Source organism: Ipomoea triloba, chromosome 14 (genome assembly GCF_003576645.1).
Source record: "Ipomoea triloba cultivar NCNSP0323 chromosome 14, ASM357664v1".
In the NCBI taxonomy this organism is placed as follows: Eukaryota; Viridiplantae; Streptophyta; class Magnoliopsida; order Solanales; family Convolvulaceae; genus Ipomoea; species Ipomoea triloba.
The window spans coordinates 22,408,941-22,479,553 of record NC_044929.1 but is presented as its reverse complement, the minus strand read 5'-3'; the positions used below and the strand labels follow the sequence as shown (position 1 = coordinate 22,479,553).

Here is a 70,613-nt window from a genome sequence, read left to right as displayed (position 1 = left end):
GAAAATAATTGCATTTGGTTTTGTGATTTGAAAGCAGCCAAGAAATCCTCGGTATTAAACTTCAAGAATGAGAAAATCTACATTTCACCTTGATCACTCAATATTATGTAACTAAGCAACCCACACCTTCGCTTTCTACAGTTTTTTTCAATTATCATCTTTGCTTTCAAGTTTCAAACACTGATTTTATTCCCCTGATGATTTGGCTTTGAAGGTTTGATGATGATAATGAGCTCTTCAGATGCATGAATGCCAAGAGATGTCACCTTGTTAACTTACTCAACGTGAGTGGATCCCAGGTTGTCTTCTCACCGAAACCCAAAATGAAGATGAAGACATACACGAGCGAGGTTTGTGAAACTTCAAACACATTCATGATTCATTCACTGGACAAGGAATTGCTTCAAGTAAGTTTGGATTTCGACATGACAGATAGAGTTTTCTTTGTCATTCAACAGTACAGTTTTGTTAAAACCCCTCCAGTGACCCTGCAATTGGATTACATTACAATGTAATTGATTTTTACTGTTATTCTCAGCTCAGTCCTGATTCCTGATAGCAGGTTCTTTTCTTCTTTCTTGTTCTTTTGTGTAAATACAGATGGACTTGTGCATGAGCTCCAAATGAATATTTTCTTTCTCTGCTAAATGAAACCCCTTGTTTTGCTTATTCCGTATCTCATTACGGTAAGAATAATTTAGATTTAGTTCGGATCACATTTGCAGAGTTTGATTTTTACTCAAAAAAGCGGGCTTTGATTTTGCAATGTATGTGGAATAGCCTGATGTGTAAGAGATAGTAAAGCACATGCATGATTACACTTTTGTATGAAGTGGGAAATCTTTTTTGGTTTTGGAAGTGGATTACTGGATTGTAATTAAAGTACCACAAAGGTATATGCACTGAAAGCTAGTGAGCTATCACTTCAATATATCATGCATGCAGGTAGGGCCAAATTAAAATAAACATGTAGCTTTACTATTTATTACGGAGTATTTTGGATTAAGGTCCACAATACAAAGTGAACTTTGATCCATGGTATAATTTGCCTTGACATTCAATATCTCTACCACTATAAAATTATGTTACGAATAAATTATTTAGTAAATTGAATTGTTTGGCCCAACAATCCAATCTTCTAAAGGAAGGGACAAAATAATTCAGCTCGAGACACATGTCACATCAAGGCATGCACAACATATAGCACATTTTGCATGGTGTAGTTGATGAGAGCAATGTGTCAAGTTGAATAGTATGTCATAAAGCTAGACACGAGCTCTTATCTTATTGGTTTAAGTTAAATGCACCAAAAATATCTTGACACACAAATAGTCTCAACACTAAAATGACTCAATAAACAACCAATCGTTATATCGTGGACCCTAGTTCAATACACAAAATTTGACTTCATACGGCACATAATTCATGTTCGTAATACACGCACACAAACACGATATAATGAACATGAATTCTGCATATTATGTTAAGTGTTTATGTGTCATCAGCTATATAATTATGTGCATTATGCACATGAATTCTGTACTTTATGAAGTCAAATTCTGTATATTCAACCAGAGTCCACAGCTTCACAATACTCTTTTATTTACTAAACTGTATCCTCACACCACATCTGAATACTCTTTTATTTTACGTGATCAGTTTCTTAAGCTCTTATTTATTTTAATATAGGTAAGAATTAAACTCTAACCTCTGAAGCGCAATATGATTAGTGATTGACTGATTGTATTAGATTCATTATGCGGGTGAAGTACGAAAAAGTATTGTTTAATTATGATTTGGAAAGTTTTTAATGATTTTATTATGATGAATTAACAACTTCTTAATCACATATATAATTGCGTGCGCCATAGTTAATTTGACCGACATAAATTGATATGGCCTCTAGTATGTGGGCGACGGCCGGTCGGTGTAATGCGGCGAACTTTTGGGATAAACCTAACGTAGGTTTCACGTGCGCCGCCGCCTATTTTTGCTGCTACCAATTTTGCCTACTTTGAAGCTGAGATAATATTTGATTTTATTTTTTTTTAAAATGAAAGAAATTCATAGTTATTATATGAATATGTGTATTGGATAAAATTTATTATTATGTAATAATTGTAAACAATATAATTATTATATAAATTGTAATTATGTATTACTCAATCACTTATTTCAATTCTTTTGAGATTTTTTTTAAATTATGAGGTGAAACTATATTTAATTTTATTTGAAAGAGTTTTAATTTTTTCAATATTCATCGAACACAAATTAAAAGAAAAATCAATTTAAATGGTTGGCATAATAACTTTTTTTTTTAAACAGCTACCAATGAAAACAAGTCGTAGTTGTCTAATTTTTCGTTGTTAGATAATCGTGCTATTATCCTTCAAACTGAACAAGACAATCATGATTGTTTGTTTAGCAATGTAATAGTATTACAAGTGAGTTCATGATGTCTTAACAAGACAATTACACTCTTATTTATACTAATAGTACCCTAATTGCCCCCAAAAAAGAAGGAAATTAGTTATAACAAACTTGACCAAGGCCGAGCCCGTGACCCAGCATAGGGCTCCGCCTTGGCAACCCAGGGGCCAAGACCCAGGCCATGGTGGAGTACGGGGCTTGGCCTTGGCAGAGCACGAGGTCCTGAGTTCAACCATATTCATCGTGCTCCGCTCCACCAAGTCGATTTATCTCAAGTCCAGTACACCATTTCTAAAAGAAAGAATTCATCCATTCCTTTTTTTTTTGACAAATTCATCCGTTCCTTATTAAAACATAAAAGTTTAATATCAAAATATCTATCAAATCACAAAAAGTACGGGCATTAATTATTGCATGCAAAGCAACAAAATTGCCTTTAATTGGTTGATAATGTTAAAGTTGGCTATGACTCCTATGAGAGGATGACAAGCATACACCGATACACGTGAAGATGAGTCATTTAATTTACAGCTCCATGCATGCATGCATAGATAAAATAATAATAATAATAATAATAATAATAATAATAATAATAATAATAATAAAAACAACAACAACAACAATAAACTCAATCTTCCTCACCCGTTACCACAATGCATGACACATGTCCTATTAGACAAAGTTTCAAGTTTAATTTCTTGAGAGAGTTGTTTATTGGCTGAACAAGTCAGTTTGATAATTTAAGTTAATTTACTTCTTTGTTGTTATTTACTAACTAGGATAATAAAGTGAGCTTCACTCAAAGTGAACATTTGAGTTGACAACTATGTAATTGTACGTCAACTAAGAAATATTCTAATAATTTTTTTTTTCAAAAGTAAAAATTACTTTTTTCTAGGGATTTTTTTTTAATAATTTAAGAAGCAAACATGTACAAGAAACTACATAGTAATTACTATGTGATAAATTTATTCTTAAAGTAAAACTCCTGCCTCCAGAACTTATTGAATTGAATTAAGAAAAGAAAATGCATGAACAAAAAGAGTGGTATGTGAGTTTATCTATTTTTTAATCAATAAAGTATGCTACCTCAACATCATATTGAATTAAAAAATTAAAATTAAAAATGAAAATACATATAATATTATGTCTTATTGAGATATGCCTAGAGACTTGATTAAAAAAAAAAAAAAGGAAAAAGCAGGACCACAAGATTAGAACAAGCGACCATTTAAAAATAAAATGGGCAAAAGACTGCAAGCTAAGTCTGCAAGCCAATAAGTAGGAGGAAAAAGTTTTCACGTAGTGCCATAAGTCGATAACGCTTATTCAAAATTGATTTATCATCATCAATTTTTATTAAAAATGTCTATTCTATGTACTTGGATTTGATGGAGAATTGGCAATTAAAAAAATATAAATATTTAACTTTTAATACTTTAATATTAAAAGTTATAATTAGTAACAAAAATGTAACTTTTGTTATACTTGCTTGTATACTAACTAGCAACATGTATCAAGTTGTTTTGAATAATATGCGAATATGTCGATCCTCATAGTATATGGTGCAGCTAGACATATATAGGTGGTTGTATAGTTATAACCGGTGCAATCTGGCATAGTCATCTTAGACTTTTCCAAACTAGAAATGAAATGGTTTATGAGAATCCAAGTGAACATGTTTTTAGAGAACAAAGCAAAGGTGTTGTTCGATCTTTTGGCAAACTTATCCGATCCATCAGGCGCAAGTGGGGGTTGCCTCTACTTGAAGTATCATCGGTTCCCCTTCACTATATCTTTGAAGAAGGTTGACTATCCTCGCTCAACATTACTAGACCGAGGTAGGTTTCCGATCGGTCTCTAACAATTAGTATTTTTTTAGTTAAGGTGTCCCCTCGAATTCATAAATATATAAATATGGTCTGAGCAGGCAAGAAACTCACTTAATACTTGCATCCAGCGACAGTGTGTGGATTCCAACATTAGAGTTTTGGTTTAAAATGAACTCTTTATGGGCAGAAGTGTACAATTCCATGTATTAAATTAAATTGGGCAATTCAATCATTTCTTGCAATGATAGACTGACTCAAAAAGTGAAACAAACACAAGGCTATAAGTATCATTCCAGGTAATCATACACTGCACTGCACCCAAAAGCCCATAAAAAAATGACAGAGATCTCAATAATCTCACCATTAATCCTCTTCACCACCTTCCTAGCCTTCCCATTACTCCTCCTCTTCACCATCAACTTCACAAAAACTCTCAAGAATCTCTTCCCTCCAAAATCCACCAAGATCCCCAGAGCCTACCCAATCATCGGCTCCTTCTTCTCCATCCTTTCCAACCAGCGCCGCCGCGTGCAGTGGATCGCCGAGGTTATAAACAGCACCGGAAACCTAACGTTCGTCCTCCACCGCCCTCTGGGCTACGTCCAAGTCTTCACCGCCAACCCTTCCAACGTCGAACACATGCTCAAAACCCACTTCCATGTCTACCAAAAAGGGGAAATCTCCAAGAAAGCCCTCGCCGATTTAATGGGTCAGGGGATTTTTAACACCGATGGACCGACATGGAAGTTTCAGAGACAACTAGCGAGCTACGAGTTCAACATGAAATCTCTCCGCAAATTCGTGGAAATCGTCGTGGATACGGAGCTCACCGAGCGTCTCGTCCCGATTCTCTCCGGCGCCGCCGCACACGGCGGCGCCGGCGGTGGCGCCGGCGTGGACGGCGGCGTTCTTGATCTTCAGGACATTCTGCAGAGGTTTGCGTTTGACAACATTTGCAAAATCGCGTTCGGGTACGACCCGGAATATCTTTTACCGTGTCTCCCCGAGGCGAAATTCGCGGTGGCGTTTGAAGAATCTGTACGTATCAGTAGTGAGAGGTTTAATTCTATTGTGCCGTTAATTTGGAAAATTAAACGGATTTTGAACGTCGGGTCGGAGAAAAAGCTCCGGGAAGTGGTCGGGGAGGTCCGGGAATTCGCTAGAAAAATGATCAGAGAAAAGAAGGGAGAGATGGGGGAGAAAATTTCGATCGATTCTCTTGATCTCTTGTCGCGGTTCTTGAATTCCGGCCACTCCGACGAGGAGTTTATTACGGATATCGTGATAAGCTTTATTCTCGCCGGCCGGGACACCACCTCCGCCGCGTTATCGTGGTTTTTCTGGCTAATTTTCAAGCACCCGAGAGTGGAAGAGGAGATCGTGAGAGAAATCACGGCGGGGGCGAAATGCGAAACGCCGGTGTACGATGAGGTGAAAGAGATGGTGTACACTCACGCGTGTCTCTGCGAGACTATGCGGCTTTACCCGCCGGTGCCGGTGGACACAAAGGCGGCAATTCAGGTATTAAGGACACATGTGACTGACATATTCTATCTCTGTATTTAATTTGTTTTAGTTTAGCTCCTGTGGAATAGCTGTATATGTTAGACTAGTTGTTATGCTACTATCTATTTATAGCTGCTTTGAGTTACATTAATAAATCATCAAGTTCATAAACTCTATATCAGGACGACGTTTTGCCGGATGGGACGGCGGTGAAGAAGGGTACGAGGGTGAGTTACCATCCCTATGCAATGGGGCGGGTGGAGAAGGTTTGGGGGGCGGATTGGCGGCTGTTCCGCCCCGAGCGGTGGCTGGACCGGGACCCGGTCACCGGAAAATATACATTCGTCGGGAAAGACCCGTTTACGTATCCGGTTTTTCAAGCGGGGCCCCGGGTTTGTTTGGGGAAAGAGATGGCTTTTTTGCAGATGAAGAGGGTGGTGGCGGGTGTTCTCCGGCGGTTCACGGTGGTTCCGGCGACCGGAGAGGCGTTTGAGCCGGTTTACACGGCGGACTTGACGTCGAAAATGATGGGTGGGTTTCCGGTTAGGATTGTGGAGAGGCCAGCTAGTGATGACACCACTTATTAGCACCATCCCATGATGTATTATTCTTAATTGCATATTTTTGTGTGTGGTTTCATTTGTTAAGTTTGATCATTATCTATCTATCATGCATATCATATTGTAATGTAATATTTCTATCTTCTTTTTATTATTTCTTCCCTTAATTATGCATGCTTAACTTGTTGTATGTGTCCACAGCTTTCCTTCCAAGGGGGGCTAATTGGTTGAAAGCAACATATATGGTTTGAGAAGAGTTTGGAGTGTACGGATTTCGGAGGTCTAACTTATTAAAAGGTGAGAGTGATATGTACTCACATTCGGCTTGTGAAGAGGTGAACAATATTGTGTTCCCTTAGCTTTCAAAAAAGATTACACTCCGCTCCAATCTCAATGGTCCCATAGTACTCATCATGTCTTAAAAAAGACTTAGGGTGTGTTTGGTTAATAGGGTTAATTAGACACAAAGAATGAGAATGAAAGCCACTGATACAAATTGTTTAGGTGACAACTTTTTAAAGCATAGGAATATATATGATTTAATTACCTCTATAATTACAAAAATCATAACCTAATTTAAATTAATCAGGTATCATTCCATTAGTTCAGTCTTATCTCTCCTCATTTCGTCGCCTCCTCACCTTGTCTCTTTTCACTTCATCGACTTCCTCACTGCATTGCCTACTCATCACTTCATCGCCACTCTATCATCAACTGCTTTGATTTTTTGTTTTTATATTTTTAAAACATTTATTCCGATTAGGGTCATACATCACCGAATGAACATCAATATTAGTAATCATTCCAATTTCACCATACTACCAAACATGCAAAAATACATCCACTAAAACCCATTCTAGCTAATTACTAGACATTTAATTTTCATTTCGATTCCAATTTTCATGTATAAACTAGGGTAACCGTAAATATGTTTTGACTTCTTGTTATTAATTAAGAAAGCAAAACTAGAAAGAGACTGAAAACTTTAGTCGACAGTAGTACAGTGGAATGAATTGGGACCGCATGTGCAAATATGTCATGCATGTAAAGACAAGGCATACGAATACGATGATGAATTGTGTGGTCGATGAAAGTTAGGGATCAAAAGATTTGATGTATATAGTGAGCATTCATGCATGCATTGCATGTTCTTCTAAGCCCTGTCCTAATGTGCTGCAGCGCAGCTTTTTTGGTGGTACCACAACGCTTTCCGAATCCTAGTGAAATCCATCATAATCAGTCAAAAGTTAAAAATTCGAATATTGGAACATAAGTACAACATTATACCACAATATTAATTTATTAAAATGATTTGTATATTGTTGTATAAACAAACGTTTTAAGGATCACTTGCGTACCATTGTGATCTCAAACTTAATTAATTACCTAATCGTTTTAAATTCATGGCTAAAAAATGACGGTGTCAATTTTATAAATATTACTATAGATTCCATACATGTAACATAACTAATTAGACGGTGAAGTGTAAGATGCTTTAAGAAATATCTTTATTTTTAAAAGTAATCTGTGTTATTTATTAGAATCTTAAATGTGGAGAGAGGAGGGGGGCGAGGATCAGACAAATTGAAAGACACAAAACAAATGAGCAAGAAATTATCATATCTTTCTTGAAATTCTATCAAATGCACAATATAAAAATTCCAATCCAAGATAAGTTGTCAAAAGTTATATATCTTTGGTTGTGTCCACTTATTGTCAATTTGATCTATTAAATATCACTTTCTGATTCATCAATTTTTATCATTTTGATAATGAAATCAATGCATCAAGAACATAAATGCGTGAATGAATCACCTAGCATGCTTTTGGGTTCTATATATATATGAGTGGGTTATGGAGTAAGCAAGGTTGGGCCGATTTCAATGACATGTAAAGTGTGGACTACCATTAAACTTTGGATTTGGTGTGGGACCCACGACCACGGTTTCACAATTTCGGCTCCGTCAATGTGGTCGTACGAGTTTCGACGGTCTCACTGACTAATAAGCTAACATTAAAATTAAATTACACCAAAAATGCAATAATTAATACTTCATATAGTGGCAATTTGCATGCCCACCGCGGCTAAGCAGATAAATTTTCTGTCCAATCAAGAATTTGCCAACATGCATCTATTCAATATATTCTTTATTATATTTATTCCCTAGACATACGCAAATTTTTTATGACCGTTCTAACAATATTTGATGATCATTTGCACTATAAGTTCAAAGTTATGCACACGTAGATTCAAAATTATGCACCCAAAGGTACAAAATTATGCATTCAAAAAAGAAAAAATATGCACTCGAATAAAAAAAAAAAAGTGCACTTCAAAGTTATGCACCCGCTGAATATTCATTCATCACAGGTTTTTGTTTATAATTAAGGAAAATGGCAACCAACATGATTACTGATTTACTTCTCTTCCCCATTTTAATGGCCTCAAATCCATTACAACCCCATCAGCTTTCCATGAGAGGAGTTTAGTCAGTTCCCTTTCTTTTATACATGTACTCTATATTTGCTTTCAACCTTAATATATATATTGTAAACCTTTAAGGTAGTCTTCTATCTTTAATTTGTAAGATCATTAGTGTCGTTTAGCTCAAATTATTGTAATTTGTTGCACTTAAAAATATGCACTCGAAGAGACAAACATATGCACTCAAATAAAGAAAATAATGTGCCCAAAGACAAAGAGCATTTGAACTTACTTACACAAAATAACTATAATGCCACCAATTTTTTTAATTTGTCTTCATTTTAGACGGTTGGTTTGGACTAGATCAATAATTGAAATCTAATTTTATTTTTTACCTGAAAGCTCCTTCACATTTGATCCGTATATATATATATATATATAGAGGATAGAGAGGAGTATCCTCATCTCCGGTGAAGAATATATAGAACTCCTTGTCTCTATTCCTGCCTTTATTGGAGTGGGGATGGGAATCCCATAAAATTAAAGAGAGATTTTCATCTCGACCTATCATTTATCAATTACTAAATATGAAAAAATTAATAAAACTAAGAATATGTGGTGCTTATTATTAATTATTATAGAAGTATGGAAATCTCTGGGAAGGGAATCAATGTGCTGACTTCCTTGCTAATCTCGGACAAACATCGACCTGGGATACTACTCTGCTAGACCGTCCTCCGGTCGGCATAAAGGATCCCCTGACCCGCGATGCGAAGGGCGCGACTTCTAGTAGAAGGCGTTAGTTTTTTAGGCGGGTCCCTCCCCCACCAAAAAAAAAAAAAAAGTATGGAAATGTTGTTACCAAAGTATAGAATTTTCTTGAATTAGCTTTACGAAAAGTATAGAATTTTCTTGAATTAGCTTTAGGAAAATATTGGGTTTAGAACAATATGTGGGCAATGATCTAGAGTGGAAATGTTGTTACCAAAGATTGGGTATACGATTAACTTTCGGCTTGAATAACAAAAACAAAAGGCCTACTTGGACTGTTATATGGGCTCAGAGTATGAGCCAATCCACATCATCACTCCATTATCTTGATGGGCTTTCATAATATGGGTACATTGAACATATTCACAAAACATAAGTAAATAAATTAAATCTACATAATATGGTAAATACATATAAATCATCTAAATCAAGGTTCACAATGTAGCTAGTAATACCGTGTCTAGTCTACGATATAATTAATGATTGATTGATGGGATTTGGCTTCAACCTAACGGTTCAACAATGAAGTTCTATTATGATTTGAAATCGCTGGTTTATGGTTCCGGAAAATGATAAACTAAAATATGAACCTTTTAGGTAAGTTTTGATTCTAGCTCTGGTTTAAATCACTAGTTCGAACTATTTTGTTGTAAATTTTATTTTAAAAACAGTTCAAATTTAATAATTATTTATTTTATTTTATTTTTGGATCGAAACTAGAATTGATCGATTTTGAACTAGAATATGCAGTTTCGATTCTCGATTTTAATGAACTGAAATCTTTGAACAGTTCCAATTACGATTTAATTGTTAGAGTGTTTCGGTTCAGTTCAAATCAAACAATGATCATTCATATTTAAACAAACAAACAAACAAAAAAAGAGGTGAATTTGGTTGTTAATATTTGGTTCCATCTTTGAGTGTAATTTATCGAGTCACCCATGTTGACATTTAAAACTTCGTACTTATGTAACACACAAGTGGCTGCTGAAATCACGTGTAAAACGCGAATTACCTTCGACGACATTCATGGTACATAAAACCATAAATGCACCATCCATCCTTTTCAACACATAACTACCTTAGTCCTAATTCACAATTTCACATGTATATCTTGTCACAGCATCTATTTTTTTCTGTGATTCACTGAACCTTTCTCCACAAACAGCCTTCCCTGTCCTTTTTCTTGGATCCCACTTCATTCTCGTCCATTGAATTAGGGTTTACTTGAGGAGAAGAGTTGAGAGAAAGAACCCATTCCTCAAGAATCAAGCTTTTCTTCATTTCAGTTCAGCTTTAAGGTAAATCTGCTTCAACCCACCTATTGAACTGTTAAAGTCTGTGGTTTTATTCTTGCCTGTCTTTGAAAGGGTTGTTTGAGTTTGTAGTAGCCCCTATTGGGTCAAATTTGGTCATGTTTGGTAAATGGTGCTAGCTGATTGGGTTATAAGATAAAATTAGTTTATCATTAGCTGATTGTAGAAAAGTGTTTGGTAAATTAGCTGTTAGCTTATAACTGTTTGGTATAATTCTTTTCACAAAAAGTTAATTGAAAAAGTTGCTTTGTGGTCAAATAAGTTAAAATTGGTTGATATGATAACTATTTTACCAAACAGGGACAAAGTTTTGCTCTTGTTGATAAGGTGTCCCATTGTGAATTTCAAGATTTCTGGGAATTGTATAGATTGGATGGGATTCTGGGCATGGAAGTAGTAAAGAGGTTGTGAATTGTGATCATTTGATTGGAAGTGAGAGCTTTGGATAAGATGGGGAAGAAGAGATTTTGTCTGAATGAAGAGGATAGGGCTGTGATGGGAGGGGTTTTGGGAAGTGAAGCAGTGGAATTTTTCACCTGGTTAGCTTTGAACAACATGAATTCAGAGTTCAGTGTCTCAGGTGGGAATTTGGGGGTGCAGGTGGGGCTGCAGAAGATAGTTGAGGGGTGTGATTGGACTTATGCCATTTACTGGCAAGTTGCAAAGTCGAAATCTGGGAAGTCTGCCTTGATTTGGGGTGATGGGTATTGTCCAGAAGCCATGAGGAGGAAGAACAAAGACGAGAACGGGGGCATCGATGGAGATAAGAGAAAGCAAGCTCTTCAAATGGTTCGGGCTTGCTTTGGGGGGTCTGAGGAGGATAGGTTTGAGGGGAAGTTGGATTCGGCTTCGGATGTGGAGATGTTCTATCTCACATCCATGCATTTTGTGTTCCCGTTTGATAAGCCTTCGAGTCCTTCTCAGTCGTTCAATTCTGGTAGAACGATATGGGTTTCGGATGCCAAAAATTGTTTAGAGCATTATCAGTCAAGATCCCATCTTGCAAAGTTGGCTCGGTTTGAGACACTGGTGTTTATTCCACTTAAAGCAGGGGTTGTGGAGCTCGGTTCTCTGAAGTCAATTCCTGAACAACAGAACGTTGTTCAGATGGCACAAAAGATGGCGGTGGTGTCTAATGCTTCGCAGGCGAAAGCAATTCCAAAAATATTTGGGCGAGAACTTAGTCTCGAGTGCCCTAATTTGGAGGCTATCAACACGAGTTATCCACCAAAGGCAGAAGAAGAGCCACAAGCATTAGGTAATAATCAAGTATTTGGGAACTCATTGAATGGGTATCGAAGTGATGATGGCGATGGAAAACTGCCCCCACAGGCAAATCAAGTAATCGGTGGGGATTTAAGTTCACAGGCCATAATGTCTGGCTTTGCACTAGCAAAAGAAAACGCTTCACTTGAGCCTAACGAGAGAAAACCAAGAAAGAGAGGTAGAAAACCGGCCAATGGGAGAGAAGAGCCACTGAACCACGTGGAAGCAGAGAGGCAGAGGCGCGAGAAGCTTAACCAGCGGTTTTATGCGCTTAGAGCTGTCGTTCCAACTATCTCGAAGATGGATAAAGCATCTCTGCTCGGGGATGCAATTGCATACATCATCGATCTCCAGGCAAAAATTAGGGCCATGGAAGCCGGGGAGGAGTTGAAAGACGGTCCACAAAGGCAGAATGCTGTCCCCGATATTGATTTTTGTCAGAGACGCGATGATGCAGTCATAAGAATAGGCTGCTCTTTGGATGCTCATCCGGTTTCAAGAGTCGTGAAGGCATTTAGACAACATCAGGTAATGGCACATGAATCTAGCGTTTCAGTGACTGAAAACGACGAGGTTGTTCACACTTTCTCTATCCGGACTCAAGGCGCTGCTGTCGAACAGCTTAAGGAAAAGCTGACCGCTTCTCTTTCGCTGTGATTCCACCGTGTTTGTAGTACAGCGCGTATATGGTAACTTGTAGTGTAGGTAGATTCTTCAGTTCAGTTTGTGATCTGTGTACTTGTGTATTACTTAAGAACTTTTTGCTCATTTTGTCATATCTTTGTTCAGCTTAGCTACATGCTATTTGTAACACCTTGGATTGTAATATGAAATATTCTTGCAAAAGAATAAATTCAATTCTTCTTTTTTGAGTGACAGAAGGAAATTCGAGGGTGTACGCCAAGTAAATCTCACTTTATGATCTCCTATTCATATGAACTGTACCAATGAAACATCTTTTCTTGAAGCTCATTACTTATCAATGCTATGCACTATGGTATATACACAAATAGTATCAGGAGCAACATAGTAAACAGGAATTACATATATGGTTCCAAGTATATACATAATAGCAACGACGAAAGCCACATAAGTCTACAGACGAACTGTGCAAAGAATGGCGGTGCTGAAATCCAATGGAAGATGAAAGGGGGATTTCGTCGTGAATGATCTCCATAGCTTCTTCTTCGGATGATATATTTGAGTCAATAGTGTTGCTGGCCTTTTATGCTGCCTTGAACTTTGGCACTGTGTCAAATTGGTCCCATTTAGAGCAGTCATCACATGCAACTCACCGTTCAATGCAACAAAACCGACTGACTTGTCATTAGAGGATTTCTTCGGTAAACTTGTTTCTTTCAACCAGCGGTTTGGAGTCCTATGATACCTGTAAAATATTCAAGAGGGTTTCATAATCAAGTTTCCATGTTTAGATGCTATTGGCAGGGAACTATTTCCAAATAGTATGTTCTAATCATGAGCAAAAGATATACTTGAGAAGCAGAAAGCCAGAAAGTGTTTGGACATAAACTCCTTGTTGCTGGCATTTTAATACATTTAAATAAAGTTTGAGTTACATGCACCCGTAAAAAACTAAAAACGAAAAAAAATAAAATATAAAATTCCTCTTACAATCAAATACACACTTCTGGTTAACAGTCCTTTGTGGAGAATAGAGAAAATTGATGTACAGAGAGTTGCTTCAGATCAGTTCATACATGAGTTCCAAAAGTTCACGGCTAATTAATGCGCTAGGCACTAAAATTAATGTTTACAGACTGATAAGTGATCATATTGCAATAAACAAAACCTAGAAGTCTACCCAAAGATAACCTGCAACTGCTACTTACTCAAATTTTCTTGTCATATACCTAAACCACCCAATAAGACCAAATCAAGCTAAAAACTTGGAGAAGTCCACACGTTAGGCACGAGATCTTTTAATAATAAAGCCCAAACAATTTGACAAAATCAAGAAAAACATGGCACAGTTTCCATATGCTGCATTCTAACAGTAAATTTACACATATTCAATAGTAACTATTCATGAAGGTAGTACTACTAGTCCAACTCATGTGACAATGTGAGAAATTTGATAGGTAGACTACAGAAAGATGGCAACTTTACCTGAAAATAGTACTTTTCTCGAGCATAAATATGGCAGGAGCATCCCACGCCTCATCCTCAAGAACAACAATCTTCCCAAGCCTTCCCCTCTCTCCTTCTTCCCACATATCCCCAATCTCCTTCCACTTTCCACCATTCTTCAATTCCATTACTACAGCATCCCTGTAGTATTGATCCACAGGAAGCACGTTTGAGATGGTTCTTGAATTGCCATACCCACCCATCACCCAGAACTCTCTATCTTCCCCATTGCCTACAAAGAATCCAACACACCCTGCTCGGAACCCTGGCAACCCATCCAATGGCACCCATTCATCCTTGCCAATGTCATACATCTCCACAGAGCTCACATTACTCCCAGCAGCCCCAAACACAGTGTGCCGAGAACCACCCCCAGCCACCAGAATCTTATCAGAATTAGGGACTGCAGCACAAGCAAAGCTACCCCGGGGCGTGATCATGGGCGACAGAGACTCCCACGACAACGTAGCAAAGTCAAACCTAAATGCAGATGAGGAAGGGCACGGGATATCAAGCGGGAACGATCGGGTATCAAAAAGAGAACCACCTAGAATATACAAGTGAGGCCCAACTGCAATGGAGGTGAAATTGCAGAGACCATAGCCATGAGGATTACAGGGCATAGGAGGCAATAAGCACCAGGCAAGATTATGAGGATCAAAAAGACACGGAGATGTAATCGAAGGATCTTCCGGGAATATACAGAGCAGATGGGAGAATCTACGTGGCGGGAGAAGCTTATAGCGTAGAGAAATTAGGGATTTGGATGCGAAAAGTAGTCTCCACGATTTACATACGCATTTCAAGCGCGAATGATGGGAGTAAGGAATGAATAACAAAATCAGAGCTGCTAAATCGTTAGGTAGACCCGGAATAAAGGTTAGGGTTAGGGTTCGGGTTCGCAGCCGCGGTTGCTGCCTAGAAACCGTCGAATAGGGCGGAGCCATATCTGAAACTCTGAAAGAATCGGACTCAAAGCTATACAATTTCGATATACTCTTCGCAGTAAACCAAACGGAAATGAACTCTGGAATTCGAATTAAGAGATGATTCGCGAAAATTCTTCGTTATACAGGCACATATCAATTTCTACGTATGAAACTTAAGCGCATATACATACAAATAAATCTTCCCCGGTTCTCCACTTCTCCAGATAGTGCCTCCAGTCTCTAGCTCCCTATCCCATGGCGGCGCTGTGAATTTGACTACTGTGTTTAACAGTAGCAACTGCTGAAAGAGATTGCCTTTCTTCCTTGCCAAGAATTTGACTTTTTTTCCCCTTTTTTCCTGCAAATTTTTGAGAAGGAAAATGAAGCAAACGCCTTTTCTGGGCCCTTTTGTTTTTCGTTTTTTTTTTTTTTTTGTTTTCTTTTTTTAACCTTAAAGGGGGCGTTTGGCCAAATAATTTTTGTTGGGATAATGGGGAAACTTGTTGTTGGCTCTGATATCATTTGTTAATATTAAGTATTTATTACTTGCGTCAAAAGTTATAGATAGTAGTAAAAGTATAATTTTTTTTTATAGACCGTCATTACATTGTTTGAGACATTGAATGATGAATTTAATCTTAAATTCTTTACCGATTCCCGTCCAATAATTCTCCAGCCACGTAATATTAGACTTCGCCTTATCGATCAGCGCCCGACAATAATTCTCAATCAACTCGACTATTTTTTTTCAATTTTTTTTTCTTTACTAGTTACTTTGTAATAACTAAAACTAAAACTCTTTAACATAAAAAATAATATTAATATTTGATATATCAATAATTCAACAAATGACTATCTTATAGATAATCAATTAATAAAGTTGTGATATGTTATTATAGAAATGTAAATGTTTTTCCTTGTGCACAGTAAGTAAAGGTCTAGCCTCTGTGTTCAGCTGAACTATCATGATTTACATTTTTTCAAATGCTTTATTTGGTCGAGACTTGAAGATCTTTAAAGTTGGGAATTCAACATTTTGAGAAGAAAGGTAAATGTTGGATTCTAAATTCGAGGTGTTGATGATTATATTAGAGAATCTATACCGCTTGATAAGTTAATGAAATGATAAAAGTCGGTATTCAATAAAAAGTGTAAGTATATTCAAATGTATAGAGAAATTTCACAATTTATTTGCAATATATACTATTTTTGTCATAGTTTGTGAAGAATTTATTTTGTTCGACCTATGAATAACAAACATAGCATGTAAAAACTGATAGAGGATTGATTTTGTAGTGTCGTAGTGTCACGATAGCCCATGTGAAAAAGGGAGTGGTTTAGCACTGCACGAGTACCATTCTACCGGATTGGCCCTTAGACACACAATTTTCATGTGTTTTGTCTCTTTTCTCGCTAGGCGTATGTCTTGACGTGTGATTTGTCCAACTATTGATAGATCAAATTGATAAAACTCTGGCTCTCTCTAAAACAACAGACAAGTAAATTGATAATAATTGAATCATTAAATCAATATAAATATCGTAATTTCATCAACGTATTAAAATGATCATTAAATAATAAATTGCTATAATGATATTTTCCAAATTCCAACATTTTTCTCTTTATCACATAACATATGATATAAAGATGTCAAACAAATGGAACATAACAATATTAATTACTTGTGGATTGATATATTATATTATGAATTAAACAAATGTTTAATTATATGGAAAAGCAAAAAGGGAAGAATAAGATTTGACAACGAACAGGAATAACTAACTAACTAACGTCTCTCTCTCATGGCGCTTCAATTCATTGTTCACTCCCTCCCCCGCCAAAAACGTGAGCTATGGACACATATGCAGAGGTGAGAGAAGAGAGTGACCACAAGAATGAAGCGAAGAGTTCAAAGACTCCTATTCCCCAGCGTCTTCTTCTCTCTCTGCTCCAAGAATCTTTCTTTCTCCATCCATCTCCAACACCACATTCATTCCATCGCAGATCGATCGTGTACGTGTTCTTCGCCAATCCATCATCGATTCTTTCTCCCAAGCGCAGCAGCGATCTCAATCGTCGCCCCTACAACCCCAATTTTCCATTGCAAGATGTGGCACGTCGTACCGCCGGCAAGGTAAACGGAGACAAAAAAGCTCGGTCGTTTAGCTGAGGTTTTCTACTCGCATTCTCGAAATGGTATGTTTCTTCTCGACTCTCTTCTTTCTAGCAACAATTTTGTTTCAAAAAATTATCAGTTTCTTTGCTGTCGTTGGGAAATTTGTTTGGCGAATCAGTAAATTGAGTCACGAGGGAATACATTTGCCGGAATAGCTAGCGATCTTTATTAGGAGACGATGGTTTTTCCAAAAAAGTTGAATCCCCAATCTGACTTGACAGAGCATTTGAGAGGATGTAAATCCTATGTAAATCATGGTAATTCAGCTGAATACGGTGTAAATCCTATGTAAATCATGGTAATTCAGCTGAATACAAGCCTAGAACTTTGTTTTGTTTATTGCGCATAAGCCAACTGACCATGTGGGCCTAGGAGACAATGATAATTTGCCGGAATCAGGAGAAAGGGCTTGCTTATTGTTGTGTGTGTGTGCGCTTTTTCTTTTTTTTTTTTTAAAGTTTATGATTAAGTATACCCTTTTGAAATCATAAAGAGGGAATTTGGAAACGATATAAATTTAAGGAATTTCACATAACCAAAACGATATGGGAAGGTCTAGCTACTAACGAGCAAATCAATTTGTATATGAAAGTTTTGATAATTAAAGATGCATTCTATGTTCATATCAGAAAAAAAAAGAAGATATTTCCATATTCTGACTAAACCTCAAACTTAATGCAGGGCACCCCAGTAAATATTATAGTAGGTTCTCAGGTTTGGGTTGAGGACCCAACAGTCGCTTGGGTTGATGGACGTGTTACAAAGATCAATAAACAAGAAGTTACTATTGATGCAACTGATGGGAGACAGGTATTTTGAGTTTCTCCATTTAATTATGTACTCATGCACTTTGAGTATCCCAACCAGTCTTAAACATTCCAACTTGTCCTCCCCAAAAAAGATAAGCCATGACTAACCGGCCTAAACAAAACGCTGGAACGCTCTTCTCATTAAAAATTCACTTATACGTTGAAGGGGAGGCTTCAAATGCATGCAAAAAACTATCTGCATTTTTGTTGATTTTATATTGTTGAGTCTGAAGAATCTCAATTACAACATTCCTCTGTCAATTCATTTTGGTATATGTTATGATCTGGATTAGTATGGCCTTACATAGTTTAGTAGTGTAATGAAGTTTTTGCTTCCTAGCTCAGTCCAGAGAAATTTGAGAAACTGAATTTGGGAAAAAATACCATGTTCCCATATGGTTAGCCCATGTTGCAAATGAATCCTTAGGTCCAATTTATTATTTTGATGACATTGAGGTTGCCACACCAACGCGGGACTTGAGCTAGGGTGTGACAGTCTCATCATGCATATTATCTTGCATTTCACAAGGAGCATTGAACTTAACAGTTGAATTTCTCTAGCAGAATTGTTACTTGGCTAGCATCTGCTTGCTCATCTGTATGCTTCCAATTCATTTAGGTTGTTTCAAATTTATCAAAAATTTATCCCAAAGATGAGGATGCTCCTGCTGGAGGAGTTGATGACATGACCAAGCTCTCATATTTGCATGAACCTGGGGTCTTGCAGAACTTGAAATCAAGATATCAACTAAATGAAATATATGTAAGATGATGGTTATATTTAGATTGCTGTTTCATTTGAGTTCACAATGGTGAGAAGAAGCAGTGAATTAGCATAGCTATTGCTGACCCTGTCATATATATTAAATAATAATCTGATGTTTCGGCAGACATATACTGGAAGCATACTAATCGCAATTAATCCATTCCAAAAACTGCCTCATATATATGATATCCACATGATGGAACAATACAGAGGATCAGGTCTAGGAGAACTTAGTCCCCATGTCTTTGCAATTGCTGACGTTGCTTTCAGGTGATCCTCTATTCACATTATATTTATTATTATTCTTCTGCATAAAATGATGCAATGCTCACTTGCTTGAGATTATGCAGGGCAATGATGAATGAGGGAAAAAGCAACTCTATTTTGGTAAGTGGTGAGAGTGGAGCTGGTAAAACTGAAACAACCAAAATGCTTATGCGTTACCTTGCGTATTTGGGTGGTCGCAAAGGTACTGAAGGACGGACTGTAGAACAACAAGTTCTCGAGGTTAGCTTGCTATGAACTCTTTCTGGCCTTACATCTTCAAGAGTCATTGAGGTTATTTTAAAGACTTATTGTGTCTTCTGTGTTTGAAGAACACATGCCATTGTCTTGTTTCAAAGTAAAGGTAACCATGGTGTTAAGAGTCCCACATTGATCAAAATAAGAGAATATATGGTTTTATAAGGCCATGGGTTAGACTAGCTAATTGGTTGGATTCAATCTTTTAGTGTTGTTTGGCCCATGTGCATTATAGCCCAATCTAAGATTTTAACACATGGAATGATCCCCCTATGTTTATGCTGATTGAATCTCTTTTCCACATATGGAAGTAAGGCGGCCTTATTATATATTCTGTATATACTAAATATGGTAATTCTAACGTGATGGGTGCTGGTCAAGAAAAAGGCAATAGAGCTACAATCCAAACGTTGTTTTTAGGTAGGATTAAATGAAATAAATCAATGTGGAATTAGTTTTTTTTTTCCTATTTCATTTTGATTATGAACTTCATATGTACAAATTTTGGAAGTACATTTTGTGATTGTGATCTCATTAGATGAAGAAGTAACAAATATGCAGCTACACTAAAAGAGCTTATGACAGTGGAAATGTAACTTTTGAACCAAATTAGTGACAATAAGCTTAATTTTTGAGATGATGAACAAGAAGACGCCAGACAAAGGCCTTGATAAAGAGATGTGAGAGCTCAAAATTTGTAAATAGTTAGTGGGATACATACATGTACCTATTGTTATGATTTACTAATATCTTAAAATCATTTTCATATTTATTCAAAGCTCTGTTATCCTTGGGGAAGGAGTTTCAAGCTGTTAGCTCATGGTTCTTCTTATGATAAACTTTTCGTATTGCCCTCTTAAATTTACTTTCAATGATGTATATGCAGTCAAATCCGGTACTTGAAGCATTTGGAAATGCTAAGACTGTTAGAAATAACAATTCCAGGTCAGATACTGCTAGAGTCATGCATTTTTGGTGATTAACTAATTTAATTACATCAAGGGGAAAAGAAGATAGAGTCTAGCAGTCTATTTTTGTGCTTCTGATTCAGCTATATTTTTGCAGTCGGTTTGGAAAATTCGTTGAGATTCAATTTGACAAAAATGCAAAAATATCTGGAGCAGCTATTAGAACTTATCTCCTTGAGAGATCTCGTGTTTGCCAGGTTTCAGATCCTGAGCGGAACTATCACTGTTTCTACCTTCTTTGTGCAGCACCACAGGAGGTACTTTGCTTCCATCTGGATCTTCTATTCTGGACCTCTCGTTCTCTCATCATTTCATAATTGTATGAGTTGATAGACAATATGTTTTTTCACAGTTTCAAATCTTAACAGGAAATTGAAAGATACAAGTTAATGAATCCTAAATCTTTTCATTACTTGAATCAATCAAATTGCTATGAGCTAGTTGGTGTAAGTGATGCTCATGATTATCTTGCAACAAGAAGGGCTATGGATGTTGTTGGAATTAGTGAAACCGATCAAGTATTTTCTTATACCACTACATCTGTTATTTTTCCTTTTATCTTTATTCAGAATCAGCAAGTTACTCTCTTTCTCACCCCAGGAAGCAATTTTTAGAGTTGTGGCTGCCATTCTTCATCTCGGTAATATTGAATTTACGAAGGGAAAAGATGCTGATACATCTGTTCTTAAAGATGAGCAATCGAAATTCCATCTTCAGACAACATCAGAGCTTCTTATGTATGAACAAAGCCTTGACAGCTTTTTCCTTTATACTATTTTCCTTTTGTTTTTTGAGTGATTCATTTATCATAATTCTTTTATCAGGTGTGACCGGGTTGCGCTAGAAGACGCATTATTGAAGCGTGTGATGGTCACTCCTGAAGAAGTTATCAAGAGAAGTCTTGATCCTGAAAATGCAGCAGTTAGTAGGGATGGTTTAGCTAAGACTATATACTGTCGTTTATTTGACTGGTATTATTGCTAGTTTTTCACTCAAATTGCTTACAACTTTCTGTTACTAGTTATTATGATACTAAGGGTACATGCTTTACTGATTGATAATTGATAGGTTGGTGGACAAGATTAACAACTCAATTGGACAAGATCCAAACTCAAAGTCACTAATTGGTGTTCTTGACATTTATGGTTTTGAAAGTTTTAAAAGTAATAGGTAGGTTATGATTGTTACAATGTAAGTAAATCTGTATAACTAATTTCCTGTTTTATGGCTAACTTCGTAGTTATGCTGATCTACAGCTTTGAACAGTTTTGCATTAATTATACAAATGAGAAGCTGCAGCAACATTTTAATCAGGTATAGTAGCTGGAATTATATATATATATATATATATAAAGATATCACACTTCCCCTATTCTCACGTGGTACCTAAATTGCTGTGATTTATTTCAGCACGTGTTCAAGATGGAGCAAGAGGAATACACAAGAGAAGAGATCGATTGGAGCTATATTGAGTTTGTTGATAACCAAGATGTCTTAGATCTTATTGAAAAGGTTCCTTTATTTACTTTCGGTAGTGAAAATTTTGATAACCAATGCTTTCATATTTGTTGTATTTATTCCTCGTCTATTGCGAGCATGTGCTAGTCAATAAGAAGGAATTCCTTGTGTTGCGTGTGCTCTGTGCCCTTCTACTACACTTATTATATTCTATCTTTTGAAGTAAGATTTTCATGAAATCTGTTTGCACTTCCCTTTACAGAAACCCGGGGGCGTTGTTGCTCTTCTTGATGAAGCCTGGTATGTTATCAATTAACATATACTGTGATGTGCATTGATTGTTTTTTTTTTTTTTTTACAGTATATGATTTTGGATACATGCAGCCAAAATCTTCTATTGATTCTCTATCTTGATGGACTTAATTATCTTGTTTCCAGTATGTTCCCCAAGTCAACTCATGAAACTTTTTCACAAAAGTTGTATCAGACATTCAAGAGCCACAAGCGTTTTATCAAACCAAAACTGTCCCGTACTGACTTCACGATTTCTCATTATGCCGGAGAGGTATGCGCAATATGTACCTTCTATAAAGTAAGAATCAAAGTCAATCTGGTGCTTAAAAGGTTTTGATTGTTTGTTGCCAGGTTCTATACCAATCTGATCAATTTTTAGATAAGAACAAAGACTATGTTGTTCCTGAGCATCAAGATTTGTTGAGTAGCTCTAAATGCTCATTTGTAGCTGGCCTCTTCCCTCCTCTTCCCGAGGAGACAAACAAATCATCCAAATCTTCCAAGTTCTCATCTATTGGTTCTCGTTTTAAGGTAACGTAGTATTAACTGTGGATATGCCATGCCTATAAATGTTTTTTCATAAAGCATTTGCCATCAACCATATAAGTCATTCATTATATAAGTAGGTCGAAGGCCTAATAGCTCCAGTTTGATTGCTGCAGCTACAACTTCAACAACTGATGGAGACTCTGAATTCCACCGAACCTCATTACATCAGATGTGTGAAGCCGAATAATCAACTAAAACCTGCCATCTTTGAGAATGTCAACATCTTGCAACAACTGCGTTGCGGTGTGAGTACACATTGACATTTGCAGAGTGCATCTGAAAATTTTCTATCACTTTGAACTCATTGAAACATGTTGCTCCTCGTTTCAGGGTGTCCTAGAGGCTATTAGAATTAGTTGTGCTGGCTACCCTACTCGTAAGACATTTTTTGAATTTCTTAATCGGTTTGGTCTTCTTGCTCCAGAGGTATTGGAGGGAAGGTAATAACAGTTCTTATCTTAATATTCAGAAATTAATATTTTGCAGTGTGTTTACTGTAATTGTATGCCACATTGAGTATCGTTTGAAGGCTTATGTCAAATCTTTATTTTGATTTGCTCGTTGACAGTTATGAAGAAAAAGCTGCATGCAAAACGATTTTGGACAATGCTGGGCTTGCGGGTTCTCAGGTTATCTAAAATTTTCTTTGCTTTTAGGGAAATGAACTACAATATCAGATAACTCATTCTTTCGAAACATTATTAAACTAGTACTTGTTTGACACTACTCGCAGTCCCAACAGAAAAACATCCTATTGTTTATTGCTGTGATATAATCTTTCATTACAAATTTAAATATGGCCTCAGACTTGTGATTCTTGTCTCTTAAATTTAGAGCTTATAAATATGCAGATTGGTAAGACAAAAGTTTTTCTGAGAGCTGGTCAGATGGCTGAGCTAGATGCAAGGAGGGCACAAAAGCTAAGCAATGCAGCCAAGAAGATTCAAAGGAAAATTAGAACTCATATTGCTCGGAAATACTTTCTTGCTTTACAAAAGTCTGCAGTTACTCTGCAATCTTCATGTCGAGGTTTGAACTCTCTACTTCAGAAGCTGTTTCCTTTAAATTATCTTAGTCCTTGATAGCTTACATTTTTTTTTTCCTTCCAACATTTAATAGGCCGGATTGCTTGGAAATTGTTTGAACATATGCAAAGGGAATCTGCTTCTCTCAAAATACAGAAAAATTTGCGTGGACGCTTTGCCTGGAAGTCCTACAGGAATCTTCAAGATGCAGTCATATCTGTTCAGACAGGGATCAGGGCAATGGCTGCACGCAAAGCTTTCAGATTCAAAAATCAAAATAAGGCTGCGATTATCATACAAGTTAGTTATTGGTTTCTCTGTTGGTTCAAAGGTTGGATTTGAAATCCGTTCCTTCGTTAATTAGAAGCAATTTTTTGCAGGCCTGTTGGCACGGTTATAGAACCTATTCATACTACAAGAAACTCATAAGGGCAGCAATTGTAACACAATGCAGATGGAGGGGAAGGTTAGCAAGGAGAGAGCTTCGAAAACTAAAGATGGTAGAATTTGGATCACGATTGATACCTTTTTTGTTTTCCAACTTTTCAGCTTGCCCCAACTTTTTTATTCAAATGATTAGTAGGATGATCCATCTAATCTACTTTTTAAAGCTAAAGCAGAAGCATCAGATAACTCGTGTTTTGTTCTGTTACTACATGCATAGCAGAAAACATTTTTTTTGACAATGCGAAGCACTATGCCTCTACAGCATTTGGATACCTTTTTTTTTTTTAGGCTGATTAAAGAAAATCAACTCATTATGTGAGCTACCTAACGACTTCTCTTATATCTTTAGGCTGCAAGAGAAACAGGCGCACTTAAAGAAGCAAAGGACAAGCTTGAAAAACAGGTTGAAGAACTTACGTGGCGTGTGCAACTGGAGAAACGCCTAAGGGTAATATACATTCATCATACGGATGATTGATCTTGACTGTGTCTGCCCTTTGACAAACTTAACAACTACATGCAGACAGATTTGGAAGAGGCAAAGGCGGCAGAAATTGCAAAGCTGCAGAATACCATACAGTCTATGCACGGCAAAGTTGAGGAAACAACTTCACTCCTCAGCAAGGAAAAGGAGGCTGCTAAGAAAGCTATTGAAGAAGTCTCTTCAATTGTCAAAGAGACACCTGTTGCTGTTGAAGATACAGCAAAGATCGAGTCTTTAAGTACAGAAATGGACACTATAAAGGTTATAATCACTATAGTATGATCCCCCTTTCACACGCATAAAAATTAAACATGTTTGCCTTTCTAAACTCATATGCGATTCTCTGTTTGCTGGTACTTATTAAATAGGATGAATTGCAATCTGAAAAACGACGGGCGGATGAATTTGAAAGTAAATGTGAAGAAGCTTTAAAGTCAAATGAAGAAAAGCAACAGAAGTTGGAAGAAACTGAAAAAAAAGTTCAACAACTTCAGGAATCACTCAATAGGTATGTTAAGCTTCACATGAAAATTCAGGTTATTATCATTTGATTGCATGATTAGCTTTATCTCTGGAAATTAACACTTACTATCAATATATTTACTGTCAATATCTCTTTAAAACATGAGGCTTTGCCCTTGCGTTTTGGACAAGTACAACTTACTAACACCAAAACGAATTCATTGCAACAGTGACTTAGTCTGTCTTTTTTTTTTTTTTTTTACCAGTACACCTGACTGGGGTGGGGGTGACGGGATTCAAACCCCCGAGCAAATGTCTTTGTACTACGATATCAAACTAACTACATTCCTGGACATTTTAGGATACAGATAATGTGATTCTTGTCCTTTTCAAATAGGCTTGAAGAGAAGATGACAAACTTAGAGTCAGAAAATAAAGTCCTTCGCCAGCAGGCTCTAGCAATGGCACAAAATACTAAGATGCAGTCAGTACGCTCAAGATCATCAGTCATTCAGGTATTCTCTAACCAAATTTCTTATTTTTTGGTTATCGAACTCTATTAGTTATTTATCCCCCTTTTTTTTTTCACTGATGGCAGAGGACTGAAAGCACAAAAAGTACTGCTAGTAGTAACTTAGTAAGTTTAATATTTTCGTTATTTTCTCCTTGTAGATCACTGCCCATCATATTTTTATTGACTAATAGTGGAAATAATTACAGGATCTTCATAGTTCTTCACTGAATGCAAGAGAACATGTCGAGGTTGAGGGAAGACCGCAAAAATCCCTTAATGAGAAACAGCAGGAGTATCAGGACTTGCTCATCCGTTGTGTTGCACAGCATCTGGGCTTCTCTAAGGGCAGACCGGTTGCTGCTTGCATTATCTACAAATGTCTTAGGCAGTGGCGGTCATTTGAAGTTGAAAGGACCAGCATCTTTGACAGGATAATACAAACCATCGGCCAAGCTATTGAGGTAGGAGCTAAAAGAGTAAATATAAATATGATGCAAAGCTGAATCTGATTTAATACACTGGGATCTTTAAAACTTGAGTTACTTTTCTGAATTGAAGACTCAGGATAACAATGATATCTTAGCTTATTGGTTGTCCAATGCATCAACTTTGTTGCTTCTGCTTCAACGTACACTGAAAGCTAGTGGGGCTGCTGGGATAGCTCCACAGCATCGGCGATCAACATCAGCAACTCTCTTTGGGAGAATGACACAGGTAAAAGTATTCAAAATTTGGATGTGGTCTTCTGTCATTCAGCATACAGATTAATAGCTAACATTATATTTTCTAGAGTTTTCGTGGAGCTCCTCAAGGGGTCAATCTTTCTCTTATTGATGGTGATTCAGCTACTGGAGTGGATACCTTACGCCAAGTTGAAGCCAAATATCCTGCACTTCTGTTCAAGCAGCAGCTGACAGCTTATGTGGAAAAGATTTATGGAATGATCCGTGATAATTTGAAGAAAGAGATTTCTCCATTACTTGGATTATGCATTCAGGTTCTTGCATATTTTTGTTAAGGAATTGTAATAAAAACTAGTATGAATATCGGGCATTAGCTCCATCTGAACCTATTCATGGACATACTCCAATGATTGAACTAGGCCCCAAGGATATCCAGAGCAAGCTTGATTAAAGGAACTGCACGTGCCCTTGCAAATGCCGCGGCTCAAGAAATTCTTATTGCTCACTGGCAAGGAATTGTCAAAAGCCTTGCAAATTTTTTGGACATGTTGAAAGCCAATCACGTAAGAACTTTATCTAGCCTGTTGATGTTTCTTTTATGCTCTACTCTTTCTCTTCCTTGCCTTTTTAACTTGATCAAGAAATACTGCATGCCTCTCTTGTTTTATGTATATATAAGTTAATATCATCACTACTCTCTCTATACTTGCATGCTCAATTACAAGTCCGCAACAACCTTAATACTTGTTACCATTCGGAAGTTCATTGGCACCCTTGTTTGAACCAACAAGTTTTATATATCTCTCATAGGCACATGATCATCCCAAAGTTTATAAACTTTGGTTAAAAGGTTTGTGAGCTATTGCTGTAATAGTTGGGCGGGATTCCTTCTGAATTAAACTTATGGATGAGTTATTTTTATTACTCTATGCAATTTACATTTACTCACCATATTTCAGGTGCCTCCATTTCTAGTTCGTAAAGTTTTTACACAAGTTTTCTCCTTCATCAATGTCCAATTGTTCAACAGGTCCATTTCAGACTTTTGATAAGCATCTCTTTTGTCACCATCTATATCTATTGCTGATTAGTTATTCTATCATCTCTCGTGGTTGTAGTCTCTTGCTAAGAAGAGAATGCTGCTCATTTAGCAATGGTGAGTATGTCAAGGCCGGGCTTGCTGAACTTGAGCATTGGTGCTATAAAGCAACCGATGAGGTAACTCTTTTCTAGTCATGTGTTGAGATCACTTTGTTTAATCGCTTACCGGTTTTCTCTCAAATAAGAAAATATGTTTGACAGTATGCAGGGTCTGCATGGGAAGAGCTCAAACATATAAGACAGGCCATTGGATTTCTGGTGAAGCACTTTCTTTTTACCCCTACATAACAAAATTTCCAATCTCCTTTATCCTCACATAATAGAGTAATTTAAGATTGAAATGGAAACATACCATTGCTTCAGAAATATTGGACTTACCCCAGCTCATATGTTGTAAATCACACGCCTGTGAGATGTGATCCTTTTTGTTACTATGTTAGGTCATACATCAGAAACCGAAGAAGACACTGGATGAGATAAGCCACGATTTATGCCCTGTAAGTATATTTTGCCTGTACATCATCCTCCAAACAACGTGCTCAAGTCCGAGATTTATCTTGTTCTTACATTTCATCACTTGTAGGTGCTTAGCATACAACAGCTGTACAGAATCAGCACAATGTACTGGGACGACAAATATGGCACTCACAGTCTTTCCCCTGAAGTAAGACCTTATTTGCCTCTTTTTTATCTTCCTGAATTTGTAACTTCAAAACTCTACATATCGACCCCTGCTGCTTATATCAAATATATAATTGCCCAAAGGTATATTATGATTTGTTTGCTTCACTAAATGGCGAGACTGTTATAGTACAGACTGAGCTTCAAGAAACATGTCTATCATTTTGGGAATATCATAGTGACCGGTTTGTTTTGTTTTGACAGGTTATATCCAATATGAGGGTGCTAATGACAGAAGATTCAAACAATGCTGTCAGCAGTTCTTTTCTGCTAGATGATGATTCGAGGTTGGATTTGAGACATAGCCATTTCCTTTTATGCAAAATCTCGTCCTTAGATGACTACTGATGCCTTGTTGGGTGTGTTTAATTTGCAGCATACCATTCTCAGTGGATGATCTATCCAAGCCAGTGGATCAGATGGACATTTCAGACATTGAACCGCCACCTCTCATTCGCGAAAACTCAGGCTTTAGTTTCTTATTACCTCGTGCAGACTAACAGCTTCCAACCATGGCTTGGTCTTTAGCAAGCCTGCAGAAAGGAGCAGACACCAATTACTAATAAAATGTTTCAAACTACGTGCCCCGCCACAAGGATTATATATCAGATGCTGGGTGATAGAGTTAGGAGGCCAGGCCAGCATTATTCGTCTATCGTCCTGGATTTCAGTGCATGTACTCTAGGAGATTTTGTTTCCCCCTTCCTATATATGTTTCTTAGTTTAATTTCCTCTTTTTAGTTGTTTTCTGGCATTCTGCAGATAGATAGTTTCTGCAGAGAAAGACAGAAAGAAGATGAAAAAGAAAGAGATAAAGACATTTTGTTACTCTAGGAAACTTTTTTTTCCCTTTAAATTTTTCTTATTAGTTTCCTCTTTTTAGTTGTTTTCTGGCACACTGCAACTTCTGCAGTGAAAGACAGAAAGAAGAAGATGAAAAAGAAACAGATGAATACTATACAGTTATACAGTTTTTGGTTAGACTTATACCACAATGCAATTGGTTTCTCTTGGAAATTTTGTTTCAATTCCTTCAAATCTTTCTTATTTCCTCTTTTTATTGTAAAGAACTTTATTTTTTTTAGTGACGAGGAAACCCGCAACCACTATTTGGGTAATCTCCACTTATGTATAATAATTCGTAAACTTTATAGGATCATGTGTGACGAGCTTGACCAAGCGAGTGTTTGCGAGAATCAGACTTATAATTTTCATGTTTCATTTACTTGGCCACCCTTTTTGCGGCTAGTTGTAAAGAACTCTTGACATGTCCATCCCAAGTGTTTTGGCTCAAAATGCCCGATCCAAGCCTCAAGATTTGGACTGAGCTGACATTCAATGACAAACTCATACCTCTCTCCTTAGGTCTAGTCAAGACTCTTATCGGGTCGGATCCCGTCGGGAATTGTTCCCCGCGTCCTCAGAAATACATACTGAGTACCTATTCGGCTGGTTGTCCAAGATATATTTTCCACTTGCCTGGGCAAACATGATTCGTTAGATCATTGATTAAGGAGAATAATATTTCCCTGTAACTCATGACCATATTGAACAAACACCATTACAGCATTGATTTCAAACCCCATTTGAACCATAGGGATTAAATTACTCATTCCTTTAGACTTGACTGCATTGACTGCTGACTTATTGGCAAGATATATAGCCCAAGGAGAGTCTTCATGGTCAAGATATCCAATCGTCCTTTCTATTATTTTTAATATATATATATATATATATTTGAACAAAATATATGAGTAAAACAATTAAGCTAGTAAGAAGAAGAAAATTAATTAATAAATAAATATTATACAATTATTTCTTTATTGTAAGATCTTGCAAGTTGCAACTTAACGAGCGATCGATGAAATTGAATGGAGAACAAAATATATAAAAATATAATATTTTTTCCAATTCTTCAATTTAAAAACGTATCAAGTAATTAATACTTTTGAGTAGGTGTGAAAATTCAATAATAAAGGAGTTGTCATATTAGAATATGAATTTAGGGCCGGGAGTGATACGGTTCTCATATCATATAATATAGGATATTTTGATCATTAAATATTTAATTGAATATCATCAATTCATCCTAATTTGTTATACTCAAAGAAAAGAACAAATATTAGCACATTCCTTTTCACTAAACCATAAAAGACAACATATGCAGACAACAAATTAAAGTGTTAGATTAAGCGACCCGCAATAAGTAACTAAATGGGTGGAACATAATTCTTGTACTTAAAAATTACGGATTTGATTATTGTTAACACTTTTTTTTGTCGAGTCGTCTGTCGCATGAATTTTTCTAGTGCAATTTACCTATTCTATGTAGTTTGCGAGTTATTATACAATATAATAACGAAATATACTTGAGACATACTTTCGAATGTGGTTGTGAATTTTCCTTGTAGAAAAAAAAAAGTGTTGATTAAGCAATGATAATATGAACAATTGATCATAGTAATACCTTACTAAATTATATATAGGCCAAGACAGATGTTTAGGTTGAGTGTAGGAGTAGTTAACCACACACGTTATTATTGAATTGTAATCCACTTCAACATTGATCTCATTAATTAATATAATCATATATGTAATCATGTTAGATGGTGTACATTTTGATAACAGGTATATATATATCTACTATTATTTGTATACACATTATTTGGGGTTTGTAATTACATGTGTATTAATAGATCCGATATGGTTCATTTCAATTTTGATTCTTCAATTATTGTACGTAGTTTGGGGTAACTTGTAGGTTATTGAAACACATATACTTCGCAATTTACCTCATCCACCAAGACTCTAAAATAGGGACCAATGAAGACTTAAAATAGGGTTCATGTACTACTGATAGGTTGTTGAGACACATATACTTCGTCGGCAACCTGTAAGTTATGCGTTGTTGAGACATACATACTATACTCCGCCATTCACATCCTTCACCAAAACTCCAAAATAGGGACAAATAAGGACCTATAATTTGGACTGACCGGCCTCCAAACCCTTGCGACATACATACTCTGCAATTCAGATCACCTCCTTCATTAAGACTCTGAAATAGAGAAAAAAATCTAACCTTTTTGTTAGAGGTAGAAATGTAGAATTAGAAGTCTATATTATGATGTCTACTCCCCATAGTAGAATAATGGGTCAGGCGTCCGCATGACCAGCTCATCAACTGGTCACATAGGTGAAGTTCGGGAGGAAAGAGAATAATGGGTCAAGGCATAGACTTGGTCAAAAGAAACATGAAACCCATAAAAGAACATCATATACTAATTAAAGCAAACATGGACATACCGGTTCCTATTTGGAGCAAATGGAAGGTCATGCAAAAGACCAACCACAAAGAGGTTCATTCATATGTTACTTTCCTCTAATTCTTTTGAACTACTTCAATTGTTTTTGTCCCCCACCAAAGTCAATAATACCCTCGTGAATCATACAATTTTGTTGACGAGGTCATCCAACATCATGTCTTGATGATATTGGATGGGTCTAAACACAAACATCAAAACATCTATTTTTTCTACAATCACTGCACCATTTTAATTAGCACACTGTATGTACTGTCATTCCCACAATTTTGTTGACTGTTGTTTGCCATTATATTGAATTGGAAAGATTGAAACTTGTTGAGGAAAAACGAGAGCAAAAGATCATGAACAAAGGCAGAAAAACAACATAAAACAATATTTACGTGGTTTAACAATGATAAAGAATAATTCCTCAATGTATTCAAGTATACAACAATCTATGTGAGATAAGAAGTAGAATGGGAGAATTTAGGCCAAACCACTCTTGTATTCATTGATCTTCAATAGAGAGAATAGAGAGCCTTTTTGGTTCTTAGACATTTTAGAGAGAAGTAGAAAGAGGGCCAAAAGTCCCTTCCACCAAGGGCTCCAGTACCTTATATAGGGCTAATAATTATACAATACGTTGAACATACGTATACTACTCGTAGGGTGGTATAGGGGTATATTCCCTATCAACTAGCCCCCTCAGTCCGTGCCCTGACGCTGAGTACATGAGGAAGGGCTCGGGCTGGAACACTAGCCTTAAGGTCCGTGACCTACGCTAGTTGCCTCGTTAAAAACCTCGGGCTAAGAAAAAACCCAGTGGGAAAAAAATCATAGCCAAGGAAAAAAGAGCACAACTTTAAGCGCCAACGAAGAAGAGTTCGGGCTGAAAGATGACCACATAGTCTGTGACCTATGCCGGTTGCCTCGCTAAAAAACCTTGGACTAAGAAAAAACCCAACGGGAAAAAAATCCTAGTCAAGGAAAAAGAGTACAACCTTAAGCACAGTCTTTTGGACTACAGGGGTCGTCCGAATCCTACCGATAGAGGGATCGGGTTTCACCAATCAGGGGATTGGATTTTCGTGAAAGTCGAAAAGGCCGTGCGAATCTCGTCTTTATAGAGAGGAGAGCAAGGGGCCGCCGATTCGGTTCCCCACGACGTAGGCCTAGCCTAGGCCCAAGTTCCGAGGTCCACGGGAACGCGACGCGTGGGTATTAGGGCTGACGTCGTTTTCTCGTTCCTGCTCCTTGGCTGAACGGGAACGACACAACCCGAGACCGTTCATACAGCCCGGACTTCTCTCCCCGGTGGTCGTAAAAGACCGGGCTAGGGGGCTAGATGATAGAGGTAAAATCCCGCTCTTCGTATCCCGATCTCCCAGGCTGTGTTCCTAGTTAGGGATTGACCAGACCCTCCGAGTCTTCCTCCCGGTCTGACTAGGCCGGGCACCTTTGCGCTCCGGGCCGTAGTAAAGGCCTTCGCGGAGGTTCGAACCAGAGACCCCGCAACCGCGCTCCTATCCGCCGCCGCGATAGACCGACAAAGTGACCGGTGCATGACCGCTACGCATCTCACATGCCGCCAGACCGGAACCCTTACCAAAGCCACTATAAAAGGCGCATTTATTACGGTAGATGGACTTTTGGCTATTTCTTCTAATACAGTAGCTAAAGAGACCGGGAACCTCTGACCCACTGTCACGTAGCTCGGTCTCCCCTATGGTATTCTACCTTGTACCCGATCTGATATAAATACAGTATTTTGTTCCGTATTTTGCTGTACCAAACAATTTGCCTACATTTACCGTAGTCATCAAAGAGATCTTTTAATTTATTAAGTGTGATAATTATAAATATTATATTTATAAATAACCCTAATGGTACATTTACAAAATTATCCATGTACTGTACTGCGTGGGCATGGGTACCGCACTCGATCCACTTAACAAGCCCAGTTCTTATTCGTACCACGAAATTAGTGTTGTCACTATGTTCAGTTACACTCTACACATCTGATATTTCAATAACATATTAGACATACACAATAAAAAAATAAATGAAAATATCGAGCACGCGTACAAATATATGTGTATATATATACATGTATGCATTTATGGACAGATCTAGGCCTGCAAGAGAGAGAGAGATACCATGCCTAGCTTAATTAAGTCCTCATGTAATCTTGATTTTTAAGTGTTATAATCCAAAAATATAGCATTATATTGAAAAGAGTACGATTATAGTTAGCTTGAATTAAACTTAATAAGTCTTAAATCTCTAGGTTAGTTGTCTCACTTGTAAAGGTACCTACAATTCAATGAAGAGATTAATCACTATGTCTGACAGTAAAATTTTTAGGTTAAAAAAACATTAATAAAATCTATATAAAGTAATGCCGACAAAGGCTACCAATTTAATTTGGTAAGTTAATCTTGTGAAAATTCACCATTACGAACACTAAAAAGTGACTAGAAATTTATTCACACGGGCTTAACTCTCTAATTTAGTAAGTAGTATTTAGAAGAAGAAACTAACAAAAAGTTTTTAATTGAAAATAAACTTTTAGATCACTTTGAGGAATTAAAAAAAAAAAAAATTGTCACTGTTACTTACCACTCATTGAAAGTGGTCAACACTTTAACTATAGTTGGAAAACTTGATCAGTTAATTTTTCTTTTTAATACAACTAACTCTATTACATTGTTAGTGTATTCCCCAAATTTTTAACAACAGTAGAAATTATATTAAACTCCCCCAAACATTTGAAATTCTTAACATGCAGTTATGGGTTTTATTAGAATTTTCAATTGGTAATACCGATCACTTTTTTAATATTTAAAAAACTTAATCAATTAAGTCAACATCATATTCATATACATACTTTTCTAATTTTCAACCATCAATAGATAGAAATTCAAATTCTAACAAAGGTTTGAATTTTTAACATACAATTATGAGTTTAAAGTTTAAACCCTAAATTGATACAAAGTATTATTATTATTATACCTAGCCATTTTACTTATTATTCATAATATATATAACGTTACGGTGTACATATATTTATCGATCTTTTTATATCTCCTTCGATATATAATAATGGCTAGATAGATAAAGATCCAGAAAATAAAATTGCAACGAGAAAGAAAAGGACAGAACAAAACCAATTAAGATTAAATAATCAAGGAAAGAGGAAGATATGTATACTCCATAATCCATATATGCCAATAATTTTTTTATTATTATTTACAAAGAAAATCCTACTTATTGCGTAGTAGCTCACAAATCATACAAAAAAAAAAAAGTAAAACGATCATATGCGATGAACTCAACCGAAAAAACTTTTATATATATATATATATATATATATATATATATATATATATATATATATATATATATATATATTAGAATCATTCATCAACTCAGTTACTCCTTTGGAACATAATATATTGGCCCTGTTTGGTAACATAATTAGTTTATCAGTCAATTTTGACTTGTTTGATCATTATTAGTTATTTGACTTGGTTAAATAGTCAATATGAGTATTTGATTAATTACCTAGCTTTTTATAACAGATTATTGCTTCAAAACGCTAAATTCAAAAAGCTACTCAAATCAACATTTTTTATAAATTTTTTGAGAAAGTCATTTTCCAACTATCAATTAATAACTAATTTACCAAATATTTTGTACAATCAGCTAATGCTATCAACTAGTCAAACCCTCTAATTCAATTAGCTATCAACTATTTACCAAACACCTCTATAATATAATAGATGGGTGGCAGAGAGAAATAGTATAGTATGGTATGCGTTTGACCTTTTACATAAACTGTTGAGAAGTAAATGCCAGGAGAAGGTGGAAGGCAGTTTTCACACAACATTTTTATATTAAAAACCCAGGCATCGATCCTCACACATATATGGAATATGCATTTATTTTCCATATTATATTGCATGCTAATATTGGACGACATGTAACTATATATAAATTTCATATATGCATGTTGTCATTCCCACTGCGATTTTTAAATTTAATGTATAAGCTTGATTTTGATGCATCTGAGGTCATAGCTTGGATCATCATGTCTACCAGAAACTCTTGGCCTTTCATTTTTGTTCTTCACAAGCCGCCATCATATGGATCATAATAATCACTACTATATATATGTGGGGGAGGGTATGAGTTCATGTTGGGAAAATGGCATTATAAGTGGTTATTTTGTGGTACAAATGTTATTGGGTCTACTTTTGATTTGGGTTGGATCAAAGTGGATTCGGATTTTTCGTGGTAAGACGAATAGATTGATATATTGTATGCTCAAAACTGAACGAGTGAAAGAGAAACTAATTCTCAAAGTAGACCCATTTAAGTTGAAAAACATGAAGGGAAAAGCATTAAAGGATCTTTTGTCTTGGTTTGGAAAGTGGGTTTGCACCACTATTTATACAACAGCCTTTCTAAGGCTTATTGAATTGTATAGTATAGATCAGAACCTCTCTGGCGCATGTAGAGGGTGCAAATCAAATCCCAAAATGAGTCTGAAAAGGCTTTGACTCGTGAACAACGTAACTCATGCCTAACGGTTTGTAGCAGAATTTTAACAACTCAACTCCTACGATTTTTAGCTCTCAAAATCTATGTTCTTCTTCCTTTCTTAGCCAACTGTGCTTCATCCATTGCTCTTGTTCGCTGGATTCTTTTGTTTGAGTGCTCAAACATTGAATCGTAATACGTTTTATCCTAGGAAACCTAGGCTACAACGCTCCTAGCACATTGGGAAGGTAACAAATAAGGTTTTAAGGAAAGAATGTTTCGCTCTACTCAGCTCGTATTAACCACCTAGCTGCCAGAAAAATCATTTCGTTCTTGTGCTTGTTATTTTTTCTAAAACATTATTTTCGTAGTAATATTTTGTAACAGGTCCTGATCGGAGCTCCAACGTATGTGTATCAGTGTATGCAGTAAAGTAAACGTTTTGAATGATGTTTAATAATCTAGATTTGGCTCGGCTAGACTAATTTTATTTTGCGGTATCTAGTCTAGATATACATGTGCAATATGCAATAACAATCTAAAGAGAACTATATATATTTCTTGAATGGAGTTTGATCAAAACTCGGTGAGATTGATTCGATTCATGAAAAAGAAATACTTGTTGGAAATTTTTTTTTTTAAAGCATACATAAGTCATAGGAAATAGTGGATTTAGTCTTTTAATTCTCAAAGAATGCTTTCACTTTTGGTTCTAAATTAGTTGATACTTGATAGTCATATTTTTAGTACATGCATCTCGCATGTAACTGTACTAATACTTTGTAGTGACGTCGTAGTGTAAAAATACAACGTCAATAGCTAGCAAAAACATGTCCGTGGTCAAGAAAAGTTTAAGTTTTAAGTCTTGCATCGTATTTCTGTGATGCATAGGGACTAAAAGTGTTACTTTCGCATAATTTAAGTGTAAAAAATAAAAGCGTCATCAAGTGTACACTCCCGAATAATAACTGTAATTTTTTTCTAGTCATAACAAAAATAAAAGTGTCAATAATTAAATAATGCATTTTTCTTGGAAGGAAAATTGCTGATAATAAATTTTAATAGATGAAGATAGATTAAATTATGTAGGTGACACCTAGGTGGGATGGCGAGTGGCGACTGTGATGACACAAGAGACGGTGAATATAATGGTCCGGTGAGACGTGCTTGTTTCCCGACAACAATACCATACAAAAATGGCAACGTTTGTGCTGTCATTTTTCTTTCTTCCTTTTTTATTACACTATTTTTTTCTATTAAGATTTCTTGACTTTATCGAATTATATTCAAGACTCTATAAACCCACACTAACAGACTCATGAGGAAATAAATAGAATCAATTTAACTTTGAGACTAACCAACTTGATTGGTGTGGGCGACCGTAGACTCTCATCTTTAAGAGAGGTCGGAAGTTCAAACTTCTCCTTTCATAAGAAAAAAACTAATCTGGCCAACACTTTGTCTCTTAATTGGGTTGGGCCGACATTAGCCTCTTAGAGCATCAATATCAATGGGGTTATTTTGTGGTTTTTGAGAAGTTTTTCTAAGTGTGCTTAGGGAATTAAAGAAAATATGAGAAGAAAGATTAAAAAAAAAAAAAAAAGTGAAACAATTCTAAAAATTTTATAAAAAAAAATTAAAAAGTATGGTTCAATGTCAGAGTGGCCACCAGCACTCTGACTTGCCCCAGCGGGCCCACGTCCCTGCTGGGGCGGTAGTGCGCACAAAGCCCAAGGCGCGCATTGCTGTTCTTTTCTTTTTTTTTGTTTTCTTCTGACATGAACTTGTCTTTTACAGAAAGAACAAAACATGAAATAACCCTTTTGTACATTAGTTTTAAGGCCATGAATCAGTTTATTTTATGTCATAAACTTCAAAATAATTACAGATAGGGATGCTCTCGTATTATGATACTTGTCAGATTGTTAGCCTTGCAGGTGATCGGAGTTGCCACAATACCTTCTATGTATTATATACTTTAAAATAATGAAATCCCACAGATATATGAATATCCATGTCTTGGGAAAAAATATTTTAATTACTAAAATAAATAAATGAATAGAGAGAGATGAAATTAATCCTTTGCATGGCATGAAAAAGTTCAGCGTGATTAGCGGTCAGCTGAATTAGGAAAAGTGGGTCTATTTTTAATCAGAAATTTTGCTTATTCTCATTTAAAAATTATTATTCTTAATTTGCGAGTTATTACACAGCCAGATTTATCTCATGCAAACTTTTGAATAGTAACAGCATGTTTTCTTAATCACCCAAAAAATTTAAATTTTTATAATGATCTTTTAAAAAAAAAATAATTTGGCACTCGCATGAAATAGTTGATCATCTTACCTTCTTTTTTTTTTGAGTACTATTGACTCTATTACAGTGTAGTATCTGTTCATAGCTACTTTCTCAACCTAATGAAGCACAAAGAGTCTCCACTGAGGATCGAACTCACTCCCATCATCCATGTGGGAGTGTTAACAGTTGATCATCTTACATAGTTGCACTAATTATCATCTATTTATATATCAACAGTTTCAAAATGTTAAGTTGTTTATTGATCAATTTTTTATTTTTTTTTTGAAAGGTTGATTAGTTTTCTTTGTTTATGTTAAAATGTAAATCATTGTAACTCAGCTGAACACAGAGGCTAGACATGTTGCCTCACTTTGAGAGGTTGTTGCGCACTATCGCTGGTGAGATCTTTCTTTTTAAACTCCACCCTTATGACCAATTGAGTTGTCCATGCGAGCAATATGTGTGTATATACGTATATTCTCTGTACGTGGAATCATTTGAATTGTACACAAATATATATATATATATATATATATATATATATATATAGGTCTCAAGTTTAATTTGATATTCGTAGCATATATGTACATGTGATAGGGAGTTATTGAGTCGATAGTCATGAGTAGTTAGTAACAAAATTAAAATATGCATACTATCATAGGATGATGATTTTAAGTTTAATTTTGAAAGCTACCTCTGAATTACTGATAACTTATTTTAACTATATATACACTAACTGATGATAGATCATCAGTATAGCTATTTGCTAACTATAATCTTCATCGTACGTACTCATGCTTATCTCTCTTTTTTTTTCTTTTCTTTTTTTTAAGTATGATAGGAAACATGTAGTCACTATATGATGCACTAAGTAAATTCTGGCACGCTCCAATTCAATAGCTTGCAAATCACAGAATATATATATGTAAATCGTATTAAAAAAAATCATATGCATTATACTTTATTGAGAGGAAATTGACAATAATCGAACTCGTGACCTTTAGATATTTAGACTTATCTTGTATATATAGTATATTGCATATTGTAATCATATATAGTAACGCATATATAATTTTTAAACTTTTGAAATGCTAATGCTATTGATGAGCAATAGTTAGAGAAAAGTTTTGATCTTTTTCAATTTGCATTGTGCCGTCCTAGCTACCCAAAAAAAAAAAAGAAAGAAGAAGAAGAAGAAATAATTGACAATTTTAAGTTAATTTGGATTCTATTCAAATGACATTAACAAAGTTTGACTCTTGCTTAGTCGAACAGACCAACAAAGGTACGAATACCCAAGTTAATCTGGCCTCACCCTTACACTTGCAATATTTATGCATTAACAATTTACTTATTGACGGGTAAGTTTTTCACACTTCAGTTCTCATTTTTAGAATGTATAGTGGTATGAACTCAAGAATTTCGTTAATATAATTATTTAAACAATATATATAAATATGAATTTCAAACTTGAGAGTCTCTCACGCTTCTAAATAGAGTCATGCCAGTTGGTTACATATACTATATATATATATATATATATATATATATATATATATATATAATTTTATATAGAGACAGCCTGCTGTCTGTAGCAAAATGAGTCTGCAGAGAAGATCCAAAAGTTGTCTTGACTTGACTCACCAATCTTTACCACCATTGAAGCAACCTACCTTTCTAAACCTAGCAAATTCAAGCCCTTATTTCCTCTTTCTTCTCATCTTCAATTCTGTATATATATCTTCTCTATCAGATCAACAAAACCCCAGTTTAATTCCTTTACTATACATACATGAGACAGAAGATGGAGTCCATAAACTACTCGCCGGAAAATCAAGAACCCCAGCGGCCGGAAAACGACTTGGCCGGCATCGGCCGCTCTTACGATTGCGTCTACTGCAAGCGAGGCTTCAACACCGCGCAGGCCCTCGGCGGCCACATGAACATTCACCGGAAAGACAGGGCCGCCCGGAATCCTAAACCTAACGACAACCTTAACAACGACGAAACCTCGTTCAATCCGAACAAGCCCGCCGCCGGCGGCCGTGAAAATAATAATAATAATTTTTATACCACCTTAAACGTTCCCATGTTTTTCCACCACCAGGTATCAGCGCCGCCGCCGTCTCAGATGAGTTACCAGACGCATTTTCCGGCGACCACCTCCGGCCCGGTTTTTTCGGACCACCGTTATTACCGTTACAACGCTCTGGACTGCGACGACGGCGACGGTAATAACAATCCCCAGTGCTTAAATTTATTTGAAAACGATTGGCGCTTGAGCTTGCGCCACGTAGACGACGTCGTGGAGAAGATCGACGACAGCGTGGATTTGGAGCTTCGACTAGGCCATGATTATCGTTAGCAGCTGTCTTACGTTGTTTCGATCCGTCCTAGAATTTGCTGATCCAAGATGTTGTACAGTATAGCTTATATATGGTTCTCTGCAAAACCACCATTTTTGTTTGCTCGATTCACAAGGCGGAATGCATATGCGGATTAGCTAAACGGGTAAAGTTTTCATTTGTTTTTTTTTTTTTTGTTAGAATATAATCTAACCCTAATTAATTATTTGATTAGGGTTATAATATTGTGTAATAATCTTATAATCATAACTTCACAACCGATTTCATCACCATATTTTCTTAATAAGTGAGGTCATTATCTCATCTTTATATTTTCTTTACAATTGGTAGTATATATTATTTCAAGAATTTATAAAAATAAATTTTCTTATAACGGTTTAAGGCCCGATGTTGTATATGGCAACCTTCTATGTTATGTCTACTTGCATGGATATAACATTTGAGTGTGTGGGTATGCATTTGATTGTCCCAACCATTCTAAATCCTTGCAAGCTGCATACATATATGTAACTAAGAGATGCAATATAATATATCTATTCTTAAATATTTCGATTCGTAACAGATTTAGATTTGAACCTCATCAGTTTATCTGACCTTCATATCAGATGTATAGAAAATAGTGATCGAAAAGGGCTTACCAATGGAGTGTTTCCCTCCCGTTAGGAGCCAACTTTATGAGTGATGATTGAAATGAAATGTGAACTAATGTGTGTGTATATAAAATTAATGAATTTAACTACTTGATATGATGCTTCTCCTGATATATATATTCTGTTATATATCCATTATGTTCTTTATAGTAATTCATCTGACTTGGTCATCAGTTGTTTGTTGAACATCATGGGTGGCCGGCAGCTAGATCGAACTAACTAACTGTTTGGCCGGCCAGCTGCATGCCAGGTGAAACGACAGCCTTATTTAGACTAGGAAAACTGGCTTGACTTGACCATCATAGCTTGCATTATCTTCACCATGACTGAGCATTAATTAGTAGCGGGAAAGGTTGAAAAATGTCCTAAATTTTCGTTCACTTTGGAGATATATGATGATTGAAAACTGGTAATTTCTCAATAGTGATGTAAATTAAAGCACAAACACAGAATCCTAAAAATGAAAAAAAAAATATCGATTTTTTCATTCTTACATATATATATAGCTTGCTCCTTACATGAGTGAACTAGCATTCATATATAATGTGTTTTGCGTCAATTCTTGTTCTAGAGAATAGGATAGGTGCATGTTAATCTATCTATGATGTAAAGAGAAATGTATGCATTATTCTTGGTGCATATATATGATGGGGAATTATAGAAATGTTTAGGGTAATTGGTATGGAAATGAATATTATGTTAAAGATTTATATAGAGTGAAATTGTATCGGGTTCTTGCATGATTCTTTGATAAACATATATATGGAGTATATATATATATATATATATATTTATAATTACTTGGTATTCTGAAGTGATGTATGAATTACATGCATGTTTTAGAAGAATATAATGTTTATAATTAATAAACAACAAAGTTTTGAACTTGGCACTTGGGATGGCATGTTTGGTGTCATTTGGATGACCACAATATTGTATTGATAGGCTTTGGTTGACTCTTAAGAAAGGAGATTAGAGTATGTGAAAAGGGTAGTTAGGATATAGATGTGGAAAAGGTAAATGGAAGAGAGAAGATATGAGAAGGTGAGAGAGACAATGAATAACCGTGTGGTATTATTTTTCTTTTAATTTGAACGATATATACAATGTAATGTTACCTATCGTAGCGATGTAAATAAGTCTAGTTAATTCCAAACTTAGGGTGGCTTAGGTTTGAGCTTGAAATAATTATAGTGGTTCAAATTCGATCAGGTTTAAAAATTCAAGCTCAATTCGACTCAATCTTTTTTATAAGGCTTGAGCTCGGTCAATTCAATTGGTTAGTTTGAATTGAGCTCAAGTTTAAACCATAGTTGTGTGTGGGGATTGTGAGTGGCTCGACAAGTCACGAGATAAAGAGTTGTAAGTTCAACTTCGGCTTGATTAATTACTTAGTGAGCTAGCTCGAAGATGGTGGTGGCCATTGAAAATTGGCAATGAATTAAACTATCACCACCCTACCTGCTAAGCCAAGGAAGAAAAATATCCTCTTGTCGGGATGGGTGTAAGATATCAACAATTGAATTGAAACTCGATTTTGTTGGTTGAATTTTAAATTAATGCAAATTTTTAAGTATATTTGGATTAGATAAAAGAAGTTAAGGTTAGTTAAGGTTGTAGATAACTAATGTCCAACTACCTTATTGAAATTTTAAACTAATAACTTCCCTATCCTAACCAACAAAACCGCAACACAACTACCTTATCCAAACGCTCCATAAAATATTAGTGTTAGTGGAGTGTGTGAAGAAGGATGAAACTTAATCCTCTTGCCCGATTCTTGTTTGCCATTTTGTTCTAAGAATCTATAATTTCTTAGCTTATTGAATTAATACCAGGTGGGTTCTCTGAGTATACTAGTATCGTCACGTTTAGTCTTACAAAATTTAACAAGGGGACAAAGTTAGGACTCGAACTGGTTAAAAGTTTAAATATTGAATGATAATAGATAATTAAATTTGAAAGTTGAAGGACAACTGGTGATTAAATTGAAAATTTATAACTAAACGCGACGGCATCACTATACTTGGAGGACCGCAACTTGTATTAACTCATTCTTTATTTTTGTATTAAATGGTATAACATACTAATTAAGACTTCATCTCGTGAAGAATTTTATGAGACTCAAAATCAAGTCTATTACCGAAACCCAACGGTAATTTACCATCAAGTTATATTATGAATTTCAAGACTTATATCCGAATTCACTGTCCATTTTTTCCATGATAAAATAAGAGTCACTGCTGCATATGCAGATTGATCTGCCTTTTCTTTTTTCTTTAAATTCATTTGCGTTACAAAATGGTAGTTGTTGGACTATTCACTCATTGCAATGGGGAAAAGAGGAATAACTGTGGTTTACCCATGCTGATTAACTGAGACCTGAAAGGAGTAGTAATTGAGTGGATGATACATGCAACACTCTTGTACTTAAATAGTTAAATGTTACGACTTTTTAATTATGATAAACAATCTATCGGCAAAACTCACAGGACAGAATATTCCTAGTGTGGTTTAATTTATCTATCACACAAAGTTTGCTCAGTGCACACCCTCAAGTAATAATTGTGTGTTTCCCTTGCCCTTTATTAAAATTTTGAGGATTAACTGTTGAACATCTCTACAATTTTTTTTTTCCCGAATCCTCGCTCTAGCTAGCACTCTATTTTTGAGCGTGTCTACAATTGTAAGATTGTAGGATTGGACATGTCTACAAATTTTATTTTTATCTTTTCAAATACTCACTCTAGCTAGCTCTTCATCTTTTGAGATATAACAATTCAATACCACGAACCTGAACTTGCATTAAATGATAATTTATATTGGGAGGAAAAGAAAATTAATTTACAAAAGTTTGTACACATACTATATAGTTTTTATGACCGGGAGTAATCATTTCTATTATAATGTTGACACCTTGGGGTTCGGGAGAATAAGGCGGTCAAATTGGTTTGATAATTAATTTGATAACCACAAAGTTTCAAGTTAAATTTAACCCTTACAAACACAAAAGTTTCAAGTTTAATTTAACCCTTACAAACACAGTATAATATAACCTAATTTTTCTTAAACTAAAGATTTTTTTGTGATTCTTGGTAAGGAAAATGAACCGTACCATATAATATAACTCAAATTTTTCATAAGTTAAAACTTAAAAGACTTCTTGTGGTTTTTGCTAAGGGTCTAAGAGAAAATGGCGAGCCGTCTAACCCTTTTTCTGTTGGCACCACTTCTCAATAAGAATAATTATAGGTATTTACACTCAAGGAAAACCATTATCTCACAATGCCATTCCAATATGTGAGCTTCAACAACTGGCACACAGACAAGCATATTGACTCACAGTTCGATCCAGTCCAGATTACAACAGAAGCCAGTTGGCCCTTAAATAGAAATTGCCAATTATCAACAAGCTAAGCTTATCATTTCCTTTTTGCAGGTGTCACACAGTGCAAAATTCTGGAAGGTTTGCATTTCTATTTAGTTCACTGAAGCCATAAACATTTCAACAAACTGCAATGGTATCTATAACAAGGTAACAACCACTAGTGTTGTCATTATATCCATTCCAGAAGGCATACTATTCAAAAAGTATTTTGCATAAAACATCTTTACAGATACGTTCGGATATTAAGGTTATGAGAGGGTGATGTAGACAGCATGATCAAATGTGAATCTGGTATCAACAGCTATAAAACCAGTAGATATCCGAACGCTCGTCATCATTTACCTGGTGAGATAGTACACCACCAGAAAGAGAACCACAAAAGATGCCACAAGAGTGAACATCCTCCGGCTTGATTTCGTCTCGAATACCTTAAGCAAAGAAACAGATAGACATTCAGTGCATACAGGTATACACGCCAAGTGAGGAAAATAAGACTGAGACCAGTTAATTTAACACACCATCTTGAATTTGTCCATGGTTCCAGATAACACTCCCCTTGAAGCATCCATGTCATTGCCCTGATCAGGAAAGAAAATGTATAAATAATGAATTTGAAAAGGTGAAACGTGATAAGCTGTGATCTTGGCTATGTCGTTAAGGTATGGTTACCATTCTGTCCAGCATACGATTATGGGTGTCTACCTCCTCATGTATATCACCTGACAACTGTAATAACAACTTGATAAGGACTTGGTTGAAGATTATCAGAAGTTTAAAAGTCTTATTTTCCATTTGTGCTATATGAAAATGGCTTGAGTTAAAAGTAGAAAAAATAATATAGGCAATGGCAAATGCTTCAGATAAATTCCACCACGTTCAGTAAACTGAATTTTTCATGAATCAAACTACAACATAAACTAATGGCCAGGAACAAGTTACACATTCAAAGCAAGGCAGACTCGCCAATCCCTCCTATATAAAACATGACTCTTGCCAGACCCTTGCCAACGTCCTCTTTCCTAAACTCTTTCTGTCATCTATTTACATCACAGTATCAAACCCTAAACACCAAAGTACCTCCTTGTAAAAATAAAAATAATTCACCTCGATTCTGTTCGTATGTTGCCTTTTCTGCTAGACTATTGCATTCATATCAGCTGATTGTTGACTAACTCACATTAGAGGCTTTTGAGAAAGTAAAACATTTTCTTTTTTGACAAATAAAGAAAGAAAAACTTACTCTTTTCAGCAGATTGACTCTATCTTGCAGTCCATCCAGTGCTTTTTCATTCTCATGTTCATCAATCTCATGAGAAGAGTATGATGATGAAGCCCTAATGCCACCTTCCTCAATACCATCAAACAGAGCAGTTCTAGCATTGCGATCCCTGAAATTCAAAGATTATTACTACAAGCCATTGGATAGATAGGTGTCAGCGATACATTTTCACCAAGGCATAGACATAAACAATCAATAAGAGCAGAAAAGTTATTTTAAACCAGCATATATATATACATATACCTAAATGCAATTTTTTTTAATAAAAATGGATGATAACAGAACACACTAGCAAAGTAACCAATTCAAACTACTGTAACCACAACATGTGACTTGTACACAACCCCATCCAAGGGCAAAAAAAGGACAAATTGGTGCTCAGGAATTGACTGGAATGTGGATACAACTACAATAAGCTAAACTAACTAATTCCAATTAAATGACAGAACAAGATTATTGATGTTTTATCTACCATCAAGGAGGACCAATATAGTAGTGTACAAGCAAGCAATTTTAGCTCACATGGAAAGAAAAACAAAACTTTATACTGATACACACAGAACACACTCCAATATCACGATCCACATACAGCCACAACTACTTAATACTTGCCGGAACTCAAACTACAAAACCAGTCCCCAATGAGCCCTAGACGAACACACGGAAATTCCCACCTGAACACCAAATCCGAACAAAACAACTCCGAATTCACAATTCCAAACACTAAGCAAATGCCGATCAGATGCATGAACGAAAACCGCAATAATTTAAAAATTTAACAGCGAAACCTTCGAGAATTCATGGCGCTATGCAGACAGGATTTTCAGAAGATCACGCTCCGGTGACGTGAATCCTCGCAGCAAACTGCAACTCTGCAAGACACAGTTCTATGAGCTAATCGATATTAAAAAAATTTTTAAAAAAAATTAAAAAAATCAGCAAATCAATCGATTCAGAGCACACAAAACTGAAAATGAACAAACTCCGGGTGTTCAATTCCGATCCGTGGTAACAAATGAAGCGATGCTGCTAGATCTGCGCAGTACAGATGTAGTAGCCGGCGGCGTACCTGTGCCGGAGAGCGGCTCGCGGTGGCGGAGATGCGGAGTAGGAAACTTGAGGTGAATGATGGGAGCTACAGAGGCAACAGAGTATTAATATCGGTGCAATATCAGTTTCGCCAGTACACGAAACCGCCGGTCCACCGTATCGGTCCCGGTTCGCTCGTAGACAGCCCCCCGCTTTTTTCTTCGGTTTGTGAACCGGGTTCACATTTTCCGCCAGCATCGTGATTGATGTGATCTGACGTGTCCACTTCCTACGCACTCCACGTATTTTTCTTCGCCGATAATCCGTGTTTTCTTTGGGGGGTACTATTTTTAGATGTGACTAATTTTGGTATGGTGATCACTGATCATAGGCAGGCAGGACAAGCATCTTATAATTCATTTAATTTAATGCTATTTTATAGTGTATGTATAATAATAATATTAAATAAAAATGTTAAATTATGTATGACGATCCTTTTTTTAAGAAATACTAACACTGTTATGTTGTAGTATGCAAAAAGTCAATACCGCTCCCACTCAAACCCATGACCGTCTATTTAAGATAGTCACATGATCACAACGTCATTGGCAACAATCTTGTATATTTTAAATTCATAACATTAAAGAAATAGTTATGAATTTTACCAATATCTCAGTTTTTCTTTTGTTAAAAAGTATGTGAATTCTGCTGCTCACGTTCTTGTGTAAGATACCTTCTTTTTTTTTTCTTTTTTTTTTTTTGATAGGGAAGTGATTTTATGCTCCTCCCTTTTGACTTATTGATGTGTTTTATGTTGATCTGAATGATTATTAGAGCAACCACATTAGTGGTTCTTTTGAGAAATTTTTTTAGAACAAAAAAAATGAGATGAGATTTTTTAACTGATAGGATATATCCCTCACTCGTATGACCGTAAACCTGCTCAGTGTACACGTCTTAGGTAATGTGAGGCACATCCCGAGTAGGACCGCCCCTGTTAGGATTCGACCCGACTCGAGTTCAAGTAACTTCGCACATTATTCAAGGTAAATATATATTATTATGCATATTGTATTTAAACTACTTATTTAAAAAAAATTATTGAATGTTAATATATATTATTATGCATATTGTATTTAAACTACTTATTTAAAAAAATTATTGAATGTTAATATATATTATTATGCATATTGTATTTAAACTACTTATTTAAAAAAAATTATTGAATGTTAATATATATTATTATGCGTATTGTATTTAAACTACTTATTTAAAAAAATTATTGAATGTTAATATATATTATTATGCGTATTGTAATTGAACTACTTTTTTTTTTGTGAGTACTAACTTTGTTACAATGAAATTAAACTACTTATTAATTATTTTCAATTAAAAGAGTAATTTGATGCCAAAAAGGGTATTAGTTATCCAATACCTCATCTCATTGTCCATTCTTACCTTTATTCTCATAACTATTGTCAAATAATTAGCAATATTACTGTGTAATCTATTGTTCACAAATATACCCCAAACACTCATTTGGCCAATATCAATTTAATTTTATTATCAAATTCGATAGGCAATCATACATTTGTATTTACATATTAACTAGTATTTTCACTCGTGCGTTGCACGGAATGAATTTGTTATAATATTTTAAGAAATATTTGAATCGATATACAATTATATAAATTATAACATCGAATATGAGTATGAATAAGTGTATAAATGCAATTATAGTATGCGTCTTCCTTGCATACAACAAATACCACAAAAATTCAGTATTCTAAAATAAGTGTATAAATGCAATAGGTAGATAATTTACATTATTGCATCATATTCATTAATTTAATTACTTGTCGGTTAGTTATTACAAGATCTTAAGGTACACTTATATTTTGATATTCAGTAAGTATAACTATATTAGAGAAAAATTTACATGGGAGTAATGGGATAATCAGTTGAGTAATTGTTGGTTGACCGTAGAGCGTTGTGTTGGAGGAGGAAGATGATATATAGTGAAGATGATATTGCCCTTCACTATATATCATCTTCTTCCTTCAACACGTTGATATTCTTTGGACAAATAACTGTTGGAAAAAAATTAGCATAAAATGGCATTTTACTGGCAATATTGTGGTACAAATATATGTGGGGTCCACTTTTGATTTTGGTCGGGTCAAAGTGGATTCGTGTTCTTCGTAGTTAGACGAAAAGATTGATATATTGTACGCTCAAAACTGATAATGGGTGAATAAGAAATTGGTTCTCAAAGTTGACCCATTTGAGTTAGAAAAATATAGAGAAAAACCTTTCAAGTAACTTTTGTCCCACATTGGTTTGAGAAGTGGTTTGCACCACTACTTATACAAGAGTTTTCCTAAGGCTTATTGAATTGTATAGCATAGAAACTCTCTCGCGCGCAGGGGGGTGGTGCAAATGAAATCGCAAAATGAACTTAAGAAAGCTTGACTCGTGCGCCGACACCTGCATGCACGAATGTCGTTCAGAAAATTGGTTGGCCTTGCGGGTTAAATTATGCAAAATTTTCATATTTTTTACAATATTACGCAAACCATACCATAATAATATCGGTCTGTTTTGGGCGGCAGGAAGTTAAAACTGAGGATATTGTTTTTATTAATAGTATAGATTGCATTGCAGAGAAATATATATACTGAATTACTACAATTAGTAATTCTAGTCTAGAATTGTATTACGAATAGGAACGTAGATAAGAATATATTTTATTAGGAGTTCTATTTTAATTTACAATTGTATTAGGGATAGGAATTGTATTACCATATTTTACAATATTACGCAATCCATACTATTATAGGTCTGTTTTGGGCGGCAGGAAGTTAAAACTGAGGATATTGTTTTTATTAATAGTATAGATTGCATTGCAGAGAAATATATATACTGAATTATTACGATTAGTAATTCTAGTCTAGAATTGTATTACGAATAGGAACGTAGGGAAGAATATATTTTATTAGGAATTATATTTTAATTTACAATTGTATTACGGATAGGAATTGTATTACAATATTTTACAATATTAAGCACACCAAAATATTATAAGTCTGTTTTGGGCGGGAAGTTAAAACTGATGATATTGTATTTATTAATAGTATAGATTGCATTGCAGAGAAATATATATACTGAATTATTACCAATAGTAATTATAATTTAGAATTTTACTACGAATAGGAACGTAGGAAAAAATATATTTTATTAGGAATTATATTTTAATTTACATTTGTATTAGGGATAGGAATTGTATTACCATATTTTACACAATATTACGCACACCCAAATATTATACGGTCTGTTTTGGGCGGGAAGTTAAAACTGAGGATATTGTTTTTATTAATAGTATAGATATAGATATAGATTGCATTGCAGAGAAATATATATACTGAATTATTTCCATTAGTAATTCTACTACGAATAGGAACGTAGGGAAGAATATATTTTATTAGGAATTCTATTTTAATTTACAATTGTATTAGGGATAGGAATTGTATTACCATATTTTACACGCACACCCAAATATTATAGGTCTGTTTTGGGCGGGAGTTAAAACTGATCGATATTGTTTTTGTTAATAGTATAGATTGCATTGCAGAGAAGTATATATACTGAATTATTACCATTAGTAATTCTAGTTTAGAATTGTATTACCAATAGGAACGTAGGGAAGAATATATTTTATTAGGAATTCTATTTTGATTTACAATTGTATTAGGGATAGGAATTGTATTACAATATTTTACAATATTACGCACACCAAAATATTATAGGTCTGTTTTGGGCGGGAAGTTAAAACTGAGGATATTGTTTTTATTAATAGTATAGATTGCCTTGCAGAGAAGTATATATACTGAAGTATTACCATTAGTAATTCTAGTCTAGAATCGTATTACGAATAGGAACGTCGGGAAGAATATATTTTAATAGGAATTCTATTTTAATGTACAATTGTATTAGGAATATGAATTGTATTACCATATTCTACAATATTACGCAATCCATACTAGTATAGGTCTTTTTTGGGCGGCAGGAAGTTAAAACTGAGGATATTGTTTTTATTAATAGTATAGATTGCCTTGCAGAGAAGTATATATACTGAAGTATTACCATTAGTAATTCTAGTCTAGAATCGTATTACGAATAGGAACGTCGGGAAGAATATATTTTAATAGGAATTCTATTTTAATGTACAATTGTATTAGGAATATGAATTGTATTACCATATTCTACAATATTACGCAATCCATACTAGTATAGGTCTTTTTTGGGCGGCAGGAAGTTAAAACTGAGGATATTGTTTTTATTAATAGTATAGATTGCCTTGCAGAGAAGTATATATACTGAAGTATTACCATTAGTAATTCTAGTCTAGAATTGTATTAGGAATATGAATTGTATTACAATATTTTACAATATTACGCACACCAAAATATTATAGGTCTGTTTTGGGCGGGAAGTTAAAACTGAGGATATTGTATTTATTAATAGTATAGATTGCATTGCAGAGAAATATATATACTGAATTATTACCAATAGTAATTATATTCTAGAATTGTACTACGAATAGGAACGTCGGGAAAAATATATTTTATTAGGAATTCTATTTTAATTTACAATTGTATTAGGGATAGGAATTGTATTACCATATTTTACAATATTACGCACACCCAAATATTATAGGTCTGTTTTGGGCGGGAGTTAAAACTGAGGATATTGTTTTTATTAATAGTATAGATATCTAATTTTTTTCATTGTATTAAGAAGACGTTTGGTAAATAGTTGTCAGCTGATTAAATTAATGGGTTTGACTAGTTGATAGCATTAGATTATTGCAGAAAGATGTTTGATAAATTAGCTGTTAGTTGATTACATATAAAATGACTTTTTCAAAAAGCTGATAGAAAATGCTGCTTTGAGCACATTTTATAATTTTAGCGTTTTGGAGCGCAATAAGATGTTACAAAAAATTAATTAATCAAACACTCATATTAATTGTTTAACCAAGTCAGACACCTAATAATAGTCAAATTAAACAAGTCAGAATTGGATGATAAGCTAACTATGTTATCAAATAGTGTCTAAATCAAATTTTAAATTTACTGTTTACCGTGCAGATTTGATAATAATTAAATATCAAAATTTGAGTAGTCATCTGTAAGTTACCAATATGTCCTTATCTATAAAGTTTTTTATTTTTTATTTTTTTTAATAACAATTAAAATACGGAACAAAACAAATACAAGCAAAATTCAATGCAAAACTAGTACACCACCAAATGATATGTTAAGATATTAACATAAATAATTGGGTTAAGGTTTGATTTGATATAATACCTACCTCAAAGGTTAGTGTGTATTTGGTAAAGTGTTATTTTTCATTATAAAATTTTCAAAATATATGTTATCTATTATAAAATTTCCGTCAAATGTTGTGTTTGATTTAATTAATCAGGTTTGACTAAAGTTATTTATAATTTTATTTTTGTAATATTTAATTTAATATTATTACATACAATTTATATATTTAAAAATTACATCAAAAGTATTGAGAATACAATTTTTAAAACAATAATAAAATAGCTTGCAAAAAAAAAACAATAATAAAATACGTTATCCAGGCCCAAATTAGAGTCGCGGGAGAAAGCCCGAAGAAAAATGGCAAATAGGAAATAAACAAACGAGGCTTGTTAAGGAAGCCTCAGGAGTCAAGATTCCTTCCGAGATTCGCCCGACCCGGTTGTGCACACCACTTTTCACTCTCCCCACGAGTGTCACTGCCCGCACCGCGACCATATATATATACGCAGAGAGGAAGAGAGCTCCGAATAACGAATCGCAGTAACCGGAAACAGTGAAGGAGAGTGTAGCAGAGAGACGAAAGCGCGAAGGTGCAAAAATGGCGAGCCCTCACAAGCCGTGGAAGGCGGAGTACGCCAAGTCGTCTCGATCCTCATGCAAAACCTGTAAGAGCCCCATTGACAAAGAGACGTTCAGGCTCGGCAAGATGGTCCAAGCCACCCAATTTGATGGCGTAATGCCGGTAAGCCCGACCCGTTTTCCCCCGCTCTTCTTCATTTCTGCAATTCCTTTTCATCGCCAACAGTTATCTCCTGTGCTGTGAACTAATTTTGGTTATTTTTGCTGCGAACTAATTTTCGTTATCTCATGTGCCAGTGGAAAATATACCTGCATTATGTAGTTTTGCTGAAATTGATATTTTACTAGGAAAATATTTAAATAATTCGCAATGTTAAGTCATTTATTGATACCAGGAATCAAAGAATAACCACATTTCTACATAGATAGACTGTAGATACGTCGTTGCAGGAGATGTTATTATGGGATGGGATAATGTAAGTGCTAAGAGGTCTGTATACAATATGGAGAAACAGAAAAAAAGTGCTCAGAGCTAATAAAGTAATAAACCTTTCTAAGGACTAGTGCTTTGCTAGGGACTAGCACTCTACTTTTGTTGTGGACAATTTAAACTTTTTTTCTTTCATTGTCTTTGAAAATTGTATCTAATTTGCTTTTATTCCTGATTTCCTGGAATTAGATGTGGAATCATGCTGGGTGTATCTTAAAAAAGGCGAAGCAGATAAAAGCGTACGTGGTCCATACTTTGGGCATGGTTTGGTTGTAATAGAAAAGAAAGTAGTGCTTTTTACGTTGTTTGTTAACTTACAGTTGATCTCTTTGTTCTGCTTTTAGTGCTGATGATGTTGAAGGCTTAGAATCACTCCGTTGGGAGGATCAGGAGAAGATTAGGAAATATGTGGAGGGTGGTGGATGTGGATCCTCAAATGCCCCTACCCCTGCTGCTATGGAATATGGTGTTGAAACCTCTCAAACTTCTCGTGCCACCTGTAAGCATTGCAGTGAAAAGATTATGAAAGGAGAGGTTAGTTTTCATATTTAATTATTAGCTTCTAATCAGCTGTGGTACATGCAGTATTTCTAGGAATGATTCATGTGTCTCTTATTGATTGTCTCGGGCTGAATATGCCTTATTGATACACTGGAAAATTTCTTTGATCTGAATTTAGACTCTTTTAATAACTCCCTTGTTTTGATTGAGTAACCTATCCAGCAGGAGCATGGACTTTGCTTAGGTTTGGTAATATTTAGAAATTTAACATGTGGCTGGATATATATATACACACAGAGACACATGCACTACAAAAGATATTGTTAGCTTCTTGTCATTGACCTATCTAGAATTCTAGATAATTATGTGACCTTTAAATATTTTTTACCTTTTCTAAAGGTATTTTCTCATAAGTAAATGGTCACAATGCAAGTCCTTATTATGTCTTGTTTCAAGTTTCAGTATCAAATAAATATCTCTATGACCACCTACCAAAGAAAAAAACATTCTAAAAACGTGTTTCATTTTTATTGATGATCAGCTAAGTGGACATGTTAACCCATCTAGAAGTTGGTTAGATTATTGTTTAATGTTCTGTATTTGTGGAATAGGTCCGCATATCATCAAAGGCTGAAGGTCAGGGAGCCAGGTCTTTGGCATGGCACCATGCTAAATGTTTCATGGAAAAGTCCCCAGTTACCCAAGTGGATAAATTGTTGGGATGGGATAGCCTTCCAGCCAGTGATCAGGCAGTTGTTTGTTCCCTGGTTAAGAATTCTACTGTAAAAGGTGCTTTGAAATTTCTTCTGCTCTTATCCTCTTTTATTGTCTTTCTCTTATTATTTAATCTATCTTCTGTCTAAACAGCAGTTGCCAAAGAGGAACCTTTACAAGAATCAACATCCACAGCTGGTGCCAAGAGGAAAAAATCCAGCAACAATGATCAGAAATCAAAGCTTGCTAAAACTGAACCTGATATTGTGACAAAATCATCTGAATTGGAAAGCCAACTAAAGGCACAGAGTAAAGCTCTATGGGCTCTTAAGGATGATTTGAAGAAGCATGTGAGCACTGCAGAATTGCGTGAGATGCTTGAATGCAATGACTGTGTTTCCACAGGATCAGAACTTGATTTACGAGATCGATGGTAGTTTCTTTTACTTGCTTATAAGAAGGATTAGACATTAAGCTGCTGTTATTAAATAATCTGAAGTATGAACTTTTAAGTCGTGATGCATGTAAAGTTCCTTATTATCTCCTTTTATCAGTGTTAACAGTTTTGCCAATTACTGGTTATGGTGCTAGGAATTTGATATATAAAAGGACTTTATAGAAAGATGGAGAACTTTTCACCTTTATCACTGAATTCATTGTGAATTTGTATTGGCATAAGGTTTTTGTTTTACTAGTCTTCTTGGCTACTGTAAAATTGCATAATTGCTTCTACTGAGACTTGCTTTGTAATAGGTATTTCCTCTATTTTAAACTTTTTCTATTTATTTTGCACCTGATGCTTTTCAGTGCTGATGGGATGCTTTTTGGAGCACTCTCTGTATGTCCACTTTGTTCTGGTCACCTTTGCTACTCAGAAGGCAAGTATAAATGCCATGGCTATTTATCGGCATGGAGCAAGTGTTCATACTCCACATTTGAGCCTAAACGTGTTGATGGGAAGTGGAAAATCCCTGAAGAGACAAGGAATGAGTATCTACTCAAGGTATGTGAGTTAATAAATACCAATACATGATGTAAGGAATAAATATATCCACTGTAAACTGTAATTAAAATTGACTGATCATTAAGTTGGTGTAAAATGGGTCTAAATTTATATATATATATATATATATATAAATCTTTTGCACCTCTTAATGGATATAAGGTGATTTACAGATGGAAGAACAGTAACACATAACTGTCTGAAGTACCCTCTCCTCCTGTATTTCCCAAACACTCATCACCAATCCAACAAAATTCTTCCCTCACTATGATTTCCATACAACCAGCACCTAGCCTTCCGATGACCCCCTACCCTCAGCTGACAATCCCCCTCCCAACCCTGCAACCCCTTCCCTTTATGCTTTTAGTTGACCATAGGTACAAGCGAATAAGAAAAATAGAAGGCCTCTGATCTGGACTAAAAAGATAAGAAACAACCTACTATTCCTCTTCTTTTTGCTGGTCCAGCCCTTGTTAGTACATATCACATGACTCAGTTTTCAAAATGTACCTCTGGTGTCTTTTTCTCACTGAAAAGGAAAAGGTAAGTGAAAAATAGAATGGAATAAAAGGGAATTGAAAGAGGAAAAAGAAAATACAAGAAAAAGGAAAATGATAGAGAGATGGGTTTGTTGAATGATGAAGTGTATTTTGGTTTTGCAACTTATTTTACAATTTTTTTTTTTCATTTGGAAATCTAAACAAAGTAAACACTGAAAAATATTTTTACTTTCCATGCAAAACATTTTCCTATTCCCCATTCATTTTTTTAATTGGAAATGAACTGGCTGTGAGTATATTATTATGAAAGATTCCACAAGAATGTTAGTTTGGTCCAATAAATCTCAAGGATACATTCATACCTATGAATTTGTAGAGGAATAGGTGAATAACTCATGGTTTTAGTAGATATGAAATTCAGTGTTTCCCACTGTTTTATTTGGTGTATCCTCACAGTGTCTTTGATGATTCTCAGTGGTATAAGTCACAAAAGGCAAAGAAACCAGCAAGAATACTGCCTCCACCTTCATCCAGCTCACCATCTACCAGCAAAGCTGCTGACAAGCTTGGTCAGTCATCAAAAGGTGAAAGTATAGGAGATCTAAAATTAGCTATTGCAGGAATGGGTAAAGAATCCATGGTTAGTATTTTTCAAATTCTTTTGGCTTCTATTCATAATGTCTTGCAAAAAAGCCCTTTGTTGGTTTAATGCGTTTTATTTATTTAACTAATTAACCAATTCCTTGCACGTTTTTACAGGCGGAATGGAAAAGAAAAGTTGAAGAAGCAGGTGCTCAAGTTCATGCCAAGATAAAGAAAGGTATAAAATCAATTTTCCAATTTCTGATTAAAATACTTGTTTTTTCAGAATCATTTATCAAGTAATGTCTTCTGTTATGCTAATGCTGCAGACACAAACTGCTTAGTTGTGAGCGGGGTGCCAGATGGCAATGATGCCGAGATAAGGAAGGCAAGGTAAATCTCCTAGTGTATCACTGGCCAAAACATACTCTATTATTGGTAATGTTCAATACTTGAAAGTCATTTCAATATTTCCTATTTGCTAGGAGGATGAAACTACCAATTGTTAGGGAGGATTATATGGTTGATTGCATCGAAAAGAAGAAAAAACTTCCTTTTGATTTGTATAAAGTAGAAGCAATTGGAGAGTCACATAGTATGGTTACTGTCAAAGTGAAAGGCAGAAGTGCAGTGCATGAGTCATCTGGCTTACAAGATTCTGGACACATCCTTGAGGATGCAAATAGTATCTATAATACGACTTTAAATATGTCTGACCTCACAACTGGTATCAATAGGTAAATATATTTTGTTATGGTTATCTGAAAAACTTTTCTTCCTTTTCTGTGCATGCTTAAAAATGAACTTTTTTTAACCAGTTTTATTATTATTATTATTATGAATATATTGTCGTATTGATTTAAATATTTAATGAAAAACTTGTTGAACACTAGTACACCAGTTTTGTGATCCACTGATTATTGCAGTCTGGAAGGTTAATTCTGTCATTCTGAATTTACTGTGTTGATATGTATCATTTAAAACACAGCAGCCTGTTTTACCTTTGCATGCTGCAGATATGTCATGTTTTATGTTAATACCATGGAAAATACTCTAGAAGACATACCAGTGTTACTTTTCTATCAGTTATATTTGTTGCATATTAAATTTGATTGCCACTGTGATAGCATTATTATGATATGTTTTAAAATCTTATGATCTTTGGATACATGTTACTATCTTCCTTGCTGACTTTTCTTGTCTTCCTCTGTATCATCCATTGATATCCTGCTTTTTTTCTTCTCCACAGTTTGTACTGGTTTCTTAGTCTGTGTATTTCTTCATTTATTTGTTATGATGATTCACTATTTTTTCTTTGCATTGCTGTGCTTCTTTCAGTTCATCTCTTATTATCAAATAATCTTCTGTGGTGCCAGTAATTTGTTCTTACTAGTTTATACTCTTTCTAAATCTATAAATTTATGTTAATTAAATGGTAAACTGCCAAATATTACCTTTGCTATGAGTTCCTCATTTTGTTGTCTGTACTTCTAGAACTTTTACCTTTTACATTTTTGCTGTTTGAAGTTACTATATTCTTCAAATCATTGAGGAAGACAAAGGATCAGATTGCTATGTGTTCAGAAAGTGGGGTCGTGTTGGAAATGAAAAAATTGGAGGAAGCAAGCTTGAAAACATGTCCAAGTTTGATGCAATACTGGACTTCAAGCGCTTATTTCTTGAGAAGACTGGAAATTCATGGGAGGCATGGGAAGGAAAAGTAGATTTTCAGAAGCAACCTGGGAGGTTTTATCCATTAGACATTGTATGGCAGTTTTCTTTTTAATCCATTTTGACCTTTGTTTGAAATATTATGGATAAATTGCCTCCCTATCCTCATCTTAAAATATTTTGAGTTTTGACTGTCTAGGATTATGGTGTTGATAAAAATGCCTCGAAGAAGAAAAATCTTGATGACACAAACAGCAAACTGGCCCCTCAACTGATTGAGCTTATGAAGTTGCTTTTTAATGTAGAGACATACAGGTTAGAAGAGAGTTGTGTTTCCTGGCTTTTAGAGAATGCATCTGAATGAAAATTGTTTGCAGGGCTGCTATGATGGAGTTCGAGATCAATATGTCTGAAATGCCTCTAGGAAAGCTGAGCAAGAGTAATATACAGAAAGGTGAAGTAATTTTATTTCCATCATAGTTTTTTATTGTGTACCAAATATGGACCATTGTAGGATAATCTTGTTACTGATTCTTTTTGTATCTTATTTTTGTTTTGAGTGAACCTCTTTGCCTAGTGGACAGGATCCTCACATGTAGTGGTTTTTATGTTTTTAGGTTTTCAGGCATTAACAGAGCTACAAAATTTGCTCAGAGATGATGATTCTTCTGTGAAGGACAGTCTCATTATTGATGTCAGCAACCGTTTTTTTACTGTGATTCCTTCTATTCATCCACATGTGATTAAGGATGAGGATGACTTTAAATCAAAGGTGAGGCAAACATTGTTTATCCCTGGTTAAGAGGCCTGCATATCTAATGCATGTTCAACTAATTTTTGAGCACCTTTTATGATATATCTTCCCATATTCTGATTTTGAATCGAACTCAGTTTGGACACTTTTACCTTTTGTTTTACAAATTTTGATCTTGATTCCTTAATTCAATGGCACCATATGATACTTTTTTTTATAAGGTATTATTACTTGTAAATTTGCAAACTTGGTCTTCTGATGGGTTGGGCAAATAGCTGTATTTCTATGAATCAATGTTTTAGAACTGATTCTTCTATAACATCTTTTGTCTAAAGCTGCTCTAATTCGTGGTGCACTTTATTTATTCTTGTGTAGGTGAAAATGCTGGAAGCTCTTCAGGATATTGAGATTGCTTCAAGACTTGTAGGACTTGATAATGATAATGACTCCTTGGATGAGAAGTATGGAAAGCTGAAGTGTGACATATCTCCAATTACTCGTGACTCTGAAGATTTCCGGTTGGTTGAGAAGTATCTCCAAGCTACTCATGCTCCCACACATAAGGTGGCTTTATCTGCTTTACATTTCCTTATTATCCTTCCCTTTTCCCCTCATTTCTAGTAATTTTGATTTGATGTAGCTGCTCAGGAAAACATATTCTGCCGATGAATTCAATCTGAGATTCTTTTTATTTTCCCCATATTGAGTGGAAGAAAAGTAATCTGAAATTTGAAAATTCCTCAGGAATGGGCTCTTGAAGTGGAACAAGTGTTTTCTCTTGAACGTACAGGGGAACTTGACAAATTTGCTCCCTTCAGAAAGAAATTGAAGAATAGAATGCTTTTATGGCACGGTAATTGAAATTCCAATAAAAACCTTTCTAATGTTGAATGTAGTGAATCATATATTGTTTTCATTTCAAGTCAGGGGTATTAAATAGAACTGACTAGAGAACCCAAGTGACAGCAGGATCTGAAGTTTTCTGTTCTCTTCAGGTTCACGGTTGACGAACTTTGTTGGTATACTTAGCCAAGGACTAAGGATTGCTCCTCCTGAAGCCCCAACTACTGGTTATATGGTCTTGCTACTACCTTCCTGTTTCTTGCACTCTATCTTATTCTATTTGTCCATTTCTCAACCCTAAATAGATGAAAAGCAAACAGCGAATGTGGCCAATGTGCTGAGCTTACAGAATTTTCCTTGACATGCAGTTTGGCAAAGGAGTTTACTTTGCTGACATGGTCAGTAAGAGTGCTCAGTATTGTTTTACAAACCGTAAAAATCCTGTGGGATTTATGCTACTCAGTGAAGTTGCATTGGGAGACATGCACGAGCTAAAAAAGGCTCAGGTGAGTCTATGCCATAGTTTACCTTTTTATATGACTAATTCATTCTGATTATATGTTAGCAGCTTTCAATGTCTAGGCAGTTATTATGTCTGATGGTACTCGCTTATGTCTCACTTTCTTGAATTTTAACTCATGTAATTGGTGTGGCTGTTATCTAGTACATGGACAAGCCCCCGAAAGGGAAGCACTCTACTAAAGGTCTGGGTAAGACTGTACCTCAAGAATCAGACTATGTGAAGTGGCGGGATGAAGTAGTTGTACCTTGTGGAAAACCAGTGCCATCAAAAGTCAAGGCATCGGAACTTTTATATAATGAATATATTGTTTACGACGTTGCCCAGGCAAGCATTCCAATATATTATACATATTTCTCTGTTTCTGTCAATTTAAGATCATATATAGATGCACACACACACGCACACACACGCTTTGATACACGTTCAGGTACACACTTACCGACTCTGATTGTGTTATTCATACAGGTCAAGCTGCAGTTCTTAGTGAAGGTGAGGTTTCAGTACAAGTGATGAACCAGAATTCTGCATTATTAACGTTTCTTGGAGCTGTATATAATGGTGGAACCTATGTTGGATGTTCTGCTCCTTAGTACTCTACCTTTTGATATTGCCTGGCTGTTTGGCGCCGAATCAGTCAGATCTCATTTTGAGACTTCCTGGAGATCTGATTTCTTCAATGAATGTGTAAATGGCTTTTGTATGATATGTGAAATTCACCTGTGTTCATTTCTTCAAAATGAAATTTCATCTCTTTAGTACTTGCATGCACCCTAGTACACATCCATCCACAATGTTAGTGCTCTTGAATACTAGCTTATTACAATCTTTAATTTTGAGAAAATCCACAATCATGTGAAGGTGCGCTTCAATTGAAGCTCGCATTGTAATCCCAGTCAGCAAATAATTTCAGTTGAAGATAAGATTGTTTTGTGATTCTAGCCAGTACAAGACCAAAAGGAGATTATTAAGTTGTATAAAATTGACCGTATTAGCGACACCCGTGTATAATCATCGTTGAGGAGTTTATATAACGTCAAGATACATAGGTGTCAATCATCTTTGAGGAGTTTGTATAATGTCTAGATACATCTTGCAATTTGTATTGATGCAACCCATAAATGTGTCATATTTGGATAAGTTTTAGAGTAAGATAGGCAGATAGCCATATTGTGGGGAATGGGCAAGATGTTAGCAGAAACAGCCATTTTCCATGGTTTAGGATGATGAAAATTTTGGTTCTCATTTGTTTGACCAGAAACATGTGTGCTGTGGAGAAGATATGATCTCTTCATCATTATCATCATCTCTCCTCCCCCACGTGCATGAGGGGTTCATAATTGTATATCTCTGTGCTGGTGTGAGCATGTCGGCTTTCTTTATTGTGCCCACATGAACATATCCCTGTATTTAGTCATTGTGGTGGAGACTGGAGAGGTGTCCTCTAGACGTTGCAATTATATATGTATTCACTATGATTTTACAAAGCATTATTATGAGTTGCAAAATCAATAGTATTGTCATCAATGCAATTTTTATAATATCGTATGCAATGAACTTGTACTATGTTTTTTTATCATCAATATAAAGAGAAATTCTACAGTCAATCTTGCAAAATGATTGTTTGTATATGTGTTGGTTAGTCGAGAAGCTGGTTTTGACTTCTGTCGTCTTTACTCCTCCCTGTTAGAAATATAAAGAGAAAAATTCTACCCTCAATCTTGTAAAATGACTGTATAGGTGTTTGTTGGTTAGTTTTGACTTCTTTATTTTTTACTCCTCCCAAAAAATGGTGGCCTTAATTTTCAAGGTGTTTGAAACATGAAATTGTTTCCAAAGCACGAGGAGTAGCAAAATTTCTTCACCAAGGCTAAAAGTCAAAACCATCACAAACCCACATACACAAATGAAGGCCTATCCGTCTATGTTTAGATGATGTTCTAAAGAACATGAAAAACAATATATGAACTCTTTAAAAGTAAAACTCTTATGTAATCAATGCAACACCCTCTCGAATAGTGACTGAATTTTCTTTCTTATTAAAAAAAGTTAAAAATTTGTGGGTTTCTCTCGCCACCTAGGTAGCCATTTCTTGTTACACATTGACCTCTATTTGGTAGAGCATGCACTTAAGTCGTTAATTTTACTACAAAAATTAGTATAAGAGTGAAAATTTGACCCTAATTTAAAAATGCTTTGTAATTTTTGTAGGATCGATGTGAAATAACCTTAAAGAAGAGATTATGTATTGTGTTAGTCAAGGAACACACTGTAATTGGATCATTTCCCGCGTTGTTTATAAATCCTTTAAAAAAAAGTCAAACTAAGTTGTCGGCAAAGAAGAGTAAAGAATCATGTCCTCATGTCCACGTGCCGCCGGCGATAGGATAAAAAAAACACCACCACCACTTCTCTCGTGCGGCGTTCGGCGGAGATATTATTTCATAATACCCAAATATAAATTATACAAAACCATTAATAAACCAAAAAAAAAAAGTCATTGTTATATTATGATTCATGATTCATATTGCATTGTGAATTCTAATACAAAAATTTTGTACCTTTATTTAACATATTCTGTACATACAATCAACCGTTTTTGTCTATATAAACGAATAACTTCAATTAGTGACACATAATATGATAGCTACAGGTACAGAATTGGTCAACCGTTTCTGTCCATATAAACAAATAACTTGACAATTAATAATACGTAATATGATAGTTATATGTACAGAACTGGTTAATTGCAAATACCAAATGTGTCAACTATAGATACATAATTTTAAGGTTATTTTTGGACCATGATCCTATAGACCCGATAGGTATAATTTGCCAAAAAAAAAAAAAACACCCTTGAAAAAGTCAGATGGGCATTCGGATAAAATTAAAGCAAACCCTTTCTTGGACTGACTAAGAAAATTGTAAAGAAATGTCCCCTTAGAACCCTACATGCAGACCTTCCATGTCCCCCAAGAACCACCGTTATAAGTGTTCCGCCACCACCATTTCCTCCCACGGCCACGGCTGCCTTATTTAGCCCCCACCCCCACTTCACTCTTCCAAACCCTTTTTCCTTCAAAACCCACTTTTTGTGATCTAATATTTTGTTTCTTATTACCTATACATGGCTGCAGCCGGGTCTCCGTGCGGCGCGTGCAAGTTTCTCCGGCGAAAGTGCGCCGCGGACTGCATATTCGCGCCGTATTTTTGCTCCGACCAAGGCCCGGCTCGATTCGCCGCCATCCATAAGGTGTTTGGGGCCAGTAATGTTTCCAAAATGTTAATGCAAGTTTCGGTTCATGAGCGGTGCGATGCGGTTGTCACCATTGATTATGAAGCTCGAGCTAGGATCAAAGATCCTGTCTATGGCTGTGTCGCCCATATCTTTGCCTTGCAACAACAGGTAATTAACTAATTATTCAAAATCGGAAATCTGGAACTTGCTATGATACCAAACGAGTTAGGTTATAAGTATGGTAACAATTTAATTTAATTTGCACCGGGTATAATTCAAAATACATGTCTAGTTGTATCTGACTATTGTGTCGGGGGACAAATTCCTATAGTGCAACTAACTTTTTTGGTTGTACCTAAATTTAATTTCTTTAAAAATTTTGAAGTGTCTATTGGTATTACGTTGATTTTCACTAGATACAGCTTAAAATATGTCTAGTTGTATCGGTATTGCAGGACAAGATCCTAAAGTGCCAGGTGCAAACTAGCTTTTCTAGTTCTACCTAAGTTTTCTTACAAATTTTAAGGTGCTTATTAGTATCGAGCTTATTTACACTAGGTACAAACTCAAAATACATGTCTAATTATATCAATATCAGGTGCTATTTAACTTTTTTTTGTTTGTACCTAGGTTTTCTTTAAACCTTTTTAAGCTAAGGTGTCTGTCAGTATATATTATGCTGATTTGTACCGGGTACAACTCAAAATACATGTCTAATTAATTGTACTTACGTGTCCCTACAAGACAAGGTGCAACATAACAATATCTTTTATCAGTAAGATACTGATCCACACCCTAAAATTTTTAAGGTGTACGCATATTGGTATTATTATGTCCATTTACAAGGGATAAAACCCAGAATTAATGCATGCATGTTTGTAGCGGGTATTATAAGGATAACTTCAATTAAAAATGCATGATTGATTGTATAGGACACTATTTGTGGGAATATTTTTGGTGAAACGTCATATAACTTATATGTGTGATGGTTACAATTTTAATTTGTAAGGTGGTGAGTTTGCAAGCTCAGCTGATGCAAGTGAAGGCTCAACTAGCTCAAACTTTGATGACCACCGGAAACCAGTCGTGGCCGAGTTACACGGCGGGTGGCGGCGGCGGCGCAGGGGTTTTTCCGGCGGCCGTGAACTCGGCAGGCTCGCCGCAGAGCTCCATGGATTCGTTCGAGGGTTACAGTGAAGGGTTAGGGTTTGTGAAGCAAGAAATGGCGATGGTGCAAAACAGGGATAATAATGAAGATAATTACTGTTATTATGGTGGTAATAATAATAATAATGGCAGTTGTAATAGTAGGAAGAGAGTTTCACAGACTGATTTGGGTGAGCTTCAAGCTTTGGCTCTTAGAATGATGAGAAATTGAGAGACATAATTAATGGGTTTAATTTGGGGTATACTTTAATTTCATGGATGCTAATTAACTTACACTTTTCTATTTAGATAATAATAAATTTCATTATATTGCTTCCAAGACTTTCATTTTCACTCTGTATTTAGCAGGATTAATCTCATAATGTGATTCTAGTTGATAGTTGAGAAAATTTATGGTCAAACAAAAAAGTTAAAAAAATTTTTTTTTAGGTGTATTTAGCAGACTCTAACTGTAGGAGTCACTTTTAAACCATATCATACTCAGACTATCCCTCGTTCGCAATTGGTGGATTCATTAAGGGGCAGAGTTCAAAAAGTTTTAAATCACCTAAAGAAGTGATTATGACTTATAGCTAGGTTTTCTTAGGGTAATAAATTGTTCTGATTGCATGCTTTGGATGAATGGTCTAAAAAATTAAAAATTTTGGAAAATTAATAGAGTTCAAACTTAAAATTTTACTTTTTTGATGTGATATAAAGCTAGATCAGTTGCTTTAGATTGAGGTGCATGCTCTCTTATCTTCTTGAAACTTATAATTATTATTAAGTAGCTACATGTAATTTCACTTTTATTAAAATAAATATAAAAAATAAATGTACATTTTCAACAATAGTTTAATTTATTTATTTTTAGTCTTGCCAACGTAACTCCTCTTAAGTCAAGTTCGTGACATATAATTTTCTTAACTAGTGTAATTTTTTTTTTATAATTTAAAATTATTACATATGCAAAAATAATAATTAGAGTTAATTTCATTTTTATTCTAGATTTATATGTGATAGTACATTTTTAGTCTTTTTATTATAAAATTTTTATTTGATCCTAGTATTATTATGACATGACCATTTTTAGTCCTTCATCAACAAAATTGTTGAAATATCTTTAAATACAAATGCATTTTAATCTTTTCTATACAAAGTAGGTTGAACCACTATGTTTTTTATGCTTATTTTTTAAAAAAAAATTCATAATTGAAGACCAAAATGTCATTATATTTACAATATTTAAACAATTTTGTTGAGGACAAAAAAGATCATGCCACAATAATATTAGGATCAAAAGTAAATATTCTAATAAAAAATACTTAAAATAGACTATCACCAATTTAAGATAAAAATAAAAATTAACACTAATAATTAAATATTTAATATACACCTCTAAATAATAATTACAAATTTTTTTCTTCACTTCAAAAAAGAAAAAGAAAAAAAAAAAAAAAGAAGAGAATTCCTAATTGCATAAGTTGCATGCACGCACAAAAAAACATCGATTTGAGTGTTCTACTTTAAGCCGACTATGGGTTGGAAAACACAAAATGCTTCCACACGTTCTTTCTAAAGTTAATCAAAGCATAGATTGCCCACTCAAAAGTACTCATCATATCATGTAAATATACATAATTTCCACTGCCATTTATTTTTTGTGTGTATATAATATTAATATTTTATATGATCATACAAATTGAAATGGGAAATTTTCATTTAAAGGAAAAAAAAAAAGAAGAGCAATTTGGTCCATATATACTTTAATTTTTTTAATAGTCTAGACGGGCTCAATATACCTTTTATATCAAGTATACTTATACATCGTGTACTTTTTTTTTTTTTGAAGATACATCGTGTACTTAATTAGTTGTATCCGGTATTGTGAGTGTTAACATCCGTACCTAGTACAATTCAAATAAAATATATACATAATTATACTTGATATAAACAGCGCAGCATACAACGGCACCAACACAGTAAAAGTTTTCAAAGATTGTCAGCACACTTTCGGTTGAGCCCATCGTATATGGTCTTTTTAGTGTGGTTCACCATTCTAATGTAGTTGCCGTCTATTATATAAGAGCATAATTTACCTGACTCTCACATGTTGGTAGTGGTTGCGGCCTATTTTTGTTGTCACAAAATAATAATAATAATAATAATAAAAATAACAATAATAATAAATAATCAAAGATTATATTATACACATACATATACGACAAAGTGCTACTGGTGCATGTACACTCAACCAAAAAGAGTGATTTATTATTCTCGTGCAATTCTTAAAGAATAAATAAATAAATAAATGGAGAAGTGTGTGTGTATATATATATATATATATATATATATATATATATATATAACAGGGCACCAAGCTGTCATTTATAATTAATTAGTTTAATATAACAAAATTATAGTATTATAGGCCAACTTCGGAGAAATTTTGGTAAACATATATACATATAATTAAGGTTTAATTATATTACTTAGCTTGTCTGAATAGACATAAAATTGGTTGTGTACATGAGAAGAACTGGAGCAAGAAATGAAACATCATTGGTGTTGAAAATGAAGGACAAGCATCCATCTCATCATCAGAATTGAAGCATCCAATATTAAGGCCCCACCACCCCTTAGACACTTTACCTAATGCTAATTCTTGTCTGCTGTTAATTATATAATGTGTTTTTTTTATTTAATAATAAATGATAAGATTAATAATAAGTTAAGGTTACGAGGACTTTTACGCTAAACACCTTGTGGTCATATGACATGAAGTGATTCTTCCAAATGTGAGGTCATGAGTTTGAGCCTCTGTGGGAGAAAGTGTATATATATGGAACAGTATCACATTGTAAATTTATCGTATCTTAATAATTCAATACAATTGTAGCTCGGAACTTCGGTTATATCAAAAATAAAGAGAAGAGTAATTTAATACCTTTATTTATTCCTTTATGATGTACTTTTCTATGATATAATTAATTAAAACTCTTCTCTTTATTTTTTTTCCCAAAAAAAAAAAAAAAAAAAAAAAACCTAAAAATACTTGTACTCATATAACCACTATTGGAAATCCCTTGATTTCTATGGGCGTTGGTGGATAGAAATAAGAAGCAAACATGTTTTCGGCTATCTATGGAGTTCAGGAAATTACAAATTCTTAATTTTCATTTACTTGAAAAGTGGGCAAAAATTTTTATTTGTCGCGTTTGATAGATAGGTAACATAATATTTAATATTTAATGTTACGCAATATATAAATCAAAAATTAAAATTTAACAAAAAATAACAATTTAAATGTCAAATCGAAAGGTACAACAATAGTGTTTGATAATTAAGATGTTACATGTAAATACACATTAAATACAAGGTTGTGTGGTAGTTGTGTGGTGGATTAGATAGACAAAATGTCCCCTTGATTGAGTGCAACATGGCTTCATCATTACTGCTGTCTGCTAATATATGCTAATATTAATTGACCCAAACTAAAGTGCTAATCAAATACAGTAACCCTTGCACTAATCACCACTCATTTTTCTCAGATTAAACCCCCACCCCCACTCCCATATAATAACACATAATTATACTAATGGTTAAGATAAATAATTTATGATTATATCAAAAGTTATAATTAATAACCAATACACACATTTATTATTTCTTTTACTTACATAACAGCCAACTCCACATTTTAATGATAGGATGTTGTATTCGACTCTCTAAACCAAAAAAGTCTATTCGTAATCAAGAAGAAACACCATTATTAGTTAAACAAGATACTTGAAAAAAAAAAAATAGAAGCGGTGTTAAAAATTGTTGCTAACTAATAGTATAGTGAAAAACTATACACACGCGCACGCGCGCGCGCGCGCACACACACACACATATATATATATATATAAACCACAATTAAACATAATTATTTTTGGGTGATAAGGAAAACCACAACCACTACTTAAAGGGGTGTAATGAGTAATCATATAAACATAAATTAAACTTTAGGATAAATAATGGTTTTCATTTCGCTACACAATTTCCCATTATTGCTCAAAACTACCAAAATATGTGTTGGATGGAGGCCGATGAAAGAGTAAGTCTAGCACCTTGCTTAAAAAAATGTGGCAGTATAAGAAAATAAAGTTGTGCATTCGCTAGCTACTAGCTATAGACTATAGCTTTTGGCGTAATGACAAGCGTTTGATCCAAACAACCGGTATCACAGTCAAATCACGGGTTCTAGTCTCAACAAGATGAAACTGTGTAGTTAAGACAGGAAGAGGGACAGTTAGGTGGAGCCTGTTGTAGTAAACTGCCGACTAACACACAATGATTACAAGTATTGTGTAATAATCATTGCTATCAGAATACGGTGTTAACTACTATGCAAGTATAAAGAAATAAAATAGCACATTCACTATTAGTTATAAATTTTAACGTAGTGATAAACACTTAAATTACAGCTGCTGCTAGTCTACTGTGCAAATAATAAACGCTTGATCCTTTTACTGCACCATGAAACAACATGTTTGTTGTAGTGAAAATAAATTATGCCATCATAATTAGATGTGCTATATTAATAATTTTTAAATATTGATAAACTTTAATTATAATGGTGATTAAAATATAATTTATTTATATATATAATAGTGTGTTTAGCAACTGCGGTTATGTTACGTTGTTATAAGTTGTATATATAATGTGAACAAGCTAAGGTACATATAATTAGGTGTGCCATGATTTAAATGTATGCAATCCAAAAATAAAGGTGACATTTTATTGATTAATTAATTGTCTTTAGGCCTAATTAAATCTGTTAAGCTTCGAGCCCATGACCATGGCTTAGAATAATAATGTATATATATACTTACATGATAAGAAACCCAGTCAAACGGCGTACAAAAAAACAAAAATAATAATAAATAAATAAATAAATAAAAATAAAGGTGCAATTGCTTCTTCTCTCTTTTGTCGTTCAAAATGTTATAATTAATCATTCCACAATTAGATTTAACATCATAAAAGAACTATGGACTATGGTTTAACCAATCTTTGTTTGTTATTAGTGTTTTTGTTGGGTAAAGAGGTTCGAGTCAAATATTTTGTTATTGAAATGTTGCGCGACTATTATATAAGAATAAGAAAAGAAAGTTGCACATTTAATTTGCTACTAGTTATAGTTTTTGACATGGTATAGTGAAAAATGCTGAATCCTAACAATTTAATTTTCAACTACTTCTGATGGGTAGCTAAAAATTGCGTAGTGGTAAACACTTGATCTTAATAGTTTTAATGAAATGTATTTTTTTTTTTTAAATTTCCAGAGTGATTAGAGAATTGGTTAGAAACATGATTTTTTTACGACAAACTCTAAGTTTTCAACAACTTTTCAGCGGTCGAAGGTTCCAGGTTTTCGATTGCTCACACATGTATTTAATTGAGAGTTTGAGATGCTGATAGCTCAGAGAATAAATTGGATATCAAATTGTTTACTCTAGTTTGGAAAAATATTCAAAGGTAAAATATAATTCAATTCACTTAATCATACTTAGAATGCCCTCAAGTATTCCATAGATATTAGTTAAATGGGTGATAAAGAGAATTGAAGTCCAAGCTAGTTAGAATGGGAGTTACTTTTCAAAAGTTGAGCAAAGACCAATAAAAGGAGAAAAAAGACAAATTAACAAGTGGTTTTAATAATATTGATTTATAGTTTGGGGAAAAGAATGTGCCCACTTTATCATCTGCCCAATT

At 34.9% G+C, this 70,613-nt stretch overlaps 9 protein-coding genes across 10 annotated transcripts in view; 7 read left to right on the top strand and 2 right to left on the bottom strand.

Moving 5' to 3' along the window:
- The window catches only part of LOC116003544 (myosin-binding protein 1-like), a 3,573-nt gene extending 2,904 nt beyond the window's left edge, over positions 1 to 669 (top strand). The window contains exon 4 of the mRNA XM_031243440.1: positions 215 to 669. Coding sequence (XP_031099300.1) covers positions 215 to 220 — 6 coding nt within the window. The 3' untranslated portion in view covers positions 221 to 669. The remainder of the gene's footprint in view (positions 1 to 214) is intronic.
- Positions 670 to 4,587: 3,918 nt separating this feature from the next.
- Positions 4,588 to 6,495, top strand: LOC116004247 (cytochrome P450 94A2-like). Its single transcript, XM_031244213.1, has 2 exons — positions 4,588 to 5,783; positions 5,951 to 6,495. The coding sequence occupies exons 1-2, from the start codon at positions 4,599 to 4,601 to the stop codon at positions 6,353 to 6,355; spliced, it is 1,590 nt and encodes a 529-aa protein (XP_031100073.1). The 5' UTR covers positions 4,588 to 4,598; the 3' UTR covers positions 6,356 to 6,495.
- Positions 6,496 to 10,614: 4,119 nt separating this feature from the next.
- Positions 10,615 to 12,978, top strand: LOC116004290 (transcription factor MTB3-like). Its single transcript, XM_031244268.1, has 2 exons — positions 10,615 to 10,825; positions 11,141 to 12,978. The coding sequence occupies exon 2, from the start codon at positions 11,291 to 11,293 to the stop codon at positions 12,761 to 12,763; it is 1,473 nt and encodes a 490-aa protein (XP_031100128.1). The 5' UTR covers positions 10,615 to 10,825; positions 11,141 to 11,290; the 3' UTR covers positions 12,764 to 12,978.
- A 63-nt stretch (positions 12,979 to 13,041) lies between these two features.
- On the bottom strand, positions 13,042 to 15,579 carry LOC116004291 (F-box/kelch-repeat protein OR23). The gene is made up of 2 exons (XM_031244269.1): positions 14,234 to 15,579; positions 13,042 to 13,493 (listed from the first exon to the last, which is right to left on the bottom strand). The coding sequence occupies exons 1-2, from the start codon at positions 15,199 to 15,201 to the stop codon at positions 13,202 to 13,204; spliced, it is 1,260 nt and encodes a 419-aa protein (XP_031100129.1). The 5' UTR covers positions 15,202 to 15,579; the 3' UTR covers positions 13,042 to 13,201.
- A 2,455-nt stretch (positions 15,580 to 18,034) lies between these two features.
- LOC116004524 (myosin-9-like) lies at positions 18,035 to 28,947 on the top strand. Its single transcript, XM_031244611.1, has 37 exons — positions 18,035 to 18,169; positions 18,788 to 18,931; positions 19,059 to 19,204; positions 19,285 to 19,441; positions 20,343 to 20,401; positions 20,522 to 20,681; positions 20,793 to 20,942; positions 21,025 to 21,161; positions 21,249 to 21,395; positions 21,493 to 21,594; positions 21,681 to 21,738; positions 21,835 to 21,936; positions 22,145 to 22,182; positions 22,321 to 22,447; positions 22,528 to 22,707; positions 22,839 to 22,970; positions 23,056 to 23,165; positions 23,294 to 23,354; positions 23,577 to 23,754; positions 23,845 to 24,050; positions 24,131 to 24,250; positions 24,547 to 24,645; positions 24,721 to 24,942; positions 25,050 to 25,189; positions 25,541 to 25,658; positions 25,742 to 25,780; positions 25,864 to 26,118; positions 26,216 to 26,371; positions 26,448 to 26,654; positions 26,760 to 26,903; positions 27,300 to 27,370; positions 27,459 to 27,558; positions 27,643 to 27,699; positions 27,882 to 27,938; positions 28,025 to 28,105; positions 28,327 to 28,409; positions 28,499 to 28,947. Exons 1-37 carry the CDS (start codon positions 18,035 to 18,037, stop codon positions 28,620 to 28,622), a joined length of 4,602 nt encoding a protein of 1,533 aa, XP_031100471.1. The 3' UTR covers positions 28,623 to 28,947.
- An 11,124-nt stretch (positions 28,948 to 40,071) lies between these two features.
- Positions 40,072 to 40,632, top strand: LOC116004124 (transcriptional regulator SUPERMAN-like). The gene has a single exon (XM_031244056.1). It carries the CDS (start codon positions 40,072 to 40,074, stop codon positions 40,630 to 40,632), a length of 561 nt encoding a protein of 186 aa, XP_031099916.1.
- Positions 40,633 to 44,733: 4,101 nt separating this feature from the next.
- LOC116003605 (bet1-like SNARE 1-1) lies at positions 44,734 to 47,130 on the bottom strand. The gene is made up of 6 exons (XM_031243501.1): positions 47,020 to 47,130; positions 46,739 to 46,822; positions 45,912 to 46,059; positions 45,341 to 45,397; positions 45,190 to 45,249; positions 44,734 to 45,099 (listed from the first exon to the last, which is right to left on the bottom strand). The coding sequence occupies exons 2-6, from the start codon at positions 46,750 to 46,752 to the stop codon at positions 45,010 to 45,012; spliced, it is 369 nt and encodes a 122-aa protein (XP_031099361.1). The 5' UTR covers positions 46,753 to 46,822; positions 47,020 to 47,130; the 3' UTR covers positions 44,734 to 45,009.
- Positions 47,131 to 52,910: 5,780 nt separating this feature from the next.
- Positions 52,911 to 61,240, top strand: LOC116003552 (poly [ADP-ribose] polymerase 1). Of its 2 annotated transcripts, none has more exons than XM_031243447.1 (20): positions 52,911 to 53,054; positions 53,571 to 53,620; positions 53,726 to 53,915; positions 54,494 to 54,671; positions 54,753 to 55,029; positions 55,404 to 55,599; positions 56,575 to 56,739; positions 56,859 to 56,919; positions 57,011 to 57,074; positions 57,167 to 57,418; positions 58,209 to 58,446; positions 58,552 to 58,667; positions 58,730 to 58,806; positions 58,970 to 59,124; positions 59,482 to 59,670; positions 59,851 to 59,959; positions 60,102 to 60,184; positions 60,318 to 60,455; positions 60,614 to 60,796; positions 60,938 to 61,240. In XM_031243447.1, the coding sequence occupies exons 1-20, from the start codon at positions 52,911 to 52,913 to the stop codon at positions 60,980 to 60,982; spliced, it is 2,910 nt and encodes a 969-aa protein (XP_031099307.1). In that variant the 3' UTR covers positions 60,983 to 61,240. The 2 variants fall into 2 exon arrangements, with proteins under 2 accessions (XP_031099307.1, XP_031099306.1); XM_031243446.1 differs by having other exon boundaries at positions 54,750 to 55,029.
- A 2,090-nt stretch (positions 61,241 to 63,330) lies between these two features.
- Positions 63,331 to 65,186, top strand: LOC116005187 (LOB domain-containing protein 16-like). The gene is made up of 2 exons (XM_031245444.1): positions 63,331 to 63,875; positions 64,717 to 65,186. The coding sequence occupies exons 1-2, from the start codon at positions 63,597 to 63,599 to the stop codon at positions 65,083 to 65,085; spliced, it is 648 nt and encodes a 215-aa protein (XP_031101304.1). The 5' UTR covers positions 63,331 to 63,596; the 3' UTR covers positions 65,086 to 65,186.
- Positions 65,187 to 70,613: the final 5,427 nt, after the last annotated feature.

What these genes read in the sequence shown, in the direction of transcription:
- LOC116003605 (XM_031243501.1), bottom strand. An exon ending in ATCGTATGCTGGACAGAATG is followed by an intron (nt 45,250 to 45,340) that starts GTAACCATACCT and finishes TTTCCTGATCAG; the next exon opens with GGCAATGACATGGATGCTTC. An exon ending in CCATGGACAAATTCAAGATG is followed by an intron (nt 45,100 to 45,189) that starts GTGTGTTAAATT and finishes TCTTTGCTTAAG; the next exon opens with GTATTCGAGACGAAATCAAG.
- LOC116004291 (XM_031244269.1), bottom strand. Translation starts at nt 15,201, where the DNA reads ATGGCTCCGCCCTATTCGACGGTTTCTAGGCAGCAACCGCGGCTGCGA. An exon ending in GAGAAAAGTACTATTTTCAG is followed by an intron (nt 13,494 to 14,233) that starts GTAAAGTTGCCA and finishes AATATTTTACAG; the next exon opens with GTATCATAGGACTCCAAACC.
- LOC116005187 (XM_031245444.1), top strand. Translation starts at nt 63,597, where the DNA reads ATGGCTGCAGCCGGGTCTCCGTGCGGCGCGTGCAAGTTTCTCCGGCGA. An exon ending in TCTTTGCCTTGCAACAACAG is followed by an intron (nt 63,876 to 64,716) that starts GTAATTAACTAA and finishes TTAATTTGTAAG; the next exon opens with GTGGTGAGTTTGCAAGCTCA.
- LOC116003552 (XM_031243446.1), top strand. Translation starts at nt 52,911, where the DNA reads ATGGCGAGCCCTCACAAGCCGTGGAAGGCGGAGTACGCCAAGTCGTCT. An exon ending in AAAAGATTATGAAAGGAGAG is followed by an intron (nt 53,916 to 54,493) that starts GTTAGTTTTCAT and finishes TTTGTGGAATAG; the next exon opens with GTCCGCATATCATCAAAGGC. An exon ending in CTCATGCTCCCACACATAAG is followed by an intron (nt 59,671 to 59,850) that starts GTGGCTTTATCT and finishes AAAATTCCTCAG; the next exon opens with GAATGGGCTCTTGAAGTGGA.
- LOC116004524 (XM_031244611.1), top strand. Translation starts at nt 18,035, where the DNA reads ATGCAGGGCACCCCAGTAAATATTATAGTAGGTTCTCAGGTTTGGGTT. An exon ending in CTATTGGTTCTCGTTTTAAG is followed by an intron (nt 22,708 to 22,838) that starts GTAACGTAGTAT and finishes TGATTGCTGCAG; the next exon opens with CTACAACTTCAACAACTGAT. An exon ending in TCTGCAATCTTCATGTCGAG is followed by an intron (nt 23,755 to 23,844) that starts GTTTGAACTCTC and finishes AACATTTAATAG; the next exon opens with GCCGGATTGCTTGGAAATTG.
- LOC116004124 (XM_031244056.1), top strand. Translation starts at nt 40,072, where the DNA reads ATGGAGTCCATAAACTACTCGCCGGAAAATCAAGAACCCCAGCGGCCG.
- LOC116004290 (XM_031244268.1), top strand. Translation starts at nt 11,291, where the DNA reads ATGGGGAAGAAGAGATTTTGTCTGAATGAAGAGGATAGGGCTGTGATG.
- LOC116004247 (XM_031244213.1), top strand. Translation starts at nt 4,599, where the DNA reads ATGACAGAGATCTCAATAATCTCACCATTAATCCTCTTCACCACCTTC. An exon ending in ACACAAAGGCGGCAATTCAG is followed by an intron (nt 5,784 to 5,950) that starts GTATTAAGGACA and finishes ACTCTATATCAG; the next exon opens with GACGACGTTTTGCCGGATGG.